Source organism: Emydura macquarii, unplaced genomic scaffold (genome assembly GCF_026122565.2).
Source record: "Emydura macquarii macquarii isolate MOO-44397 ecotype Brisbane River unplaced genomic scaffold, CSIRO-AGI_Emac_v2 contig_2994, whole genome shotgun sequence".
NCBI classification, from domain to species: Eukaryota; Metazoa; Chordata; order Testudines; family Chelidae; genus Emydura; species Emydura macquarii.
In genome coordinates this window covers 2452936-2519684 of record NW_027133131.1, presented here as the reverse complement: position 1 = coordinate 2519684, position 66749 = coordinate 2452936, and the positions used below count along the sequence as shown (strand labels likewise).

The 66749-nt window shown below is 61.6% G+C and overlaps 4 protein-coding genes across 6 annotated transcripts in view; all 4 read left to right on the top strand.

Annotated features, from left to right (window-relative positions):
- NEMP1 (nuclear envelope integral membrane protein 1) overlaps positions 1-6156 on the top strand; it is a 16964-nt gene extending 10808 nt beyond the window's left edge. The window contains exons 8-9 of the mRNA XM_067529683.1: positions 437-610; positions 1191-6156. Coding sequence (XP_067385784.1) covers positions 437-610; positions 1191-1377 — 361 coding nt within the window. The 3' untranslated portion in view covers positions 1378-6156. The remainder of the gene's footprint in view (positions 1-436; positions 611-1190) is intronic.
- Positions 1440-25714, top strand: MYO1A (myosin IA). The gene is made up of 29 exons (XM_067529669.1): positions 1440-1445; positions 8491-8637; positions 8859-8974; positions 9630-9724; positions 9971-10075; positions 10445-10491; positions 10710-10773; positions 11189-11287; positions 11554-11657; positions 11939-12086; positions 12290-12408; positions 12871-12957; positions 13290-13355; positions 15810-15914; positions 16749-16811; positions 17204-17404; positions 17727-17953; positions 18583-18783; positions 18950-19043; positions 19486-19635; positions 20200-20268; positions 20591-20677; positions 21245-21319; positions 21828-21962; positions 22714-22820; positions 22999-23131; positions 23922-24074; positions 24475-24602; positions 25259-25714. Exons 2-29 carry the CDS (start codon positions 8515-8517, stop codon positions 25380-25382), a joined length of 3225 nt encoding a protein of 1074 aa, XP_067385770.1. The 5' UTR covers positions 1440-1445; positions 8491-8514; the 3' UTR covers positions 25383-25714.
- A 3594-nt stretch (positions 25715-29308) lies between these two features.
- On the top strand, positions 29309-55446 carry TAC3 (tachykinin precursor 3). 3 transcript variants are annotated; one of them, XM_067529697.1, is made up of 7 exons: positions 29309-29446; positions 49635-49788; positions 51953-52061; positions 52248-52277; positions 52884-52937; positions 53323-53397; positions 55104-55446. In XM_067529697.1, the coding sequence occupies exons 1-6, from the start codon at positions 29412-29414 to the stop codon at positions 53394-53396; spliced, it is 456 nt and encodes a 151-aa protein (XP_067385798.1). In that variant the 5' UTR covers positions 29309-29411; the 3' UTR covers position 53397; positions 55104-55446. The 3 variants fall into 3 exon arrangements, with proteins under 3 accessions (XP_067385798.1, XP_067385797.1, XP_067385799.1); XM_067529696.1 differs by lacking the exon at positions 29309-29446 and adding an exon at positions 38723-38848; XM_067529698.1 differs by lacking the exon at positions 29309-29446 and adding an exon at positions 47177-47312.
- An 8051-nt stretch (positions 55447-63497) lies between these two features.
- On the top strand, positions 63498-66543 carry ZBTB39 (zinc finger and BTB domain containing 39). The gene has a single exon (XM_067529678.1). It carries the CDS (start codon positions 63524-63526, stop codon positions 65651-65653), a length of 2130 nt encoding a protein of 709 aa, XP_067385779.1. The 5' UTR covers positions 63498-63523; the 3' UTR covers positions 65654-66543.
- Positions 66544-66749: the final 206 nt, after the last annotated feature.

Below are 66749 nucleotides of genomic sequence, written 5' to 3'. Positions count from 1 at the left end.
GGAGCAGGGTTAGACTAATGCTGGGGGCTTTGGGAAAATTACGGCCTCGAATGAATTGTCAAACCCAACCTGGCCACTGTGCGGCGCCAACAGCTGCTTGGTGATGGATGCTGGTCCTGGCGAGCTGCGTTTTCTCCTGGTCATCAGTGCTGCCTGGGCTCTCTGTATTCTGGGGCATGACGGGGTCTCCTCCTCTGCTGCGGGTGGGGGCAGATGGCTCCCAGGGAGGGCTTTGCAGAGTTTAACAGGGGTGGGCTTCATAGGTACGTTCTCAGCCTCTAGCCCAGCCAGGAACTCCTGCATCAGCCTCCTAGCTCCTCAGACGTCCCCCTGCCCTGAGCGCTGACCCGCTGTGAGAGGCCCCGGCAGCTCTCCGTAGGATTGAGCCCAGCCTCCAGGGGCAGCGCCGCTGCTAACGCCGCTGCTCTGCTGGCAGGAGGGTGCAGAAAGCCACAGTGAAGCCGAGTCCCCCTCAGCTGCTGACCGAGGAGGAGTACCGGCTCCAGGGGGAGGTGGAGACGCGCAGGGCTCTGGAGGAATTGCGCGGCTACTGCAGCAGCCCGGAGTTCTCCGCCTGGACTGTGGTTTCCCGCATCAAGTCTCCAAAGAGGTAAAACCTCCGGGCGGGGTGGGGGGCCACCAACCCCCTCACAGCGCCTCCTGCTGGGGGAATGCACATGACCAGGGTAATGCCTTGGAGAATCACGCCGGCAGCTGCCGCTGGCCTGGCCTGGGTGTGGGGCAGGGCTGGCTGTGCTTTTGCTGTGGCTTTCTGTTCTCTTCCAGCAGGGCAGCCTGCTGCTAAACTGTATCTCCCAGGGCTGGAAAACTGCCAGGTGTTCCCTGTCCCTGCTACTCTGCTATTCCCATGAGCTCCTTAGCAGGTCCTGGAGCAGCTTAACCTGTCCTGGCCTCATGTCTAGTATTCCTGGGTTGCTGTCTTGGCACAGCCAGGGAGGAACTCCCCAGTTCTAATCCCAGCTCTGCCTGACCTCGGGCCAGTCCCTCCTCCCAACCCCGTGCCTCAGTCTCCCCATCTATACAATGGGGTTAATGGTGTCTGGGCCCTTTAAGGGAGCGTAACAGCCGTACAGGGCAGCCCAGTGGTCCATCTAGCCCAGTATCCTGGCTTATCATAGCAGAAGGTGCAGGGGCTGTGCTAATTCGTCCTCGTCCTCGTTAACGCCCAGGTTTGCTGACTTTGTGGGTGGCGCCTCCCACCTCACCCCGAATGAGGTCTCGGTCCACGAGCAGGAGTACGGACTGGGGGGCTTGTTCGTGGAGGACCAGCTCTTTGAGGAAGAGGAAGACGATTCCTTCGAAGGACCGGATCACACGGCGTTCTCCATGTCCTGGAATCACCTGGGCTCTGAGTGAGGCGGCTGGCCGGGAGCTGTGCGGACGGATACGCTGGAGGAGCTGCCGCGGCGCCTTGCCGGTGTGGGGTACAGTCACCGCTTGCTGAGCGCCCCCGTGAGCGAGCGTGCGTGCGTGTGTGTGGAAAGCCTCGGCCATCTGTGCGAGCGCACCAGAGCCAGCCTGCCCTGCATCAGCCGGGCTGGCAGCGCCTCCTGCTGGAGCCAGACACATCACACCCTGAACGGGCTGCTGAGCGAGGGCCTAACTCAGGGAATTGAACATCGCTCTCCTGCCTGGCAGTGCTTTGCCCTCTGGCTGGGCCCCAGGCCTGGTCTCTCCCCGGGCTGCCCGGCACTTGGCATCCTTGGCCTGGCTTTGCGTAGCATAGAAGATGCTGAAGGATGCGTGTGGCGGGGAGGTGGGGTTATTTTGGGGGTACTCTCCTTCTGGGGAACCCACATGTTGCTTTGGAACCTGCCAGCAGAGCTTCCCCCTGCCCGGACTGGGGCAGAGATGAATAGGGGCAGCTTTTCTGAGCCACCCCCTGCGTGGTTTCACAGAGGCACTTGGATTGGGAAAGCCGCCCTCCCCCTGCCTTCCTGGATCTGAGCTGGGTCTCTGCACAGATCTGTGCTGTATCTGTAGGGCAGCGTGCACGCAGGTGCCTGGCTGTCCAGGACTCCTCACTCCCCTCAGCGCTGCGTGCATTGCCTGCCGTCACCCCCTCCCTGCCGCACTCGGGCCTGGTCTAGCCTCAGAGACAATCCCAGCGGCTTTAATTCCCCCGCTCCCCTGGGGTCCTGAGCGGAACCTAGTTTGAGAACTCAGCCCCTTTCTCTGTCCATCCTGCCCCCAGCAGGAAAAATAACCCAACCGATTATTTCAAGAGCCTGCTTACCACTGGGGTTCAGTGCCCCCCCTCCAATCCAGCCCCCCCCCCCAGCTCCTGGACTGCTGCCCCCTGCTGGCTGTCAGCGTGCTGTGACTCGGCTGCCTGAGAGCCGGGGTTCGCAGGCGGGCGAGGGGGTGGGACGTGGGGGAGTTGATCTTTCTCCTCCCTCCGGCAGACGGGTTTGTTTGCACAAGCGGAGAACTTTGGACCTGCTGAACTGACAGGTGCCTGACTTCCCGCTCGCCTGCTGGGAGAGGCAGGCAGCTCCGCCCAGATCAGTAATTGGGGGGCGGGGGGGGATGACAGGAACCACTCCTGTTCGTATAAATCCCAGAGAGCGGCGGCCTCTGAGCCGTCAGCCCTCAGCCCCCCTGGCTACCCGCAGAGCTGCAGGCCCGCTGTGCGTGCGCCTGAGCAGAGGTGCACCCTGGAGCTAGTGGGAATGGTGCGGCTAGTGGAATGCAAACCTCCCTCGCCAGGCGCCCCCCCCCAGGTCTCCCCCCGCGGCTCTTTACCTGCTTCGTCCCCGTCTCTGCCACCGCAGCCTTCCCTGCTAACCTTCCTCCCCGTGGGGCTGTCTCGGTGCATTCAGAGAGGGAGAAGCCCCCTGCGTGCCGTGTTCCTGGTTCTGCAGGCAGCAGTTTGATTGATTATGCCAACTGACCAGAAAACTGATCCTGGGAGCCGGGGACCCGTCATTAACCAAAACCCTTCCCGGTTCCTAGGCCGGGCACGGACGTGAGGCTGCCTTTGAGTGAGTGCTTAGACCCAAACCTGTTCCCCGCCCGTGGGGTGTATGGGGAGCTGTCCTTGTCCCCTCCTGGGATGCTCCCCCCAGCCCTCCACCCACCTGTATCTTTGCTACTGCCTGAAGCAGTTCAGTCCCCTGAGCTGGGGAAGCAGTGCACCGACCCCCCAGCTGCTCGCCTGAGTGTCCTGCAGACCAGACTGTGTGGGGCAGGAAGCCACGGGGGGTTGAGAGCAAGATACTTCTCCCCGCTCCCCACAGGCCTGTCTTAGCGGTGACTTGATCTCCTGAGCAATGGGGTGGCTGGCTAGGGAGAGGCAGGCACCTCCCGGCTGGCTTGGATAGGCTAGGAAAGGGCATGCATCTGAGGCCAGGCCTGAAGAGCAGGTAGCCGACGGAGAGGCCTGGCCAGGCATTGGCACAGCTCTCTTTGCATCTGGCTCCATGGGCAGCAGGCGAGGGTCGGCAGCCGAACCTTTGACCAGGCGTGGTCTCCTGCGGTCAGCAGGTTCTCTGCTGTCGCAAAGGGCTTGCACGCGGAGAGGAGACTGGGGGGGTGGGGCGGGTGTTCCCCACTGTAACGCCCCTTCTTCTGGAACAGGTACAGCTCTGACTGGGCACCAATGCTAGAGATACCAGAGGCTTAGCAGATTCAGACATTTGAGTCCTGTGGCAATTAGTGGGAGTCGCGTGTCTAAGGGCGGGATTCTGAAGATACCCGGGTGATTTAGGAGCACCCATCCCATTGGTTCCACTGGGATTTGTGCTCCTAAGTCACATGGGCGCTTCTGAAACTCTCCCCAGGCTGCTTTGCAAAGCCCTGCCGCAGAGTTTTGTATTTTTACTGCCAAGAAGCTGCTCTCGGTGGGTGGAGCATCTCCCAGTAAAACGCTGGGGGCTGGGAGACAGCCCCTCTCACCTGCTAACTAGAGGAGGCAAAATGTTCAAAACAACTAGTGATTGGGTAGGGGGAACACCACCCTACCCCCCTCAAAGGAGTCTCACTGCTGGAGCCAGGGGCCGGCTCTTTTTGCAAATCAGAAGTGGCCTTGGGCAAGGCCCCCACACTCTCTGTAATGTGCACCCCGTTAAACCCCGCAAGGTTGCCGGCTTGCTTATGCTGGAGCACGGAGCCACTGTGCAAAGCAGCCACGGTGTAAAGCCGCCGTGTGTGTCTGTCCTGAGCTGGGATCCACGGGTTTCATTGCCTGACCGTGGCCCCGTGTGGACTTTTGTGTGACTATGCAAAGTGTTTGAGCGTGACAATCAAAGGGGACTGGGCCTGTGTCGAAGAGAGCTGTGCGTCTCCTGCTGTAGGGATGCAAATCGTCCCGGTTCTCAGTAAATCCTTTGGAGCCCATGGAATTGGAGTGCGTGGGCAGCTCTGCTGCTGTCCGTGGCCATCTCCCCCGTGTCCTGTGGGTGCAGCTGCCCCAAAGTGCCTGGCCCAGCCATCGCTTTTAGCTCTGTGCTCTGACCTGGGAGCAAAGTGCGTCAGAGCCTCTTCCTCTGTCACGGGAAGCGTCTGTGCCTGGCTGGCGGGGCCTGTGTCCCAGGCCTTCTCTTAAGCACAAAGATGGGGTGTTCCCCTCACTCTCTATGCAGCTCTCTGAGCAATAACTGCCCCGGAGTAGCCTTGCCCTGCAAAGCGCTCCCTGGAGGGCCCTGATCCTGCTAGCTCTCCCCACGAATGTAGGAGCATGTAGCTTTGTGCATTGTAGCACCAGGGGCAGCTGCCAGATAATCAGGCAGGGGCGATGCGGGCATCTGTGGTCTGCAGAAGTCCCCCCAGTGCCATCTTCGTTCTTGGTGCTGCCTATAAACCGTGTAGCTGCCTGAGCTTGTAGCTGGGGTGGTAATTCCCAGCCGGTTAACATACCCACAGCTTAATTTTAAATCTTTTTGTTTCTGCGCCCGTTTTCTTTCCTGCTCTCTGTGGTCATAGAAAGCCAGAGCTCTGTGTTACCCCGGCCGGGCGGCGCTGAGGGCTGGAGCCACAGTCGAGCTGAACAGCTTCTTTTTCTCACTGTTGTTAAACAGGTTCCAAATTTTAATAAAGTTGTTTTTGTCGGTGAAAAACTGGGTGTAAATAAAAAACCCCGCCGTGGGCCCCTGCTATCCTGCCACGGCCCCGTGGGTTAATGCCCTGCCTCTCTGGCCACTAGGGGTCTGCAGAGGGTCGCTCACAGTGGGGGCGATTGATGGGGCTCCCCCTACCCCCTTGCTTTTTGCATCTGGCCATCTCTGCTCTGGGTGGGAGTGGAAGAGTGGGGTGGGCAGAGGGGCGCGTAGGCAGCCAGGGGCTGGAATGTGGGGGCTGCAGACTGGGGTGTAAGCCCTGCTGGCAGGACCCAGGAGAGCAGTCCGGCCTCGCAGGCAGAATCCCAGGTGACGCTCTGCACCCCTGCTGCCCGGCCTGCTCACTGTCAGGGAAGCCGGATTTCAGGGAGGTGCTTTCCCTTTTCATCCTGCCTGTTCTGTCCGCCCCCCCGCAGTGCCACCCTTCCCGGCCTCGCTGTGACAGGCAGCTGGAGCCCAGTGGGCTGGGGCGGCCTGTCTTTGAGTGGACCTAGCTGTGGAGTGACACCACAGCCGCCTGCAGGGCTGGGACTCTACTGCGGAGGGTCCCTGCTAAATGCACGAGCTGAACAGCCAGCTGTGAGTAATTAACACCCAGCTCCCGGCCTTCTCCGTGGTGAAGCAGCAGGGTAATAAATAGCTGTAGGTAGCGGGGGGGGGGGGAGCCCACAGGTGTGCGCTGGGAGGTGTTCCTGCGTGATCAGTGACCCCGCGGACCTTGCACCAGCCCGGCCCTGCTCCGCTCTTGGGAGCTGCAGAGAAATGCTCCATTAGCTAATTGCACTAATGGGTCGCAGGGCCCTGGGCCCCTCTCCCAGCTCGGCTCCTGCCACCTCAAACAAACCCTTCCCCTCTGGTTGGCATTGGATGAGCTGCTCAGCAGAGCAGCAGCTGGGGTGAGAGGAGGAAGCGAGAGCCAGGGATTTACCGGCTTCTCTGGCAGGCTGCTGGACTGGAGATACTGAATCCTAGGGGGGCCTATGGAGGGTCCCTCCCAGCCCCCCATTTCTGTGATGTGCAGGGCATCTTTGTGGGGTGCCCCCCCATGCCTGTTCAGTGTGGTCTGGGGGAACAAGCCTCAGGCGCCCCTGCTCCGTGCTAGGGGGGCTGGGTGGCTCTGGGTGCTCGGCTGACGCAGTGGGCTGGGAGCGTGGGTTCAGTTCCCGGCTCCGCTTTGGCTTCCCTGCGTGAGCTGGGCCCAGTGGCTGAAGTGCTGTGTGCCTCCCTTCCCCAGCTGCGAAATGGGGAGACTCACCCTCCAGTTACACAGTGAGCTCCTGGGGGCAGGGACCGTCTCTCGCCATGTTTGTACAGCACCTTGCGCCCTGGGGTGGCAGCGCGCTCGGAGGGAGCCGGAGGGGGGGGCGCGGCTGCCGTAATGCACCTAATAAAGGAGGCGAGCTGACGGCTGCCCTGCCCTGCAGCTGGGGGTGGCAGGAAGTGGGTGGGGTGAAGGCTGCTGGGGAAGGCGGCTCTGCCGCGGGCGCTGCACACCATGGACAGCTCCCTCTGAGCCGGGGCTGGACCGGGCAGGAGGAAGCTCGACCGGACTCGACTTGGTGCCAGCAGTGGGGTGGTGAGTGTGGCTCCAGCGCGCTTTGGCCCGACAGCGACGTGACTTGCCCACCCCCTGATCCCCCCCTGCCTGCTGCCCTGCTGGCCCCTGGCAGCAGGGGCAAAGCCGCAAGCCTCCAAAACGGGCATCTTCTGTTTTCCTCCCAGCTGGAGGAAACCCCCCTGCCCTCGCCGGCTGCCGCTTCCAAGGGAGGCGCTGAAGCATCTTTTCCTCCCCGGGCTTCCTGGGGAAATGTGTGGGGGGGGGGGCGCCTGCAGCTGGGCCGGGAGGTGGGGGAAGCCTCGTCCGCGTTGGGGCATAGGAGCCCTACCCCCCACCCTGCTCCGGGACCCTGAGTGAGGGAGAGAAGGGGTTGCTGGGTCAGACCCGGGAGGCTGATGGGGTCGCAGGGCTGAGGGCCGGGGCAGAGCAGCCGGGCCAGGCTGGCTGTGCCCCACACTGGCATTGCGGAGGATGGGGGGCTGCTTCCAGCGGGACCCCAGCGTGAGGGGAGAGGGGCGTGTGGGGCAGGACCGGGAGGATTCCTTTGCTGCTTTGCACTGAGCAGGAACTTCCTCCTAAAACCCTCGGCCGCTCGGAGAAACGCCGACCAGGGGAAGAAGCGTCCGGCTTCCCAGCTGCATGGCCAAGTCCCCTGCCCACCCCCTTCCACCACAGCCCGGCTCCGTCCCCCTTCCCAGAACCACCCCAGCTCCCCTGCTTCGAACCCCCTTTCCTCCCCCGCTTGCTGGGGGCCGAGATGAACTTTCTCGAGCAGGCCTGATAAGAAGCGCTGTGTTTTATGGCTCAGGGGCAGAGTCCAGGCGGGGGGGAAGGTGAGGGTGAAGGTTGGCTTGTACAAGAAATAAAACACCCTCCGGAAAAGGCAGGAGGGGTGTGAAACCGGAGCGTGCGAGGAGGGAGCTGACGGGCACTAAGGGGCGGCTGCTGTGGGGCTGGGGCCTAGGGTGTAGCCCCCCCCTCCCTTTGCGGAGCGCTGGTAGTGACAGCGCCCACCAAGATGCTGTCGCTCCTGATCTCCGCCCCCGCCCCCAGCGCTTGCTCCAGGGCTGCGTTTGCCCCTGGGCCGAAGCCGGGCTCCTGGGATCTGGCTGCGCCCCTGCTGGGGTGGAGCCCTGCTAGCGTGAACAGCCACGGGCCTTGGTCCTCAAAGCCCTTTCGGCTCCTCATTTCCTTTGGCCTCCTCGGGCGCTCGGAGGCTCTGGGGGCTCTGGGCCACCCTCCCTAGGTATTGGGGGGGGGGGCAGAGACAGAAGCCTCCCCCTCCGAGCCGGGCGCCGGCCCAGGCCTCACTGCAAAACTCTGCAGCCCAGGCCGCAGGCTTCCTGTCTGAGGGGAGGCGTCTCTTCCCCCCTCCCCCAGCTGGACAGTGAGGCCACATCCTTAGCCAGGCTTCTAGCTGGTTTCCCAGCCCTGGGGTTTGTCCCTGCGCAGTCGACAGCCGGAGAAAGGGGGGCCACCTGGGGAGGAAAGGGTGCCGAGAACTCGTGTCCTGCATCCTAATCCCCGGCTCGAGCCACCCCCCACCCACAGAGCCCAGGAGTCCTACCACCTACTTCCACCCTGCTCTAACCGCTAGGCACCCCTCTCTTCCCAGAGCCAGGGATCGAACCCAGGAGTCCTGGCTCCCAGCCCTAACCCACTAGCCCCAATGAGCCAGGGGCTGGCTCCTTATTCTGGAGCAGGCCGTGGTCGTCCTGACGTGGGGAGCTGTAGTCTCTGGGGAGGTGTGTGGGGGGGTGTTCTCGCTCTATCCGTGGGGTGCACTGCACCCCGTTTGCGGGGCTGACTCCCTCCCCCTCTGCTCACTGCCCTCCCCTCTGCTCTTCCCCCCAGCTTCCCCTCCCTTCACCCGGGGCCATGGAAGCCAACCCGTCCCTGCTGGAGACCGTCGGGGTGGGGGACCTGGTGCTGCTGGACCCCCTGTCGGAGGAGTCGCTGCTGCAGAACCTCAAGGAGCGGTTCAAGCACCAGGAGATCTACGTAGGTGTGGGGAGCCGTGCGGGGGGGGGTCCGGAGCTCTTGTGACCCCCCCGCCATGGGAGGGATGGGTGCATGCCTGGCCTGGGGCCGGTGCCGTAGGGCAGGAGAGGAGGGGTGACTCGATCCAGGTGGGGCGCAGCCCGTGGCCCCAGGCCCTGCTCGCTCCCTGGAGCACTCACGTGCCCCCCCCCACACGTGCTTCTTCGCTCTCTCCCCCCCAGACGTACATCGGGAACGTGGTGATCTCCGTGAACCCCTACAAGCCCCTGCCCATCTACTCCCCGGAGACGGTGGAGGAGTACCGCAACTGCAGCTTCTTCGCCCTGAAGCCACACATGTGAGCGGGCCCTCGAGGCGCCAACGCCGTGGGGCGGGGAATGGGGCACGGGGCCTTCCCTCTCTGGCTCCGATCCGGCCCCAGGTTGGCCGTGATTGAAAATATCGGGTGACCCGGTGCCCCCCCCCCCGGGCTCTCTGCTCCCACCCTTGCAAGCAGAAGCAATTCCCGGCCCGCGTGGGGAGTCAGAGGGGTTTATTAGCTCTCAGGATCCCAGCGGAGAAAGACTTTGCTGGCAGATGAATCAGAAAGCGACAGCATTTTTGAGCTCTGCTCCTGGGGATCCCCCACCAGGGACTGGCCCTTCCAGCCAGCCGCCCCCCAACTCGCCCCCTTGCCCTCCCCCAGTCCTTTGTCAGCTGGTTGACCCAGAGCAGAGGGGTCCTGCCCTTCGTCTGTGTACGTGGAGCCGGCGGGAGGCCCAGCTGTCCTCTAGCAGTCTGTGCAACAATCACACATTGCCGAAATCCACGAGCAACACCGTGGGGAAACTGAGGCGCACACACAGTATTCAGAGAAAACTTTAGGAGTATCTCCACTTGGTCAGGCGGGCCTCCAGCCAGGGTCCTTGGCTGGGCAGTAGGAAGCCCCACCCGTGGGGGGCGGGATCTGTCCCTTTCTAACCCCCTTCCTCCTTCCGCCCCTCCCCCCATAGCTACGCCATTGCTGACGATGCCTATCGCTCCCTGCGAGACCGCGACAGGGACCAGTGCATCTTGATCACGGGCGAAAGCGGTGCGGGCAAGACAGGTGAGGAGGGCAGGGCCGCCCCCAGCAGAGCCTGGCGAGGGAGGGGAACCCGGGGGGGCGTGGAAGGGATGCGAACCCAGAGGGGTCATCAGCTGGGTCGTTCCCAGGAGGAGCAGGGCCCAGGTTTCGGACAACCGGGGGTTGGCGGGGGGCTGGGGAGGATCTTTGGTGGAGTCACCCCCGTCTCCATGTGGCCAGGAACCTGACGGGCCCCCCCATGGCCTGGCCATCTCTTGTCCCCCCCAGAGGCCAGCAAGCAGGTGATGTCCTTCGTGGCGGCCGTGTGCGGCAAAGGTGAAGAGGTGAACCAGGTGAAGGAGCAGCTGCTGAAGTCCAATCCTGTGCTGGAAGGTGGGTGCTCTCCCCCTTCCCCCCCAAAAACTGATGAGCCCCCAGTTCCTCCTCTGCTGGGGCCTGGCTGGTTCACGGCCTGTAGCTCTGCCTGGGGGGAGACCCCGGCCCCGGAGCTTCTACCTGGTGGCCCCGGGAGCCTGGCCCCTGCCCGGTTCTCCTGGCTAAGTTGGGTTGGGCTCTGGCCCTCCCCGCTCAAACAGCGCCCCATGGCCAGGAGAACCCCCTGCAGCGCTCTACCCGGGGCCACGTCCCCCAAGGGGCCCTCCACCCCAGAGGGCTGCCGGGCCGCGTGGCGGGGGGGGCGGGTGGGATGCTCCCGAGAAACGTACAAATAACGATTCCGTCCCCCGCATCTTCTCCCCGCAGCCTTCGGGAACGCCAAGACCATCCGCAACGACAACTCCTCCAGATTCGTGAGTGGTTCTGCCTCTGGTGCCGCAACTCCCACCCCCACATCTCCCCGATCCCCCCCGTGACTCCCGCCCCCCCACCTCCCCGATCCCCCCCGTGACTCCCACCCCCCATCTCCCCCATCCCCCCGTGACTCCCGCACCCCCCCAACCTCCCCCATCCCCCCCCGTGACCCCAGCCCTGGGCAGCCTCGTGACTCGTCCGTCTCTCTCTCTCTCAGGGCAAGTACATGGACGTGGCGTTTAACTTCAAGGGCGAGCCCCTGGGCGGCGTCATCAGCAACTGTAAGTCCCCAGAATCACCCCTGCCCCCCATTTCCCCATAGGCCCATGGGCGGCCAGACATGACCCCTGGCCGGGGCCGTCCAGAGAGGAGGGCTCGCCATGCCGGGAGCGTGCAGGCACCCTGCCCTCCAAGGCATGCCAGGGGCAGCGCGGGCACCGGGACCCGGCAGGGGCTGGGTTAACGCCAGAGCGGGACCGTCGGGCCGAGGCTCCCAGGTTTCCTGTGGGGAGCCGGGACAGAGATCCGGCCCCAGAGTGGGGTAGCAGAACAATCGCTTTGGTTCCTTCCTGCACCCCCAGCATCCCTCCCTGCGCCCCCCTTCCAGTGACCAGCAAACCCCTCGGCACGTCCACCGGCGACCGTTGGGCTAAAGTGGGGCTCCCCCGCGTCTCCCCTCCCCTCTCCCCGCTGCAGACCTGCTGGAGAAGTCCCGCGTCGTGAGACACGTCAAAGGGGAGAGGAATTTCCACATCTTCTATCAGCTCCTGGCTGGGGGATCGGACCAGCTTCTGAGTACGGCCGCGGCCCCTGCGGGACTGAGGGACCGGGACCGGGGTTCAGGCTGCGTCAGCCTGGCCGGGCTGGGGGCCGGGCTTTGGGGCCGTGTTCACCTGGCTGGAGGGCGGAGACGGGCTTCGGGCTGCGGCCCTCCTGGGTTGGGGATGGAGACGGGCTTCGGGCCACGTCAGCCTGGGCAAGGGCAGGGGGGGAAACCGGGGCAAGCGCCGGGGAACCAGGCTGAGCCGCTCCTGAGCCGCGGCCTGTCCCCCCCTTCGCAGGGGAGCTGAAGCTGCAGCGGGACTGTGGGCGTTACGGCTACCTCGGCAGGGACGGCGCCAGCCTGCCGGGGGTGGACGACGCGGCCAACTTCCGAGCCATTGAGGTACAGGCTCAGCACGGGGCGGCGGGGGGGCAGGGATGGGGTGAATCGGTCTGTCAGGGTAAAAATGGGACCCCCTGAACCTGCCCCCCAAACACAGAACCACAAACCTGCCCCCCAATTCTGCCCCTCCAAAACTCAGATCCCCAAACCTGCCCTCCAATTTTGCCCCCCCAAACCTGCCTCCCCCAATTCTGCCCCCTCCACCCCCAACTCAGATTCTGGAACCCGCCCCTCCCCGCAGCTCAGCACCCGTCCCTGACGCGTCCCCGTCTCCCCGGCAGGACGCCATGCGGGTGATCGGCTTCTCCCCGGCCGAGGTGCGGGCGCTGCTGGAGGTGACGGCCGTCGTGCTCAAACTGGGCAACGTGCAGCTGACCAGCCAGTTCGAGGCCAGCGGCGTGGAGTCCTGCAGCATTCAGGAGACACAAGGTCAGGCGTCCGGGGACCCTCGGTGGGACGGGACCCCTGCCCTGCCTCTCCTGGGTTTGCCCCAGCCCCCCCGGCCCTTGCTTGCCTCCAGGGCCCGGTGCGTGCAGCAGCAGCCCCCCCACTCCAGCGTCGTTCCTGTCAGCCCCCCCTCGATCCTGGCCGCCTCTCCCCGGGGGACCTAACCCAGCCTCTCCCCCCTGCAGCCCTGCGGGAGATCTGCCAGCAGATCGGCCTGGAGGACAGCGTCCTGGAACGGGCCCTCTGCTCCCGCACGGTGGAGGCCAAGAAGGAGAAAGTGGTGATGTCTCTGAACATCTCCCAGGTGAGCGACGGGGCTGGGAGGTGCGTCCACAGGCCTGGATTCGTGGGGGGCCCCGAGACCTGCGCCTGCACCCCAGCTGGCGGGGGTTATTGGTGGTGTTGAGCCGCCTCCCGTCCCCCGGTGACCAGCCCCCTCTTGCCAAGCCAGCCCCAGACTTGGGACATTTTGGAGTCAGCCCCATGGCCTAGGAGGCCCCTCGGTCCCCAGTAGGGCCGGGGAATGAGCAGCCGGGGCCGGAGCTGAGACGTAAGGACCGGGGAGATCTCTCCGCTGAGTCAGCTGGGCTCAATTCCCCGTCTGGGCGCTGAACTCCTTAGGCCAGGAGCAGCTTCTTCCCCTGCGTGGGGCTGGGCCATGGGGGACCGGCCCTGGGGGTCATTTTCCCGGCCCCGGGAAAAGCCCCGCTGAGCTGCCCCTGCGCACGCTGCCACGATCCTCCAGCCCCTTCACCTCTGCTCCTAGGGCTACTACGGGCGGGACGCCCTGGCCAAGAACATCTACAACCGGCTCTTCAACTGGCTGGTGAACCGCATCAACGAAAGCATCAAGGTGGGGGCGCCCGGAGGGAAGGGGGGGTTGGATCCTGGCCCACGAGCCGTTCTGCCGGGGCTAGCAGGCCCTGCTCTGGGACCCAGCCCGCAGCGCGGAGGGGGCAGGGGTGGCCAGCAGCTGTCGGGTTCCCGGCTCTTGTCCCGTTCCCCCCTCCCCGTCTCCCATCCTCCCGAGTCCTGCTCCCCGGGGGTTTTGCTGGCGCTCTGGGGATCTGTGCCAAGCCAGCTGCTGTCCCGTCCGGCGGCAGGCCCGGCCCCCTTCTTGCATCCCTGCCCCCTCCCAGGAGCTCAGGCTGGGTCCCTGGGTAACAAGCCCGCCTCTTTGCCCAGGTGGACACGAGCGAGCAGCGGAAGGTGATGGGGGTTCTGGACATTTACGGCTTTGAGATTTTCCAGGTTAGTGCCGGGTATTCCCCACGCTGGGGACTGACGCAGCCCCTGCCCTGAGGCAGTGGGGAGCCCATGGCTAGGATGCCAGGAGGCTGCGGGTCGGGATTGAGGGGTACCGGCAGAGCTGGGGCAGGGGCTAATGGGGCACTATGCTTAACTCTTTATGGCACAGTCCTACCGTTATTCTAAGCACGATTCTTAACGTCAAAGTTACTGGAGCTTTCCAAATACTCTACGGGAGAGGGAACCTCGCGAAAGGAGCTTGGTCTGATAGAAAAAGGAAGAGAAAGCTTGCTCAGGTCTGTGCCTCAGTTTCCCCACTCTGCAGCACCTACTCAACAATTACCAGGCGATTAAGGTCACGTGCTGCCCGCATTCTCCACCAATTATGTTACCAGATTTGCCCGTCACCTCGGGGTGCGCTCATTTATTAGAGTTACGTTTCTGGGGTCTCTGCGTATCCATGTACTGCTTGTGTTACTTGTGTTTCTGCACCGAGCTCTAGTTCTCCCATCTGCAAGTCCCTCCCGTCAATGGGGCTACCCTGCGGGGCTTAGTTTCCACAGGGCTGGGTTCCTCCAGCCCCGAATCAGCTGAACACACACAAGCAGGCAGGGTCAGTCAGCACTTCCAAGCTGACACCCTTCCATGCCACGGACTCAGCACAGAACTAAGTTCAGCAGGGCAACCATAAAATGCCGCCTGACACACGCCCACAGGTTAGCGAAGTGTCTGAGCAGGCAGGACCGATCAGCCCTTTCAAGCTGACACCCTCATATGCCACGCACTCAGCATTCCCCCCCGAATCTCAGGTCCCAGTTGTCGTGGCAGTAACACCGCGGATGGGCAGACCCCGCAGGATTTTTGGGCGTTAGAGGGAGCTTTGGCTCAGATAAGAGGCGTGTTGCTGCAGAGCAAATAGGGAAACCAAGAAAACGAAAGAGTAACTGAAATTCGGAGAGAGTCTGGCAATCAGCTTGACCATAAAAGTGATTTTATTGCCAGGAATATAAAAGGTACAGTGACACGAATAGTACCAGCTGTACGAGGAGAGGCAAACAAAGCAGTTTCAATCTTACACGGTTTCAGTTGGGGTCGTGGGAAAATCTTGCTCAAGTTTGATCACCAAAAGTCAGGTGTGGAAAGTTACACCTGGAGTGAGAGAGAGAAGGAGAATTGGGGGCTCCCCGCTCAGTGAAGCGTGACCCGGTCGAGGCTCCCAGGTGTTCTTTGAGAAGGCCCAGAGTGCTCGAGACCGGCAGAGCCCCCAACACCGTCAGTGAACAGGGGGAGTCGCAGTGGAACGGATGCAGCTTTGGGATCCAAGCAGCAGAACAGAAATTTTGAACTCGGGTAGGACTTTCAGCCAGGGTTCAAGGTCGAATGCTCGATTTGTTTATAGGTAAATGATGGCTCAAGGGATTAGCCCAGGCTCGACAATAGGCACTGATCATTCCTGGCTAGGGGCCATGTCACTCCAAGGCAGAGTTGGTATTTCGCATACCCCAAAGGGATTCGTCACGTTAGTCATCATTCGTGTGATCAGGGAAGTTGAGATGGCTGGGAAAAAAAAACCCCTTGGCTGCTCGCTGGAGACAGGAGAAAAGCAGCAGGTTAGAGAGGCGGGCAATGAAGGAGGGGAGATGCCCCTGGGAAAAGGGGGTGCTCCGCGGGTGAGAATGCCCAGACTGAAGTGGGTCTAAGCGTCGAACGTTAATGCACGGCCGGGAAGCCACGTGGTAGCGCAAAAGAGGCGGCTGCTGCGCGGGCGCAATTTTACGCACGCTTGGCAATGATCGAAATGGTAACGGGACAGCGGAAGCCAGAGCTGGAGAAAAAGCCGTTGCAGCAGCGTTTCAAAGAATGCAAGAACACGGAAACTTGGGGGTTTGTTCTGCAATCGTCTTCTTGGAGCATCGGCTTCACGGCCGACACAGGCCCGGCTCCCTCCTCCTGCCCAGCCTGGGTGGCCACTGGGCCGGCGCCAGCAGCGCACGGCAGGACTGGTCATTACATCACAGCAGCTCGCAGAACCTCTTGGGTGGGGATGCGCGTGGACGTGACGGCTCTTTGATATTCTTACGTGTGCCATGATCCCGGCGTGTTGCCTTGTCCCCCTGAATAAGATCCTGCCAGGTTTTTCTTTTGTAACAGCAGGAAGCTTGCCACGCTCCTGGCCGTCATTCACCCTGGTCAATTCTTCATTCTCACACGCGTTAAAATTCACCCCAGTGTTGTAAAGTCCAGCCTCCCCCCTCAGGCAGTCCCCCCAGGGGTTAGAATCCAGCGGGGCAGCTTCCTGGGTGCAGCGCCCCCCTGCCAAGAGCAACACCGCCTCTGCGGTGGAGAATCCCTTCGAGCCAGGCAGCATCCCTGGGTGGGAGCAGCAGAGGACGTGGTCCCCGGGCCAGGATCCGTGTCCCATGGCCTTTTCTGCAACACTTTCTCCTTCCCGGCCAGGACAACAGCTTCGAGCAGTTCGTCATCAACTACTGCAACGAGAAGCTGCAGCAGGTGTTCATCCTGATGACCCTGAAGGAGGAGCAGGAGGAATACGTCCGGGAGGTAACCCTTGCCCCCAGGTCAGGCCCGGGAGGGAGCCCTGGGCCTGGGGGCTGCTGGGAAGCCGCCGTGCCTGCTCTGTTATTACCCGTGATCCCCGCCCCGTGGTGGCACAGCTGAGCTGTGTGGGAAGCAGGCGCCCCAGCGAACGGCCGGCGTGCGGCACGGGGGGGCCGACTGGCGGACTTTGCCGCTGAAGCCAGGGCGCTAACGAGCCTCAGCCGTCGGGGGGTGTGTGTGTGTGTGTGGGTGGGGGTGGAAATGATGCAGGCCCCCCCCCGCCCAGGAATCCACCGTCCCCACAAGCTGCTCCAGCAACCCCGCCCAGCGGCTGCCGGGGGGGGCACGGCTCCACCACTGCACGCCACGCGCAGGTGGATTTGGTGGAGCCATAACAGGAAGGTGAGGAATAAATACACCGGCCCCCCCCTCCTCGGGACGCCGTTGCAGCCGGACATCCTGTTCCCGAAATCCCGGCTGATCACAGAGCCGGGGCGGGGTTGTTGGAAGCCGCCTATAAATAACTGCACCGGGGGAGGGCGATTCCGAGGGAGGGGGCGCACGCAGGCCAGGGGGGCTCACGGTGACCGTAGCAATGGGTCCGGAGACGGGAGGCCCACGCCCAATGCTTTGCTGGGTTCAGATGGTGGCCAAGGGAAAAGCCGGGCTAGGCCTGAGGGTTCAACCCCCCCCACACACACACATCCCCCCGACTGCCACTGAAATTCCACGGGCACCCCAGGCCGTCCCCGTCAGCTGGCCGGGCCTTTGCCGGACTTTCCCGCTGGCGCTGCCAGGCCGGGTCAAGGGCTGATGGGCGCTTTCCTCCCTCCCCAGGGCATCCAGTGGACGCCGGTGGCATTTTTCGACAACAGCATCATCTGCAGCCTGATCGAAGACGTGAGTTGCTTTTCTGAGCGATGGCCGGTGGTGCCAGGACCAGCTCCTGGGGGCGAATGGGTGGGGCACCTGCGGGCCAGAGCTCCCCGACCCCCGGGCAGAGGAGCCAGGGCAAAACATGGGCACCGCTTCCCAGCCCAAATCAGGGCTCCAGGGGCGGCCAGGCCCAGTCCCTCTGCCAAGGCAGCGTTTCGCCCTCACAGCCTTTTCCTTGCAACGCCGGCGCCTGCACACGCAGCTCGCCCGGACCCGGGGCTGGCTTGGCACAGATGGTCTTTCCTGTACTGGAAAGAAATAGGAGGCCGTGGGTCGGGACGGAGGGGGCACGTGGGGAGCCCGGGGCTGGGACAGGAGGGGACACAGCGTGTGACCGCGGCGCCGGCTCTGTGCAGAGCAAGGCAGGGATCCTGGCCATGCTGGACGAGGAGTGCCTGCGCCCCGGGCTGGTGAACGAAGGCACCTTCCTGGGCAAGCTGGACCAGGTGTTCGCCAGCCACAAGCACTACGAGAGCAGAGCCACCCAGAACGCCCAGCGCATCATGGACGCCAGCCTGGCCGGCACCTGCTTCCGCATCCACCACTACGCCGGCAAGGTGAGCGGGGCCGCCGGGCGGGGAGTATGCCCTGCTTGGGGGTGAGATGGGGCCCAGGCTGGGGCCTGTAGACTCCAGTGGTTAGAGGAGGGAGCTCCCAGCTCTGGGAGGGGAGTGGGGTCTAGTGGTCAGAGCAGGGGTGGGGGCTGGGAGCCAGGACTCCTGGGTTCTAGCCTGGCTCTGGGAGAGGCGTGGGGTCTAGTGGTCGGAGCAGGGCTGGGAGCCGGGACTCAGCTTCGGCCTCCCCGCCTCCCCTGGCTCGGAGGGGTCGGGGAAAGCCCTTTTAACGATGCTCCGGGTCCTTCCCCCGCCCCGCGGCCAGGTGACCTACAACGTGACGGGGTTCGTGGAGAAGAACAACGACCTGCTGTTCCGCGACCTGTCGCAAGCCATGTGGAAAACTCGCCACGCGCTGCTGCGCTCCTTCTTCCCCGAGGGGGACCCCCAGAAAGCCTCCCTCCGGCGCCCCCCCACCGCGGGCTCCCAGTTCAAGTCCTCCGTCGCAACACTCACGAAGAACCTGTACTCCAAGAACCCCAACTACATCAGGTAGCCGGGACGGGGGCTCCCGCAGGCTAGGGTGGAGCTCATCTTCTGCTGCATTCAAAACTAGGCACTATTGGAGAATCTCCCTGTCTGTGAGCGGAGTAGGGGCACTGACACACAGCAGAACGAGGGGAGAATCTCCCCACACTGTTGGCAGTGTAGGGGCTTTGACACACAGAGGAGCAAGGGGAGATGCTCTCCTGGCTGCGTAGGTGCTCTGATACACAGTGGAGTGAGGAGAGAGTCTCCCCTTGATGTGAGCATTGTAGGGGTTCTGACGCAGAGTGGCGCAAGGGGAGACTCTTTCCCGGCTGTGTAGGGGCTGTGTGAGGGGAGAATCTCCCCAGGCTGTGAGCAGTGTTGGGGTTCTGACACAGTGGAGCAAGAGGAGAATTTCTCCATGCCGTGAGTAGTGTCAGGGCTCTGACACACAGAGGAACAAGGGGAGTCTCCACCCGCTGTGTAGCGGCTCTGACACACAGCAGAATGAGGGGAGACTCTTCCGAGGCTCAGGGCCGTGTAGGGGCTCTGACACACAGCAGAGCGAGGGGAGCATCTCCCCGGTCTGTGAGCAGTGTAGGGGCTCTGACACACAGCGGACAGTCTCTAACCTCGTCCCCTCTCCGGCCCAGGTGCATCAAACCCAACGACAGGAAACAGCCCTTTGTGTTCATGGACGAGCTGGTCCAGATGCAGGTCCGGTACCTGGGGCTGCTGGAGAACGTGCGGGTCCGGCGGGCCGGCTACGCCTACCGCCAGGGCTACGAGCCGTGCCTCGAGCGCTACAAGATGCTCTGCAGGCAGACCTGGCCCAAGTGGAAGGGGAGTGCCAGGTAGGCTGGGGTGCGGGGCATGTGAGGGTGCTGGGTGGGGGCAGCCTGGGTGGGGAGTTCTGGATGTGGCATGTCGGAGGGGCTGGCAGTGCCCCGGGGGGTGAGGCCGTCAGCGGGTGGGGGGGCCGGACACACGGCAGGAGCCTGACCCCGGTGTCCGGCGCAGGGACGGCGTCCAGACCCTGCTGAGTGACCTGTGCATCCCCTCGGCGGAGCTGGCCTACGGGCGCACCAAAATCTTCATCCGCTCGCCGAGCACCGTGAGTCCCGGCCAGGCGGGGGGGCGGGCGAGGGGCAGCGGGGTAGGGGGGCTAGGAGAATGGGTTGCACCCCCCCAGTCTAACCTGGGGCGAGTCCAGCTGCCAATGCCAGAAGTTGTGGGGCTCCCAGAACCCCCTCCCGAGACTCACCCCCCCCCAGCAATGGGTCCCCTCCCTCCATCCATCCCCCACTGCCTAGCCTGCCGCAGGGGGCTGGGGCATGGGGCGTCCCGGGCTGGAGAGGCCCCTGTGGGGGGCGGGAGGTCCCTGAATTCCAGCTCCACCGAGATCAGCCGTCAGGGAAGCGGGCAGGTCCCCGCTGAGCCCTTCCGACGCCAGAGGGGTGGGAAAAGGGGAGGGGTCTGTGCCAGGCCTCCTGCAGCAGGCAGCACTTGAAGGGGGGGACCCCCGCCCGGCTCTGACCCGCCTGGGGTCCCCGCAGCTCTTCGACCTGGAGGAGAGGCGACGGCTGCGCGTGGCGGAGCTGGCCACGCTGATCCAGAAGATGTACCGCGGCTGGAAATGCCGCACCCACTACCAGCTGATGCGCAAGAGCCAGATCATCATCTCGGCCTGGTTCCGGGGATACGCGGTAACCCACCCCCCCGGGGGGGACTCCCCTCCTCCCCCCGCCTCCCACCTGGCCTGGACCGGGGCTTCCACCTGACCCGGGCCAGAGTTTGCTCAGGCTGACGCGACTTCCTGGGGGGGAAAGCGTGGGGAATGTCTTAGGTGCGTTCTCCAGCCAGGATCGGGGCCCCATTGGGACATGGAGGGAGAGACACGAGCCAGGCCCTGCCCCACGGCGCTCCGCCGACGCAGACGAGGGACAGAGCATCGTCCCCTTGCCCAAGGTCTGCGGCTGAGCCGAGAATAGGACCCAGGAGTCCGGGAGCCCCGACTTAGCCACCAAACCGCCCTGCCTTTTAAACCTCCGTCCATTCAGAGGCAGGGTTGCTCTGGGCTGGTGCCTGGTGCATCACCAGGCTGCAGATGTGCAAATCCAGATCCCATGCTGGCCTCGGGGAGGGGGAAATGTCTGCAGAGCCCCCGGTGCCTGGCCGCGGGAAGCTGTGCCCAGCCCCGGCTGGCGTCTCAGAGTGACCCTGCCCCGCCCACCCTCGCCCTTTGCACACCCGGACTTTCCCCCTTGCAGCAGAAGAAGCGGTACGGGCAGATGAAGATGTCGGTGCTGCTGATCCAGGCCTACATCCGGGGATGGAAGGTGAGTGCGAGCCGCACCTGTCTCTTGGAGAGCGTCCCCCTCCGGCGTGTCTCTCGGGGCCGCCTTGCCTCGGATCTCCTGCCGACGCGGCTGCAGGCGGGCACCGGGGCCCGGTGGGCAGCCGTCTGGGCATTGGGCCAGCACCGGAGAGGCGCTGATATGTGGCCCCGCGCGGTGGGGACGTTAGGCGGGGGATCTTTCCAGAGCGGCAGGGCAGGGGCAGGGCTGGGGTGCCCTGGAGTCTCTCTGTCTCTCTGTGTCTGTCTGTCCTTCGTCTAGGGCTCCTGCAGGCCTCTGATCTCCCCCCGTTTCCTCCCCGCAGGCTCGCAAGCTCCTGCAGGAGCTGAAGCATGAGAAACACCAGAGTAAGGCCTCGGCCATCATTGCCGCGTACTGGAAAGGGTACAAGGTAACAGCAGGCCGGGCACCAGCCACGCGCCCCCCACGCCGTAGGGGGCTCCGTGCCGTGGCCCCTGGTCAGTGTTTGCTCGCTTCTGCCTGTCACCGGGCCCCACCTCCCCGCTTGGGGGTGCTGCCGGCATCCGGGGAAGCCCCCCACGGGGGCTGTTTCCCACCCAGTGCCCAATTACATCCTGTTTGGTCCTTGAGTTGATACTGGGCCAACTGCCAGCCCCACACCCCTGCCCCCTGCCAGCCGGTCCTCGTGCACCTGCCTCTCTCCTGCTGCCCCGGGACTGTCCTGTCTTTCTGTCCTGCCTTCTCTGTTGTGTCGGGGACAACTGTCTTCTCCACTCCCTGCCCTGCTCTGGAGTCTGACCGCGCCTGGGGAAACGGGATCTCTGGGGGGGGCCGAACTCCCAGCCCGGCGTCTGGTAGGGAAACGCCCCCGAGGGCTGCCCGGCAGCGGAGTCCGGGAGAAAAGCTCGTGGGATTGCCAAGGGGAGAGGCGGGCAGGCCACCCTTCTCGCGGGCCGGTCAGCCCGGAGGCAGCTAACGGGGCCGTCTCTGTTCCCAGACACGGAAGAAATACAGGAAATATTTCCGCTCCGTGGCATCCGTCACGCTGGCCAATTTCATCTACAGGAGACTGGTGAGTCGGGAAATGCAACGCCGGGGGGAAAGAGGACAGGCTGGGAATCGTCACAAGGGGGCACTGAATGGCTGAAGGGATCGGGACGGGGATATGGGGGCCTTTCCCCGCTAGGGGCGCTGGCTCTGATCCAGCCCCAGGGTGGGGGGGGGGATGGGCTGGCTCAGGGGGGCAGGGAATGGGGCACGGGGCCTTTCCCAGATGGGTTTTTTAAAAATTCAAATTTCCTGAAGCCTAGACTGGTTTTGTAAGACTCTAGAACCGGTTTCAAACATCCAGAGCAGGCGCTTAAACTCTAGGGGTGACCTGGTCGAGCGTGTGTTTGCACGGGGCGGGGACGTTAGCCTGGAACGTGTTTTAATCTCGAAACGGCTGTTTGGACAACTCGAGCTTCCAAGTTTTAATCTAAAACATTTGGACGCGTTCCCCCCTCCAGATCCCCTTTGTTTTTAGTCTGGAACTTTCTGCATTTTCACCCCCTGTTTTTTCTGTCCTCCGCCGCCCGAAGGTGCAAAAGTTTTTCCTGGGGTTGAAGAACAACCTGCCCCCCATGTTGGTGACAGATCGCACCTGGCCCGCCGCCCCCTACAAGTTCCTGGCAAACACCAATGAGGAGCTGAAGAAAATATTCTACCCCTGGAAGGTCAGAGGCTGCACGCGGCTCCCGTCACAGGAGAGGCAAAACCCCAGCGCTTGCTGCTTGTGGGCATAAAAATATCCCATGGCTGTCACCGTGTGGAGAGGGGCTGAACTCCAGATTCCGCAGCAGAGCTCCATTTTGCCCCAGTTCCCTTCTTGCACTTCAGCAGGATACCGTTTTCTTACCGTCCCATCTTCACAATTCTGCAGCATTGCTGTGCGGCTGTTCGTCAGCTGCCAGGTCCACCCCAGAGGTGGCTGCATTTCAGTGCTGGGAAAGTGAATCCTGGGCAGCGTTGCCATGGAGCTGTCCAACAGCTAGAGTGCCCTGCCCAAGAGACGGCTGCATTTCAGGGCTGGGCCAGCAATCCCCACGCAGCGTCGCTGTGCCCTGTTCAGCCGCCTCTGCGTCCTGCTGCATATCAGAGCTGGCTATGTGTGGCTGGGCATCAGCTGCCACGTCCCATTCCAGAGGTGGCTGCATTTTAGTGGCAGGTGAAGTAGTTCAATGACGTGCTCCAGTCCCCTCCTTCCCTGTGGGTTTTCCTGGTGCATCTGCCTTTCCCTGAGCCCCCATGGGCCGTGCGTAATCAATAACAACAGCCCCTCCCAGCAGCTGCGGCGTCTCCCCATGCGCAGGGTGCTGCTTATTCAAAGCCCCCCTGGATCTCGGTAGGCATCTCCCGTCTGCCCTCTCGGCGGGAGGCGGATCCGGTTCCACTCCTGGCTCATCTTTCTCCCCCCCCCCCCCCCAGTGTAAGAAGTACCGGGACCAGATGACTCCGCAGAGGAAAGCCGTCCTGCAGGACAAGTTATGTGCCAGTGAGCTCTTCAAAGGCAAGAAGGCCCTGTACGCCAAGAGGTCAGCATGTGGGGCGGCTCAGCCCTCGAGTGGGGGGGTCGGGGGGGGCTCCCAGTCCTAGAACGGGGGTGGGGCAGGTCTCCCAGCCCAGCTCCGGCTGGTGCTCCGTTTAAAGGGCCCACAAGCAGCGTGGGAGCTGCAGGGTGGCTCATGGGCCCCCCCCCTTGGTCTCTTCCAGCGTCCAGCAGCCGTTCCAGGGCGAGTACCTGGGCCTCCAGAAGAACCCCAAGTACCGGACGCTCCACGCCGCGGCCGAGGGCAAACTGGTGCTGGCCGACACCGTGAGAAAAGTCAACCGGGCCAACGGCAAGGTGGGGCGGCCCCTCCCCTCCCCGGGCCCCAGGCACAGAGCCTCAGTGGGGGTCGAGACCCCGATCCGGCTGCCCCAGAGTGGGGGGGGGGATCGGCGCTGGGCAGTCGTATCACAAGCCCTTGGCTTCCTGCCATCTCCTCCGCCGGCCAGCTGCAGCAAGGGCCCCCCGGCCCAGTTCTCTGCTGCCCCCCACCTCCTCTGTGTGCCCCCAGACCCCGCTGGTCCTCCCCCACCCTTGTCTCTGGGCACGGTGATGATAGCGCCTCCCCCGGAGAGCTCCAAGCGCTCAGTGTCGTCCCTCTTTTATAGGGGGAAACTGAGGCAGTGAGTGGGGCAGTGACTTGCCCGAGGTCACCCTCCCCCTTCCCCTTCCCCGGCCAGAGCTCGGAACAGAACCCAGGTCGCCTGTCCCGGGCACCAGCCTCTCGCCCCCACAAAGATCGTCTCCCTCGTCCTGAGCTGGGCTGAGTCGCTCGCAAGGGGCCAAGACGCAGCCAGGCAAGCCAGCCCCGGGCGCCGGGCAGCTGCAGACAGCCGGGCTCGGGAAGCCATGCTCCCCCCTTCCAGCTGAGGGCAGGACCGGAGGGGGCGGGACGGACCGGGCCAGGCCCTGACGGGCCGCGCATGGACCCGAGCCGACCAGCTGGAGATCTCCCTGAAATGCTGGCTTGGCGCCACTGGGGTTTTGCAGATTAGGGGTGGGGGGCGAATGCAGGCCCAACACGCCCCCGGGCGTCTGGCAGCCCTCGCCCGCTCTCTCTCACCCCCCCCCCCGGACCCCTTTGCAGACGGTTCCCCAGCTTTTCCTGCTCACCAAGGCGCACATCATCCTGGCCGACCCCAAGGCCGCCCAGCCCAAAACCGTCATCAGCCTGAGCGACGTTAACAGAGTCTCGGTCACCCGCTTCTCCGACGGCTTCTTCGTCCTGCACCTCAATGAGGTATGGCCCCGGGGCCGGGGCACAGGACGGGGGTGCTGTGTGCCACGGGCGAGCGCCCGCAGCTGCCCGGGGCCCTTTCGGTCCATTCGTGAGAGCAGTGGGGGGTGGGCATGTTGGGAAATGCAGGAGCGAGGGGCTCGTCCCCGAGGTATCTTGGAAAGGGACGTGCCAGCGTGGGGGGGGGGACAATGGGGGTGACGTGGGCGGACAGGGACTCGCTCGAGGGGAAGTGGGTACGGCCCCATGCCGCACCAGGAGCTGCACGTCCCGCCAAGCCGGCTTCCCAGCCTGGGGCTGCCAGCGGGATGAGGAGGTGGGTGGAGAGACCCCCCCTTTACCCCTCCCCCGAGTGAGCTGAAGCTGAGGGGGGGGCCGTCCCTGTGTTTGCTCCCTCTCTTAGACCTCCAGGGTGGGAACCAAGGGGGACTTCCTCCTCATCAGCGACCACCTGATCGAAGTTGTCACCAGGCTGCACCAGACACTTCTGGAGACCACCCAGAAGACGCTGGACCTCCAAGTGGCTGATGAGTAAGGGCAGGGATTGGCCAGAAGGGCGGGTGGGCGGAGCCTGAGGGGGAGAGGGGGAAGGCTCCTGACTGGGCCAATGGGCACGATCGTCTAGGCGCGGGAAGGTCTCTGCTGCCCTCTAGTGGCTGGCTTGTAAAGGGGATAAGAGTCTACCACCGCTGCTGGCTGAGGGACCCAACCCCATAGCTCCCGTGCATGGCGGCTCACGCTGCTAGCGGGATGGAGCGTGGGTTCAGATCCTGCCCTCGGCTCACGCAGGGTCATTTCCACCCTGCTGGCATCTAGTGTCTCAGCCCAGATCTGTATTGGCCCGGGAGGCAGGGCTCTGAGTGGTGGGGCTGGGGGAGGAGGGTGGATCTTGTGGCCATCTAGCCTGTCCCCTTCCTTCCTGTGGCTCAGAGCCCCCTCGTGGGGCATGCCTGCTCCCCGTAAAGAGACAAGGCCGTGGGGAGGCGGCGGGATTTCCCTTCTCCCGGGGGTGTGTGACCAAGCGCTGGGGAGCGGTGGAGAAAAGGCCTGGCCCAGTGACGCTTGCAGCTCCCGCTTTCCCCCAGCCAGGGGGTGGTCTGTTGGGCGTCCCACCGGCCCCGGGGAGGGCAGGGCGGGACAGGGGGAGGATTCAGCCGCTGGAGTCAGAGCGCCCGGGGTCTGTGCAGGTTCTCGACGCAGTTCAGCAAGGGCAGCGTCGCCATCCGGGTCGTGGAGACGGCCGAGAAGAAAGGGACGGCGCCCGTCTGCAAAAAGAAAGGCAGCCGCACGATGGAGGTCCTGGTGCACTGAGGCAGGAGGACGCAGCCTGCCCCCCCCCCCTCCCGTGCACCCCGCGCTGCGGGGCGGGGGATGGCTGGGAAGCCGCCCTGCCACGAGCCGGCCAACGAGGAAGTGGCAGGACGCAGCGCTCGGGACCCAGGACGGGGCGTGATCCTGCCAAGCCGGGGTCCTGGACGTTTCTCCTTCTGCCCTGAGCCTGCCGTTCTCGCAGCAAAACCGAGCGGCCAGTGGCAGGGATGCGCCCGGCTGGCGAGAGCCCTTCCCTTTCCCCGTGCCGGGGGGGCGGCGTCTTCGCTGGTTCTCGGGCGTCGGGGGGGGATCGGTGCAAATCACATTAAATATTGGAGAAAGTGGGATGGTTTCTGCTACCGTCAGTATTACGTGCATTACGGCAGTGCCAGGCGCTGCACAGATCCTCGGGGCGAGCCGGCCCGGCTCTGAAGGGCTCACCGAGACAAGACCCCCGTGTTCCTTGCTTCGGGTCGCCAGGGAACCTGAGTCCGGTACCGTTACTGCGCCGGGTGCCCCGGGAACGCAGAGCGACTGGGTGCAAATGGCGCCGGCCTCGGCTTGGGGGCAGAGACGCCGGTGGTGGGGCAGGCCCAGCTCCCGGAACAGTGCCGGGATCGTTCGTGGATCCAGGGCAAGCACCGGGGCGTCGACACCATCCAGGCTGCTGCCTCTGCTCTGCCGCCCGGGCTCTGTTTTTCCAAGCCAGCAGATGGAGCAGTTGGCACAGCTCAGCTCAGGCCATGCCCAGTCATCGTTCGGATTGCCGTGGTGCGTAGGCGCCCCAGTTAGGGGCTGGGGGCTCATGGGGCCAGGAGCTTGGGGAGGGGGGAGCGGCCAGGGCACCAGGCACTCTGGGGATAAAAGCACGAGGTGCCACGGCCTGGCGGGTGCTGACTTGTAAACCCCGTTCCCGTGCAGCTGTGACCTCCCCTTCAAACACAGCTGGGCGGGCTTAGCCGTGAGAGCAGGGCTGGGAGCCAGGACGCCTGGGTTCTATTCCTGCCTCTGCCGGGGGGGGTGTCAAGTGGGTTAGCGCAGGGGGCTGGGAGCCGGGACTCCTGGGTTCTATTCCCGGCTCCGGGAGAGGAGTGGGGCTGAGCAGGTTGGGGTGGGGGAGTGTCAGGACAGGTTGGGGGGTGAGGCCTAGTGGTTCTGAGGGGGAGACTAGGGAACAGAGACTCCAAGTTCTCCTCACTTTGATCAAATCTCAACCGCTCCGTGCCTCAGTTTCCCCCCCTGCACACCAGGGATGATAATCTGGCCTCGTGGGGGGAGGGGGAATGAAACTTTGCCCCGTGCTGTGAGATGTTTCACGTGAACCCCTCTGTGGGGAGTGGGCAGCACCTAGCCGAGGAGACCCCAAAGGGCAGGTGATGGCCAGTCTGTGCCCCTCAGAACGGCCTCTGGGCATGACGTACCCGGCTCCAGCCAGGAAGGTAGAGTGCAGGCGGCCCCGCTGGCGCCGTAGCCCCCACTCGGCTCCACGCCTCGTCTCAAAGCATGTGTCAGCTACACAGGGAGGGGAAACTGAGGCCTGGAGCGGGGACGGAAGTGGCCGAGGTCTTGCCCCAGGGCAGAGGTGGAGCTGGGAATTGAATCCAGGCGCCTGGAGTCCCACATCCTATGCAAGCCTCCCCCTGCCCCACATCCCTGCCCCACACTCAGGGCCGGAGGCCCAGCAAAGCAGACCTGGGCAGGGTGGGCAAATGCCTCGGACGAAACCCACCAAACCAGCGGTGGCCGAGCGGCTCTGAGCCCCAGCTGCCCCGGGGGGGGGGGTCGCGAGCTGGGGCTGGGCGGGGGCCGGCTCTGCACAGCGTGTGCATGCGAAAGCTGGGCTGTCAGGCCGGGTTAGGCGAGGGTGCGAGGATGAGCTGTGAGGGTCGGGGATGCTGCAGCCTCCCACGGAGATAATTCGCTGGGTTTCTCGGCGAAAGTCCTGCCTGCAGCGTGGCAGGGCTGAGTCACCGGCCGTCAAGTGCCAACCCCTGGGCCTGGCAGGGCCGGCCGGCTGAGCGCCGGGGAGGGGGGTGGGCAGCAGCTTTCGCTCCCGCTCAGTCCCTCGTCTGCTTTCCTTGATTCTCTGCCTGTCCCTCTGGGGAAGGGAACAGCCCCGTCTCCGTCACACCTGTGCCGTCATCCATCTCCACCGAGAGACACACGCCCCCCTCCCCGGGAACCAGGGGAGTGTTGGAGTCCAGGCGTGCATCCTCTGGCACCCCCGGCTCTGTCCCTCTCTGAGCCCCCCTGGCGCTGCCCCGATCTTCCCCACCTGGGAAAGGTCAGTGCCCAGCTGGCACCCGGTGACGCGTGCCCAGATTCCCCCCCCCCCCTTTTCCGCTGGCATGTGGATGTAGCACTCGGCTGCGGTCCCCTCCCTCCCTGCTCTGATGGCGCCCGTCACCGTGGCTCCTCTCCAGGCTGCTGCCACGTGGGGTGCAGGGATGGCTTGGGGGGCACCAGTCCAGGAGAGGGGGAACACAGCCGCCCGTGGAGTCGCCGTGGGGCCAGCCCAGAAGCGAGGGTGCTGGCCATTCGGCAGAGCCCGAAGCGCCGCACAGGTTGCGGAGCGAGGCGGTTCAGAGGGGCTGGCTCATGCCTGGCGGGAGCTCAGGGAGCCAAATCTCTGTTCGCCCAGCAGCTCCGCTCCGGCGCAAAGGGTTTCCCGGGCTCACGGGAAGAAGCTGCCCGCCGCATGGGAAGCCGCTGAGCGGCAGGGTGAAAATGCCAGCACGGCGGGGGGCTGCCAGTGCATTTCCCTTCCTCCTGCAGCCCACGCCATCCAGCCCCACCTGGATCGTCCCCGCAGCCGTGAGAGGTCGTTGGCAGAGCGCCGCACTCCCTCTCACGGACCAGCAGGGGCCACTGCAGCCCAGCACCTTCCATTCCTCTCTCCCGGGCTGCAGGGATCGGTTCCCATGCACCCATCAGGGCTCACAGGCAGCACCGGTGCCTGGGTTCCATGCCAGGACCTGGAGTCTTGCCCACGGCGCTGGCACAGCTGCGCCCCCCACCCCCTCCCGTTGCCCCCCCCCCCCCCCCCCGTGGAGGGGTCCAAAGTCCCGTGCGAACGCAAATGCCAGGGTAATTAGGCTCTGTAATTACAGCCCAGCAGCTGGAGCCCTGGCGCAGGCACCTGCCGGCTGCAACGCGGCCAGCCCGTGGGGAAGCCGGGCACCGGCGCGCAGCCACCTGCCAGGGTTGGGGGCATCTCTCTGGGCTCCAGAACAGCTGCGGCTGGGCGGGGGGGGGATACGGGCCGGGGAGGGGGGGTGTCCCCTGCAGAGCGGATGATGGGGCAGCTGATCTCAGCCCCCCCTGTCTTTAGGGACCCGAATTGGCTCTCCGATCAGTCATGCCCCTTGTATGTAGCCTCACGTCCTCTGCCCCCGGCACGGCTGGGGTAGGAGCAGGGAGCCGACAGGCCAGATCTGTCCTTCAAGAGCCAAACAGAACAGCCTTCCCCCCTTGTGGGGGGCAGCACAGGGAACGTCCCTTCTGCAGGCAACCCCAGCAGGTCGCCCTGTGATTTCGATCCGAGTGGAAACGAGACGTTGAAATTCCCCCCCGGGCTGAAAATGCTGGGACACCCTTGGGTGCCATCACGTTTTCTTGCGCTGCCGTCCCGGCGCGATCGGCCCCGCGGAAGGACTCCCGGCCCCAGAACGGAGCGTTCGAAACAGGCGTTTCTGTCCCCCCAAAGGAAATGACTCGCCGTGCTGACACGGAGCGACTCCGGATTCCCTCTGCGCACCCAGCCTGCAGCAATGCTTCCGCTGGACACTGTCCTGGCAGGAGCCGGGCCCAGCCCCACGGTGTTTAACCCACAGCCTGGCCCTTTAAGGGCCAGGTTGTCTTGGGCCAATTAGCCCTGCCCTGCTACACCTGTGCAAGGTGCAGGACTTAAAGGGGGGCCCAGGAGGTGCAGAGTGTGGATACACCATTCCTTTGGGGGCTGAGATGCTAGCCCTGAGTTAGCTAAAGCCAGGAGGCTGAAGCTGGACTGCCTGGCCCAGGTGGAAGCTGATGAGCCCCCGGTGTGGGGCGAAGGAGCCCCAGAGGTAGGTGGGACCTGGCCTGGAGGCTGACCTGGGAGTGAGGGTGTTGCTGCCGGAAGCCCAGCTCCAAGGAAGGGGGCTGAAGGCCGAGGAGCCCACGGCATGATTGTCGGGGTGTTTCTGGTTGGGGGTGAATGGCCTCTGTGCCCCAGGAACACCTGGTGGTCCCGGTTGCTGCTACGGTGGGGAGAAGGCTGAAGAATGGGGTGGGGAAACTGAGGCAGGGTGCTGCACTGCTGAGTTGTGCTGCTAGGGGGCTCTCTGGGCCGGGCAGCCGTGGGACAGGCTGTTGGTGTCTGGAATCTCTGTAGGGCTGCAAGGAAAAGCCATTCGGGGTGATTCTGCCGTTAACCCCCTTCCCCCTCCCCCCCCCCCTCTGGTGCTGTTTTGAAGCCCCCTTTATCCCCTCCCCACCTCTGGGCTCCTGCTAGGCTGGGGCTGATCTCTGCTTCCAACTGCCCCCGGGCCCCCCATGCTGGGAGCAAGGCCGTTACACCCGTGGGGTGGGCCCTGCAGGGCGGGGCGGGGGGGGGTGACTTCCACCCCACAACAGCCTGGCCCTGCGTGACAGGCCCTGCGTCCCAGCGGCGTGGGGGCGGCCGGGGGGGAGGGACACGGGTGTCTATTGGTTTTGGTGCAGGGGGGCATGCGTAGGGATCTGCTGACAGCGCATTAGGAACCTCGGCCGGGGCGCGCCGTCCGTGCGACTGCACCCAGGCCAACGTTACCCACGGGAGGAACTCGCGGCCTCTCCTGTTGTGCCTGCGCCGGGGGGGGGGGGCGCCCCCCCCCCCCCCCGCCGCCTCTTAGCTGCCCCGCAGACCTTCACGTCCCGTCACGTTCACCCCTTCCCTGCTGCCCGTGGGCCCCTGGGCTCTTCTGTCTTCTAGACCCACTGGAGGCGGCTGTTGTCAGCTAGGAAGCTGGTCCTGCCCGGTAGCGGGCCCGGGGCACTGCTGGAGCTGCCTGGGCGAGATGGCGCGTGGGGCTCCGTGTCCTAGGCGGACGTTCAAAATCCCTGGGCGTAGCAGAGGTCAGGCCCCCAGTGTGGGCAGCGGTAGGTCTTAGTTCTAGCCCTGGTTCTGTCGCGGACCTCGGGCAAGTCCCTTCTAGAGGGGCTAGTTCTCTAACTGCGCCGTTCCCCTTGGCTTCAACTGGGCACCAGCTCACCCCCCCCCCCCAATCCCGCTGCCTCAGTTTCCCCAACCGTCCAACAGATGGGGGGTGGGGGGAGATCCTGTTCTGCCCAGAGGCGCTAATGGCTTGTGATTAGGAGGTCACTGGTGGTAGGATCCAAGCTGCCCGGTGACTCTTGCATCCAGAGCAGGTTGGTTAGACTGGAAACTCCTTGGGGCAGGGACCCTGTTCTGTGTGTGCTCCGTGCCGGGTGGGGGGGGCTGTCCTGGTCCCTGGCCCACCGGCGCGAGCGCCGTGCAGCTCGTAAATAACTGGCGCTGCGGAGCAGCCGCATGACCTCGACGCTGGAATCTGCTGGGGAAGGCGGAGGGTTTCCTCAGCCCCTCATCCCAGCCCCAGGGCGTGACGTGATCTCTCCCTGGTGGGAGGCTGAGGCCTGGTAGCGGCTTCTAGGGACAGACTGCCTGACCTGAGGCCTGGGCCTGAAGGGCCTGCCCTGAAATCTGTGGCTGTCCCCGCTTTAGGAAAGGCGGCGCGTGTACAGCTGGTCATAAATAAACCGGGCCGACCAAATCCCTGGGTCTGGGCTGCCCATGTGTGCCCCAGACTGGGAAATTGACCTGGCGGGGCCCTGCGAAATCTGCTCCGGGGAGCGGTGGAAAGTGCAGCGCTTTGTCCGCGGCCGAGCGGGCATGGGTTCGAATCCATCTTGAGCCGGTCGGGGAGTGGATGAGCGAGAACCAGCCGCCAGGGAGGGGCCCTTCGTGTATTGGAAAGCGCTGGGGTACTCCAGCAGAGCCACCCTGGCCTCTGGGACGCCGTGCGGCCCAAATAAACACTTAGCAAGCAGACACCGGATCCGGCAGCGTTGCCGTAAATCTTTCCGGCGGAGGGGGCTGGTGAGTCATTCCCTTGCCGCGACCTGGCGGGAAAGGAAATCTCATTACTCCGGAGAGCAAATTACTGGGTGAGCAACAGCAAAAAAAAAAAAAAAGACCAAGAAAGAAATAATTTGACTCTGCTTTGCAGTGGGAGCCCAGGCTCCGCGCGGCTCTTTGTGCTGGGAAATGTCAACAGGCCGGGAAGGTGCGAACGTGTGAGCTGGTCGGGCGTTCTCAATAGCGGCCGCTCGTGCTGGTGCGAAAAGATCGGGGGGTGTCTTCCGCCTCCAGCCGGTGCCGGGAGGGAGCCGTGAAAGGGAAGTGTGGCAGTCTGGTCAGATTGACCCGTTCCGGTGTCACAAAGGCCGGAGATGCTAATGAGGAGCTGCTAACGAGCGCCACAAACCCGGGGGGCTAAGGAGCGCTGATTAATTCTTTGCTGCCAAAAGGGCTGTCTTGCTGACTGCAGGAGCATCTCTCCAAGGCCCGGGCTAGGGATGTGTCACGGTCGAGATCCGTCGCTCCCAACCCCACGCCACCCAGCTCCGTCCGTTGGGTGCCGCCCTTGGCAGGAAGTGGGGTGCGGCTTCTGCCATCAGCAAGGCCAAAGGATTCTGGGCTGGCGCCCCTGGACTCTTGGGATTGGGGGAAGGGGTTCTGAGGTTTGGGTCTTTCTTCTCATAATCCCCCTCCAGAGCCATCCTCTCAGGCTCAGAGTCCGAAAAATCCTCCTGCCCCTTCAGCTGTCCCATAGCAAAGGGATCCCGACTTTGGGACTCTGCCTTCGTTTAGCCTGTGGAACTCATTACCACAAGATACCCCTGAGGGCTAAAGCGCAGCAGGGCACAGAAAGTGACTTGGCCAGGGTCATGCAGGGAGCCTGCGGCAGAGTCAGAAATAGAATGCAGAAGTCCTGCACCCCCCCAGCCTTAACCACAAGGCCAGCCTGCCTCTCTCCCTGTCTCCCTCCACCCCCTCCAAGTGCCAGCCTGGGCCCTGAAGCCTGCAAACAGTTGCTGGTGGGAGATGATTGACAGCTGGCCAGTGACCGGCTCCATTGCCCTCCTAAACACCCTCCTGCCCCCATGCGTGGCGGGATGAAACCGAGTCCCTGCCATCCCCATGGCCGCATGCAGCCACGACCCCTCCCTGCGTGGCGTTTCTCTTTCTCATTTCCCATGGCCTGATTACTGGCAGAAATCTCCTCTCCACCCTGCTGAGAAGGGCCCCAAATTGCTGCTGCCTCGCCAGTGAAGTGGCAGCTATTTTGCAGAAGCAATTTCTGGGAGGATGCATCCGTGGCTGGCTGTCTCTTCTCCCCCCCTCCCGTTCCCCCAGCATGGCCCAAAGAGTTCTGGACCAGATCCAGGGCTGTGCTGGCCTGGGGGCAGCCGTGGCTCCTATGGGGATTTGCAAGGGCACAGAATTGTCGGGGCAGGGCAGCTCGGCCCTGGTCATAGCCCCCTCCAGCCGGGATGTGCCCCCCCAGGTTCTCCCCGCTGTGCACAGCCAGCATTGCTATTTGCAATGCTGGGTGTGTGCCCCTGCCTTCTCCCCGCCTCCCCCGGCCTTGGTCCTCTGCTCCGGAGGCAGAAAGCCCATCCTCGGGGTGCGTGTCCCTAGTCCTGGCCAAGCCCCTCAGGGCCTGACTTGCAGAGATGCTGAGATTTGCCACTGATTTCCCCCTCCCCCCCAGCTCTCCCCAGCTCTCAGCAGGTGGGGGGGCTGCTTTCTCAACGGCTCCTGTCCCTTTAAGGCGTCCCATCAGGGCCCCCCCTACAAATGATCCGGCTATAACAACCCCAGCGCCCCGATGCTAGGGTGATGGGCAGAGGCCATCGAATGGCCTTGAATGATGAGCTCTCGCCAGGTATAGTGATGGGGGCGGGGGGAGCATGTGTCAGGAGTTCAGGGCAGCTGGCTTCCTTCTGCCAGTGCCAGAGGTTCCTTGACACGCCCCTCCCTTACACACACACACCCCCCCCCCCGTTCCAGTGCACTAAGCTCCAAGACCACATGCCGGGGGCGTGGGGTGTATGTGGCTGGCAGGAGACAGTCTGTAAACACGCCGGAAAGGGAGCTATTTTTGCAAACCTGGTGCCTATTTTTGTAACGCATTAAATCCACCTTCCCCCGGTGCCAGAGGCGCGGCTGTGTGGGCGGGCGCGGCACGTGGCTGAAAACGGGGCCAAGGTGCAGGCCTGATGCTGTCTGAGAGCACTGGGGCCTGGAGAATCAGGGGGCTGGGGGGGGGGGCCTGGGAAATGGAGCCTTTGGGCCCTGGGCTGAATCGGAGTCCTGCTCCAAAGCTGTTGTATTCTCCGCGGAATGAGTTCGCTGGGTCTCAGGCCAGCGCTAACTGGGCTCTCCGGCTTGGCTAAGGGAGCACCCCAGCCACAGACAGAGCTGGGAGTTGGGGAAGGCGGGGTCCAATTTCTGATTCTGCCACCGATTGGCTGCGGGCCCTTGGTCCAGTCAATCTGCCTCTGTGCCTCAGTTTCTCCATGTGTGCAATGGGAACACTCCTCTGTCTTTGTCTATCTTCTCTGTTCAGATAGCTGGGCAGCCTCTAGCATGAAGGGGTCACTGCTACCGTGACACGCACAATAACCGTGCAGGTTCACGGGCGGCGGTGGGGGAAGGGTTACCAACGTGCTGCTGTATGACCTCGCATCCGTTCCCCCCGGACAACAGATGAGGTCGTAACTGCGGAGGCATGGGCAGCATAGCAAAGGCAGAAGGGGGCCGGGGGCTGCCATGGAGACTGGGATTCTCTGCCCCAGGCCTTCCTAGAAGGGGTTGGTCTCGAGGGGGCAGGGGACCCGTTGGACCTTTGGAAGGGAGGCTGCCCTGGGCAGACGGGCTGGGTGAGCCGAGGGCGCACGCTGGATCCGGCTGGCGCATTGTCCCAGCCCTTCCCAAGCCCAGAGGCAGAGTCTATGCGTGCGGCCTGGGCCGTGCAATCCCCTCTCTCTGCTGGCCCGTTAACCAGGGCTCGTTACGGGCTGCAAAGTCAATTCCATGCAACGAAAGAAGGAAAATGGACCAGGTGCCTGGATTCCCCCAAACGCCAGGAATTCAGCAGAGCTGTCAGCCTTGGGCAGCGGCTTGCGCGTCTCCTTGTCCGGCATCTCCTCCCTGGCGCCTCCATGCTCCCCCTCCGCAGATATTGGCCCTTTAAAACTGAAGACACAGGCCAGGGTTTATGGGGGCAGCTTCTGCTGCGAGATCCCAAGAACCTGGTTGGATCCGGGGAGTAGAAGCCAGGACTCCTGGGTTCTATTCCCCCGACTCTGATTGGCCACATGATCTTGGGCAGATCCCCTTCCCTTCTCTGCACCCCTGTTTGCCCATCTCCTAAAACGGGCACAATATCCACCTTTATCCCGCACGGCGCGGTGCTTTGATGGGCCGTGCTAGAGGCAGGCCCCCCAGGGCGGCGCTAGCAGGTGGTGCACTGCCGGGGGTGCGTGGGTGCACTGCTGGGGGTTCGCGCCGGGGACAGGCAAGGTGTTGCTGAATGTGCTGGTTTTTTAGCTGCACATAAATCCAGGCCCCTGAGCATCTGAGCTCAGGGCAGGGGTGTTGTCCCCAGTGGAATTTAATCAGGCTAATTACAGTGGGTTTAAAATCCACACCCTATGCGCCTTCAGCTGCATTATTTTTAAAAAAATCCCATACACCCATGCCTCAGTTTCCCTGTAGGTAAATGAGGCCGACCCCTCTGCAGGGTACCCGTAATGAGGGTTGTGCTTGTAATGGGCCGGGAGCGCTCCAGGTGAAAGGGGGCCACAGTTACTTCTCATGTGCAGACAAAAAAAATAATCTCCTCCCCGCCCCGCCGGCTCGTGCTCTGTAGCTCTTTGAATTCCCTGCCAGCGGGAGCTGGAACGGGACCAATCAAGAAGCAAAAGGGGGAAGCGATTCACCCAGTTCTCGGTATTTAAACTCTGGCTCCTTCTGGTTGATGCTAACGCGCTAATTGACTGTGTCCCGGCCTGGTGAGCCGTCTGCTCTCTCTGCAGGAGCCGCTTCCTTCCTCTTCTTCAATCCTTCAGCGGGGCTGGAGAGAACCCCAGGAACGATCCCCCCCCCCCACACACACACCAAATAAAACCCCACACAGCTGTGACTGTGCGGTCTCCTGACAGCCCCGTGGGGTGCATCAGCCGGCTGGCTGACGGATCGCCCCGCCTGCCTGCGGGTCTGCAACCGGCTCTTCCACCCACCGGCTGTTCACGGGCTGCTCGGAGCGTTTGCCTGCGGCTGTCACAAGCTCCTGACCCGTAGCTCTGGTTGCTGACTCCTGCTCCCACCACTAGGCCTGACCACCCACGCCCTGGTTTTGAGCCCCAGTGACCCCCTGAGCTGATCTTTGCCATGCGGCAAGGGGGCCATGGGCCCACCTCGCCGGCTAGCAGCCAGCGGCTCTGCCCCTGCCCATCTCCCCTGCCCTCCAGCCTGGATTTTAGTGCCTGTGCTGGTGATACACGTAGGCCCCAGCTCCCTCCCCTGCCGCCTGCGGCAGTCAGCTCCCGGTTTCCAGCCGCCTGCCGGCGCGAGCTCTGTGACGAGCAGACAGATGAGGCGAGGAGCGCGCAGCCTCCCGCCCGGCCTGACTCTTGCATAAAGGAGCGAAGTGTCTCTAAAGCCATAAACGCCGCGCGGGGGAAATGGCTCTTCCGTCTCCCCGGCTCTTGAACGCGCTGCCTCGGCTCTTTGATTGCGGCTCCTCCCCAGCCAGCCAGACACCCTGAGCCGCTCGCAAACTTAATTGAAACCTGCTCAGACTGTCAGATGCGATGGCTGCTGCGTGATGGGTTTGGAGCTCAGGCTGCTGACGACCGGGCCCAATTAATTTGAGGCCCAGTAATTCAGGGTTTGCGGGTCGCAATGGGGGCAGATCTGCTGGGCTCTGGACTCATATTTTTGCATTCGAGCGGGGAGGGGGGTGTCAATTTTTTATTCTGGGGCTGGGCTCTAAATGTGGGTCTCCGTCTCCCTTTGCCCTCTCCGGCGGAGCTCGATGGGCCGCTTGCCCAGAGATCAAGCGTTGAATGAGGGTCTTTACGTTACAACTGAACCGTTTCATCATCCTCCCTGTGAGATCCATGCCTGGTCGCTCAGCGGGAAGGGAAGCTGGGTTCACCTAGGAACGGCCGGACTGGGTCAGACCAATGGTCCCGTTTTCCCACTGTGGCCAGTCCCAGGTGCTTCAGAGGGAAGGAACAAAACAGGGCAATCAGCACCTCATCCATCCTCTGTTGCCCATTCCCAGCCTCTGGCAAATGCTCGGGGCATGGGGTCGTGTCTCTGAGCATCTTGGCTAATAGCCATGGGTGGACCTAGCCTCCGGGAACTTAACTGGTTCTTTTCTGACCCTGCCTTGGGGCCACAGCTGCTTTCTAACGGACACGCCTGGAGCCAGCTTTAAACTCTGCAGACCAGCCAGGGGCTAGAAACCAAGTTTGTTTGCTTGGTTTTCTTCTTTTGAGATGCAGGATTTGTCCTTCGCCAGCCGGAATGCAGCTAAGCGTGAGCCCTGGGTGCCACTTCTAATAGCCCCGGGAGCCGGGGGGGGGGGGGGGGGGGGGGGGTAGGTAATGGTTCAGATGTTCCCCGGGGTCACTGCTGCATTTTTCTCGCGCCTGGCCCACGGAAGAGAGAAATCAAGATGCATTTGAGGCCGATTCAGTGTCTCCTGCCAGGGACGTCCCGTCCGGTCCCAAGTTCATTTCTCTTCAGCAGTTTAATTTGGATGCTCATGGAATATTCATTCATCCCCCGCCGCTGCCGCTGACATTTTCCATTTTCTTTTTTTAATTTTTCAGCTGGATGCAGGCAAGCAAACACGTCTCTCCTGCTAAAAAGGGCCTGGTTGATCCCCCCCGGGGCGGGGGGGAGCCAGCGGGGCCACGGGCTGATTGCCTCGCCCTCTAATCAGCTCTCCCCGCTCGTCCAGCTGCGCCAGCTCCCCGGCGGCATTTGGAAGCAAAGCGGCTCCGAGCCGGCTGGCGCTCGGTGCCAAGTGGCCGCTGTCCAGCCCCCGCCAGCCGGGCGCGCGGCCTGCGAAGGGGCGGGGAGCCCGGGAGTGGAACTGCGCTGCGCCGACTCAGTCTTCCTAGCTAGCGTCCTGCTCTGTCCCGCCTGCCCCCTCCCCACCCTGGCTCACTTTCCCTATAGCAGGCTGGCTGGATCTGGGACCCCCTCGCCTTTCTGGGTACACCACCGGGGCCTGGGGTTGGTGCCCTGCACACAGCAGCTGGAGTGGGGCTAGCTTCGAGTCCTGGGATACAACCGGGGGGGGGGGGCTATGATGGGGCATTCTTGCTGGAAGCCCAGGGACAGCCAGATTGTGGGGGGCGGGATGGAATCTGCTCCCCACCACCCAGGAACCGTGGAAGGTTAGGAGGGAAAATTATGCTTACCCCCAGCCACATTTCCAGGCCTCTCCTGTCTTAGCTGCTTTGCAGATCCATGTTCCCGGCCTGCCTGCACCCCCCCCCCGGTTGTCGACAGAGGGACTGGCTGGTTCTGAGGCGCTGATGGAAGGGGACCCTTGTGCTTTCCGGACGGACACGCTCTGGGCCTCGGGCACTGCCCCCCGGGGCTTAGGGTGGTGCTGCTTTAAAGCAGGGTCCGGCGTGTTCCACGGCGCCCTCTTTAACGCAGCAGGGTGTCCAGCTCACGTCTGCCAGAGCCCAGGTGGGCCACCCCTGCCGCTTCAAGCGGGGACACCCGCTGCCTCCAGGAATACGTTCACCGACGTCTTCCATCAGTAGGCCTCCCAGGGCTTTACGAGGAAGGTCGCGTCATCACCACTTTATGGGGAGGGAAACTGAGGCACAGAAGGGCCGGGACTGGCTGAAGGTCACCTAGCAGGCCAGTGGCGCAGCTAGAACCTGGGTCTTCTGAGTCCTAGCCCGGCGTGCTAGCCGCTAGGCTACACGGCCTACGGCCTGCTGCAGGGAACCGGCCCGAGTGACCAGGCTGTGAATGGAGGGGCTGAGCCGGCCGCCCTCTCGGCTGACACCCTGGGGATGGGACTAAAAGCGTGAGCTGAAGAGCTCCTCACGTGATGCTGCTGCGGCTGGACGTCCCAGCTAGGAAGGGGGGCACCTCCCGCCCCATGGCCCGGCCCCCGGGCTCGGGAACAAGATGCTCTTCTGATGACGTCCTCAACCCTGATGTGACCCAGCTCCTCCGCACGAATCCTGTGGCAGGGGGGGCCCAGCTGAGGCCTCAGCCAGGGTGTGGGGGGGCCAGATGACTCCTTCATATTGCTCAACGGTAGCCCCTGGAGAGATGAGCCAAGTCATCGCGCTGAAATGTCACCAAGAAGCTGCTGGCAAAATCATGAGCCCCAGATCGGCATGTGGGAGAACAGGTGAGAAAGCAAAAGGAAGCGGGGGGGGGGAGGAATATCTTACGCTGGATCTCCGGAAGTCAGGGGCTAAAGGTGAGAGACCAGGGCCGGTCCTGGAGCATTTGCCCCGGGGGATGGGGTGGGAGCCCGGTCCCTTGGCACCTTGCTGGACAAAACCCTGGAGCGGCCGAGCAGTTTAATAGAGCCTTCCTAGCTCCGAGTCCTGCAGAGAACCTGGCTGCAGACTTGGGCAAGTGGCGGCTCTACCGGGGACAGAACTCCGGCTGATTTCAGAGGGGAAACGTCACCCTTCTCTACCCACGAACCGCCGCCCGGCTCCTTTCTCCTCGGCCGGCACGGGCCCTTTGAGGAGAGGGATCTGGGTCACCGCCTGCGCTGGCGAGCCTCAAAGGCCATGGTGCATCTGAGGCCGAGGAGCCCAGCCCTCGTCTGTCGAGCACCCCGTGGGGTCGCGGCCGGACCTGGTCGCTCGTGGAGGCCGAAGGCGTGGGAAACGAGCGTCCCGCTGCCCTGCGGGGAGGGAGGCCGTGGCTGGCTCCAGGTTGAGCTGCCGAGGTGCGTCAGTGCGGGGCCGCCCTGGTCGTCTTGCTAGGGGCTGGACTGCGGGTGGGCGACTCGACGGGCGCAAACACCGTCGCACCAGACGAGCGCGGTGCTGGGCCCTGGGGAAGGGGCGAGGACAGGTGCCCGGCGCAGAGGGAGCTGGGTGAAGTACCTGCGTTCTCCCCTTACCGGCGCTAGTGCCATATCGGCCCCAGCTCGGAAGAGCTCACGGGCCAAACAGACAGGCTGGGAGGGGAAGCGACTTGCCCAGGGGCAGTGCCAAAGCTGAGACTAGAAGCCAGGTCTCCTTGTCCAGGCCTCTTCCCACTAGCCCATGCTGCTGCTCATTCATAAAGCCTCCTACGGCCGGAACAGGGAGGAATGGACCTTCTCCACCTGCCCGGAAGGATTTCTGTGTCCGCGGTCCAGGCTCTGGTGGGAACAGAAGCAGCCACGCAGGGCCCGGTTCTCCCTTGGCTCCCTGTCCCAGCCCCTGTTGCTCAGCCGCACTGAATTACAGCCTCTTCAGCTGCGAACGGATCGAGTCTCAATCCACTTCAGCTTTTGTATTCGCTCCCTGCACAGCTTAACCTCCCACACGGCTGGGCTGTCTTCCTTCCCTGCTGGAGGAGGAGGAGGGCGACAAGGGGGACTTGCCTCCCGGGCTGAGGCGTCAAACCCCCATCCCTGGGCAGGCAGGAGGGAAGGGACGCAGAGGCACAGGTGAGATGCCAACCTTCCTCACCCCTCGGGGGGCCTGAACTGGGCCCAGCGCAACCTCCAACCTGCAGCGCTGGAGGGAGACCTGGGGGCTTTTGTCTGCCTGCCTGCGACTAGCCCAGGAAGGAAGGCGTGTTAACAGGGCGCTGGAAGACGTCGATTCAGTTCCCAGCTCCCTGTGTGACCTCGGGCCTATCACTTAAGGCCAGTTTTTTTTTTTCCACTGGCATTTAGGCACCTAACTCCCATGGGCCTCAGTGGGGAAGTAGGCACCTACAATCCCTTTAATCAGCTGGCCTGTCTTGCTCCGTGCCTCGATTTCCCCCATCTGTAAAATGGGGCTTATGGCCTCCCCTCCCTCTCGGGGACCACTCATGAGGGTGACGGGCTCACACTCGCCTTGCTGGCCGAGGGCCGCCTGGCCCCACAACCCCCTGTTACTGCTGCCCAGGCTTGGGGGTGGTTCTTGCCAGTGCTTTAAGCTGGAGGGCGTGGGTGAACTGGGGGAGGGGCTGTTTAAAACAGCATTTACCCCAGGGATGGGGAGCGTGGAGTGGCCATCCAGGGGGAGGGGGCAGAAACTTTGAGGACGGACTGTTGGGTGTGGGCGGGGGGGGGGAGGTGCCTGCAGGGGCTATGCTATGGGGTGGGGGGGTCTAGCTGGTGACCTGTCCTTGTTCACAAGCCAAGCACTGATTTCTCAACCTGTGGGGCCAGCTGGCTTCCTTCTGCCTCTTTCCCCCTCGCTGGCAATGAAGATCGGCTCCCCCGTCCCACTGGCAGGATCTCAGCTGCTTGTAACGGGGTGGCAGTGGGGGGAAGGACACCCAGACTGCCCTGCAGCTGTCTCAGCTCCACGAGGCTGCGGGACTTGGATTTTTGGTCACGGCTGGGGCTATAAAGCGGGAGCGAGGCTGGCCGCTCGCAGGGGTGCAAGTGAGAGGAGAACCGAGCCCCTGAGCGGAAGCCCCGCCAGGAGCAGAGGGGTGGAGGAGAAAGGGGGCTGCTCGCAGTGGAGAGGAGAGATGGGCTGGAGCGGGGTTTGGGAGACCTGGATGTGACCCCAATCTCCAGGTCCCCCATTCCCTGGGTGTAAAGTGGAAACAATGATGATCCGTGTTTGTACAGCGCCTAGCACGAGGGGGCCTGGGTCTCAATTCCTGCCTCCTCGATGCTACCCTGCCAGGTAAGGGCTTGACGTAATCCAGCCACAAAGGATTAAAAATCGGTCTCTCCTGCTTCAGTCCCCGGCTGGGACGTTCTCCGAACTTCCAGGACTCTGCCCCTGGGGCTGGCACGGAGCCAGGGTGGGTGAAGAGGCTGGTGTGGCAGGATTCCCGGGGCGGGTCGAGCAGGCCCTTGGCTCAGTGAACTAATCGACCTAGTTCTTTCTGGCGTGCTGCTTATTAGGAGTAATTAATTGTCGGCCTCGCGAAGTCGTGAGCTGGGTGGAGGCTCGGGGAGGGAAACCGAGGCAGGCTGGTCACTCATGGGGGTGAAACGTACAGCTGCTCTTCTGCGAAGATGGGGGGGGGGGGGTGTAAAACGCACTGAACGAAGAGAGGGTGGAAAGCGAAGCGGGGAAGCGGCGTGGAGGCGCATTCGCAGAGTGCTCCCCACACTGCTCTCCTGCAGCGCCCCCCTGCCTTGCGGTGGGGCGCGGGGCCGGGCCCTGCTGTGGGGCCGTGCGCTGATGGTCCGGGATCCAGGGCGGGATGGAGCAGAGCGTGTATAATGGGTAGCGTGTGAGCACAGCGTGGGCCCAGGGGTGTCCGAGCAGCTAGCACCACTGCCTTTAACACACTGCACCCTGGGCAGGGGACTGGGCACTGGGGAGGGAAGGGGGTCGCCCTGCTGGTAGGTTTCCCTTCCTCTGCCGCGCCGCCCAGCATCCTTTTCTGCCCCCCGGTGTGGGCAGAGTCTGCACCCGCCTGCCATCCAGCCGCCTGGCCCGGGCCCGCTTTCCCTTCCTCTTCTCCTCCTTCCTCCCTTGGTGCTGCGCTCGCTCGCTCGTCAAAGTCAGTGCCAGGTTTTCTGTCCCCGTGTCACACTCTGAGCGTCAGGTGCTGACAACTCGCGCTCGGCAGCGTGAGAGAGAACTCCCAGGTGGGCTTGGAGAGGTAGATGCAATTAACTCGGTGTGTGTGTGTGTGTGTGTGTGTGTGTGTGTGTGTGTGTGTGTGTTCGGGGGGGGCTGTTCTTTTTTGGTATAACCCCTCCCTGCCAGCAGCCCTCTCTGGCCCTCTTAATTCCATGGGGCAGGCGCCCCACTGCATTTAAAAAGAGCCTTCGTCCTCCTTAGCTCCCCAATAACCCAGCAGATCAAGGGCTCCCCCACCCCACGCTGCTGCCGCCTGGAGGGACAGAATTCATGGCAGGCCGTCCTCTGCCCCTCTCCCCTCTCCAGGCTCGGCTGCCAGCCAACCCCGCCCGTGTCCACACCAGCCCAGGAGCTGAGCTCAAGCGGGTGCAGCCCCTCCCCTGGTGCAGAGCCCCTTCCTCTGCCGTGCCTATGGCTGTCTAACAAAGCGTGCCCGCCCGCCCTGGGGCAGATCTGCCCTCCCCATGCACCGCAGCCCCCTAGACGCATGCAGGGCCCCGTGGGCCTTCTCTCGGCTGTCGGGCGCATCCCTTGCACTTCAAACCCCTTTGCTGCCCCCCTGCGGGGTGAAGGCGCCCCATGGGGCTCCTCTGTGTGCTGGAGAGCGCAGTAATTAGCCAGCGCTGGTTCCACTCAGCGGGGCTCGTCAGCTGGATTTCAAAGGGCTTCGGAGTCCCTGTGATCTGCCAGGAGAGTTGTCCCGCTCAGCTCCCTTTCTCCTCCTCCTCCCCCCAGCTGGACACCCCAGGGGGGGAAGGGTAGGTCAACTTTGGGTCAGTAGATCTCTCTTCGTTTTTGTCCGGGGGGCAGGACTCCTGAATTCTCTTCCCAGCTCCATCAGGAGATGGACCCAATTCGCTGCTTCTCCTTGTACCTCAGTTTCCCTAGCTGTAAATGAGGGAGGATAATGATGAACATTTTAGCTCAGGCAGCAGAGATGTGAGGGTTTTAGACCCCGAAGGAGCTGGGTGCAGGACCCAGAGCCAGCCCACCCCAGGGATCTCATTACAGCCATGGAACAGATGAGGGCTTTCTGGGGACATGTGCGGTGCAGGTTAACACAGACTGTGCCATCTCCTGGCCCGCAGAACCGCGCATCATACCCAAACAGCAGCCTTGGCGCCACTGGCATCCCAGCCAGTGTCAGCATGCCAGGCTCAGCGAGCCGTGCCACCGCAAATGAAAGCCATAAATAACAAGCCGTGCTTCCCGCCGGGCAGAGAGCCATAAAGGATGCGTTGCTCTCTGGAGCTCTTATTCCCCTGCAATTAAGGGGGGGGGGGGGGGAAATACTGATATTAATTAACGAGGCCTCCTCTGGCCAAGCTGGTATTTAATTAACACCCCCGCTGCTGCAGATGCTGCCCCGCCGAGCGCCAGCGTGGTGCGTGAGTCCCATTGTTTCCGTTGCTGTCGGCGTGCTCTCTGCTGGCTAACCCCAGGTCGAGTGCCCGCCGGAGCACGCCCGCAAGAAACAAAGCAGCCGGCTGGGTGTGTGAGATGCGGCGCGAGCAGGGTGTAATCAACAAATGAGCCGGGAGGTTGAGCGATGACACCGGGCACCTGATGTGCCTGGAATTTGCCAGCTCTCTCGATTTTATCCCAAGTCCCGGGCTACTTCCAGAGGGACGCGGGACTTCTCGGTTCCAGGCTTAGCCGGTCCTTGGCCGGCTTCTCCCCGGCTGTTCTTATGCCAAAATTGCACTTTAGCTTCAAAGCCTCCCTCCCTGGGGTTTACCCCCCGGCTGTATTTCCAGGGAGCAATTAGATTCCCGTCTCAGCCTTGATTTTGCTCGGTGAAATCAGGCCTGCTCTCTTAGAGAGGGTCTGTCCTGCAAGAAGTTTGTGGAGACAGACTCGGCTGGCGCGGGTGCCGGGGCGGTGAAGGTAGGCTGTAGGTGCTGCCTGTGATTACCCAGGGTTCCCAGCAGACTTGGCCAGTGCCTGTTTAAAGTGTGCACGACAATAGCCTCATTGTTACCAGCCCCAGCTAATTAGCACCACACCCTGTCCTGGCAGCGGAGACTCTACCAGAAACCCCTCGGCTAGGAGCCGCGTCCCCTGGTGATCCTCCTCCTTGCCCTTCTCTGCACCTGTGCCCGGGGTGAGTTCCTTTTCCTTTCCCCCGCGTTAGCAGCTTAGCCAGAGCCCTGGATTCATGGCCTGGTGTGGCTACCCCACAGCCGCAGCTGGGCGGAGGAGAAAACCTCGCCAGCGTGACGCCCGCCAGCTTGGAAGCCGGAAAACAAATGAAAAAGAGCCTCCAAGTAGGTCAGGAGGCATTGAAAATTTGGTTTAAAATCTCGCTGCCCCCTGACCCTCTGCCAAGCTCTCAAAACACACACTAAGTGAGATCCCCCTCTGGTCATCATGGCCAGGGATATCTTGACGGAAGGGTTGCTAAGCCAAGAAAACTGGTTTAAGGCCTGGCCCCTGTTACCAAGGTCTCTTGAGCTCCGGGGCGATAGAGTAATTTCCGTCGGCTGAGGATCTGGCCGGGAGGGCCATTGCTGCACTCTCGGGTCCTTTCTTTTCATTCTCTGCTTTAACCAAAGTCCCCCAGGCCCAGAGTCAGAAACTAGGAACTTCCAGATTCCTGCACATCTCTGAGAGGAAAAAAACGGATCCAGGATCCTTTTGAGCCTCTCCCCTTCCTCTCTTTCGCCACATGCTCTCATCTTCTCCAGGGCCCTCTCAAAGGGCGTGGGAGGTGGCGGAGTCAACTTTGATTCCTCTGAGAAAGTCGCTTCGGTTTTGGAACATCCCCAGTTTGCTGAAGAGAAACTTGCCGTGAGCGCGTGAGCTGAAATGCGCCGATGACAAGGCAATTAGGGTTGCTGGGTTACAAGGGATGGAAGTTTTATTCCTGTTTTCCTAGAGGAGACAATTAAAAGACAAAACTCTCAACTCAACGGAGGCTTGGATTCGGTTCTTGGGCTGTTCCGAGGGAAGTGGAGGATGCCGTGTTTGGTTCCTGGGAGCTGGGAGGGGGCAGAGAGCCCCTCGTAATACTCAATGCCTGGGGTAGTTTTGGCAGCTGTCCCGTTCAGTTCTCCTCTGCTAGGAAGATAGGGCCACGGTCATCCCTGGAAACCAGGGGGTGGATCTGCAGGCCGTGCGCGGAGTAACAGCAAAGAGCTCGGGGAAGGGGAAGGGAGGAGAAGGCTCGGAAATCTCATTCTCGTTGTGTTCCTGTGCTGGGGTCGGTGCGAGCCGCCTGTTGAACAGGCGGGGACCCCGCCAGCCGACGTTTAGTGCCGCCAAGAGACGGTCCGGGCTGTTCGACCCTGGAGAAATGCTGCGCTGTTCGTGGCGGTGCAGTTCTTTCCAGCCGTCACGTTTCATCCGCTGCCTGGGAGGAGGATAATGAGTTTGGGGGCAGAGCGGCGGCCCTGTGGGCTACACCCCTGCCGAAACATGGGGTGGGGCCAACGCCATGGCAGTGTGCTCGGGTTGGGACGTGGGATCCTACCGTGGAAGGGGTTGAGACAAGAGAAGCCCTGTCTTGGCTCGTCCCAGAGCTGCCATTCCCCCGCGCCCTCCCTGAGAAGTAGCTCTGTGGTGCCTTGGGCGTTCGCTCGCTGGCTTCCAGCCGGCTCTGCCCCAGACCCCACCCGGGAGCCGAAGAACCCAGCTGGGTGCAAAGAAGCCGTGACCGGGACTTGGCCGAGGATCCTGCCCGCAGCCCCCGGGGGCTCTGTCTGCAGCAGGAGGCTCAACGGATCCGCCTGGTGGATGCTCAGGGTGCAGAGCCTTGGATGAGCAGTCCCCTGGGCTGGGGGCAGTTGGCTCCAAGACCCCTTGAAAACGGCCCCAAATTAGCCCTGGGGGCCGTTTTAAGTTGCAGCCCGCCCTGCGTCCTGCGGTGTCCCGTCCTCCCCTCTGCTCTCGCCACAGGCCCGACGCCAGGGCTGGCGGCGAGGTGGGGTCAGCGCTGAGTGACCCACGGGCAGCCCGGCGGGGGCGGACTCCACATGGCGGGTCAGAAGGGGACGTCAGTCCGTCAGGCCCTGTAGCAGAGGCAGCGGAGCAGAGACGGCGCCGGTTTCCCATCGCGGGCTGCCCCGAGCAGACAGGTGTCTGTGGGGAGGATGGCCGGCCGGCAGCTTTGCCCGTTCCCGGTGGGGGTCGGGGAGGCGGACTCCCTCTTTGTCCTCCTCGTGTTTTGAATGGACCGAGTGTCCCCTGCCCCAGCAGCGGGGGACAGACGCAGCTTTTGATAGCAGTCCTGTCTCCCTCCTCCTGGGGGGCCAGCCTCAAACCCCACAGCATCCTGAGCCCCTCAGCCGTGGGGCAGCCGGTCTGCTCCCCTCGTGTCTACAGCGGTGACCGGGTGATTTGGGGGCGGGGGGACGAGGGAGGCGGAGGTGGGGGGGCTTCCCGCGGGCTGAGAACTGATCACTGAGACCCAGAGGGAAGGAGCTGGAGCCTGGGTGATTAGCGGGTTCAGAAGTAAAGCGGGCTGGGGATCTGCCCATGGCCAAGAGGGGTGTGTGTGTGTGTGTGTGTGTGTGTGTGTGTGTGTACGTGTGCAAGGGAGATGATGTATTTGTGTGTGTGTTCGCGTGTGTGTGGATGTGTGTGCAAGGGAGAAGCTGACGTATTTGCGTGTGTGGATAAGGGTGTGTGTGCAAGGGAGAAGATGATGTGTTTGCGTGTGTGTGGCTGTGTGTGTCGGGGAGCTGAGGTATTTGTGCGTGTGGGTGAGGTAGGGGCCGATGGCGCGGGTGCTGTTTGGTGTTGTGTGTTGGGGTGTGTGACTGGCGTGCATGTAGCGTGCGCATGCAGATAGCGCCGTGGGTAACGCGGGGGTGGATGCAATGTGGGGGTGCCGACTCTAGACCCCTCCCCCACTCAGTGCCCCCCATTGGTGGCTCTCCATCCTCCTCCCTCCCCCAGCATCGCCCCAGCCCCTTATTAAACCCAGCCGAGCCGCCAGCACACGGCAGTTCATTACGGTCTCTCGAGGCTGCTGAGTCTGGCTGGGATCACGGCAGCCCCCTGCTCCCTGCTCAGTGTCTGAGCGCAGCTGGGGAACGCGGCCACCGCTCGGCGCTGCACGGAGGGATCGCCCCGGGCCCCGGCGAGGAGGCTGTGCAGGTACGTGGCTGGCGCCGGGCGTGGGCCGCTGGCGATGCGGGCGGGGTGGCAGGGCGTTCTGGTGCCTTCTGAGGGATTCGGTTCCTTTTTTTTTTAACCCAAAGCCTAGCTTGGAAAAAGCAGGAAGCTGGCTGGGCTGGGGTTCGTCCTGCTGTGAGCAGGGGCTTGGACTAGGTGCCTCCTGGGGTCCCTTCCACCTCTAATCTGTGAGAAACTTGGCGAAGCTGCTGGGAAGTTGGGGGTGGGGGAGAGAAAGGGGTTCAAAATCGGGGGGAACGGTTCAAAACCCCCCCTCGGCTTGGGGGTTTTCTGGGTCCCCTCGTGGGATCTCAGAACCAACCTTCAGTTGCCGTGAAGAGAGCGACGGCTTTGCACTTGGAGGGGGTGAGTGTGAGCTTGCACGCGCGTACGTGTGCGCCAGCAGCTCCACAGAGTTTGCTCGGGGTGCGTGTGAAATGCGAGCATGTGTGTGAAGCCGCGGCGGGGGGGGGCGATCGGATGGCTCTGTAGGTGTGACTCCTAAATGCTGCTTAATTATGCATGTCTCCCCTTCCCCCCCCCACCATGAAGGCAAACTGCCCCCTTGTTCTCACACCCCTTCCCAGCTGCTTTCTGCTCTGCTGACCACCAGCAAACTTTGCAAAAAGCAGCCGTGTCCTGAAGAGGCTGGCGCTTGGCAAAGGGGGGGGGGGGCTGCCCATCGGGCAGTCTGGTGCCTTCCTGGCACCAGGGTTCTTGGGTACATGCCCCCCATTAAGGGCAGAGAGATTTCCGCGGGTGAAAGTTTCCCCCCTTCCCGTGTTGGCTTTTGATGGGTGACATTCAGTGTGCGCTTCAAACAACACCAGCAGTGCAATGTGTGTGTGTGTGGGGGGGGAGCAAATTCAGCTCCAGCCAGCTGATTAGCCTGGAGAATGGATATCCATCCCAGGCTGCTGATACCAACAGACAAGTGGTGACTGGCGTCTCATCAGCCAAAACCTGATCTTGTAAAATCGCGTTAACGTGAGAGGCATTTTTCCGACTCTGAAATGCTGGAGGTAATTTTCTCCAGCTTCCACTCTGTCCCTCCCCACGGTGAGAAGGAGGAGATGCCGCTGGGTTGAAAAAAATAATTTTCCTCTGGATTACACAGGCATAGAAAACAGAAACGGGGAAAAACTGAGGCTGGGTCAGTGAATTACTTTGCTATCATTTAGTCTCCAGTTTTTCCTCCAAATTCCCAACCCGTTCTGTTCCTTAGCTTGTCATTGCTTTGGGTTTTTTTCCCTTCCAAAGTTTAGACTTTATTTTTCAGGCTTGTCAGGCAAAAACTGCTTAAAATCTGACCTAGATCTGCCCGAAACTCTGGGGAAGAGAAACGCCAGCCTGGACGGTGGGGGTGGCGGGCAGATTGCACTGGACAATTTGCATGCCTGTCAGTGTCAGGAGCCGAGTGATAAACTGGGAACGGGCTGGGAAAGGGGTTAGTGGTGATTTCTCTATGTGGGTGGGGAGCTGCCTTAGGGATTTGGGCACTGGGTCTTGTGTCAGCCCCCCCCCCTCCTTTGTCCCCGCTCTAGTGAGAAGCACACCTTGCACCAATCCTACTTCTCTCTACATGGTCTGTCTTTGATGCTCCCAAATCTCCCCCCACTTCTCCTTCTCCACCACCCCCTAACAAGCTGGTTTGCCTTCTAGGGCTTGATTTTTTGTGTAACATTCACTCCCGCTTGCAAGCGTTTACATGACCAAGTGTGGGTAGCGGCTGCCCCGTCTTAGAGCTTACGTTCGGCCCCCCGTGGATCTCCAACCACCTCACCAAGGCAGGTGGGTAATTTGGTCCCCATTGTACAGATGGAGAAACTGAGGCACGGAGCGGGGGCCATGACCTGCCCTGAGGTCACCCAGCAGGCCAGTGCCCTCGCCACTCATGGTAAGAATGAATCCAGCTTTGATTTTGGTCTGGAATGTCCCACTCTCCGTTAGCCGCCGGATGGGTGAGGGCAATACCTTTTATCAGACTGCATCCAGCTTGTCTCTCTAATATCCAGGGGCCGACGCAGCCTGGAGAATCGACATCAATCCCCGATGGGTACGCACAGTCTGTTGTCCTCTTTAACGGTGCAGACACCCTCCGTGCTCTCCACTGGGGGACTGCAGGCCCAGGCTATAAACACAGTGATGATGATTCCTTGCATTCTCTTTTGACTTCGGTAACAAGAGATGGACGTGACCCCACTGTGGGACCTGTCCATGCAGAGGTGGAATCCACCCCCCCCGCACCCCGCCTTCCTGCTCACCGGTCTATCCTCTCCTCCCTCTGTCTCTCTCGCTCCTTAGCTCGGCCGTCACCCCCCGTCCCTGCACTTGGGAAAGGAAAATGAAAAGTTCCCTGGTGCTGACCGTGATGCTCTCCTTAGCGGCGGTGAAGCTGTGTCACGCCTACTGCGAAGGGAACCAGGAGCAGCAGACGGTCAGAGGGACCCAAACCAAGGTAGAAGGGCAGGGAATGTGAGGCTGGCTGGGGAGGGGTGCAGAGATCTGACTCCACGTGGCTGCCCCGGGGGGCAAACGAATGTGAACTGTATAGCCGACTCACCTCCTGCCCTGATGCTGCCGGCCAGTGGCCTAAAGGGGGAGAAAAATGGGGTTTGTGCCCTGGTTTTGGCTTTCCCCAGAAAGCTCTGTGTGGTTTTTTTACATTAGAAATTCAGGTTGTCTCCCCCGGGGGGAAACTCTCTGCGTGACTAGAGATCAGGACGGGCACAATAGCGCAGAGGAAGTGAAAGCCAAGTCACCGAGCGGGAAAGCGGCTTTTGCTTTCTTTTCATTCAAGATGTTTCAGATTCTTTTTGGTGGGTTTTGTTTCGCTCGGTGTTGCTGAGGCTCATTTAACTCCAATGCCTACTTCGTGTTCTGGAGAAAGGAAGTCAGGTTTAAAAACGGACAAACCCCCAGACCATTGACTTTACAGTCTGGGGAAAGCAGCCAGGCCAAAAATTTCCAGAGCAACCTGATCTCAGTTGGAGCCATTACGTGCGGCCGTAATCCAAATAGGATTCTGGGGCTGGCGGGACAGTGAGAGGCGTCCCGCTGTTTAGCTGGGCAAAGAGAAGCTGGCTTGGTTACAGGGTACAAAAGCTGCCATGTGGAGCACGTCCTCTGTGCTGCCGGCCTCTGCAATGGAGCAGAGAAAGGCAGAGACTGCAAGTTCAAACCAGGCCAAGTCGAATGAACAAGAAGGTGCCAAGGTTTAAACCACGGCTGCCGAAAATGGCCTGGGCTGGCCTGTTACAAAGCCATGGAGCTGGTGTGTCAGGCAACTCTCCCCTGGCTTTGCTGGGGGGCCGGAGAGAGGTGGATTATGACTTTTCCCTTTGGCAGCAGCAAGGGAGAGTGTATTGCACATAGGGTGACCAGACGGGGGCTTTGTCTTCTATATGCAGCTACGTCCCCCCTCTCCCCCATAAAAGAAGTGTCTCCATTTTTCACACTTGCTATCTGGTCACCCTAGAGGCGTGCAAATACGTCCTGCACCAAGGATGAATTTGCACCAGGCTGGGGCGGTTCATCCGGCGAAGGAGACAAGTCTGAATGCAAATTGCTTTTAAACAGCTCCCCCCACCCCAGTTGGAGCTTTTGCGAAGTCCTTTGCCGAGATCCCTGGCATGGGAACCGCCCTGGCCAGCCCCGGTCCTCTGCCCACCTCGTGCAGCACATGGCCGGGAATTGCAGCGGCGCAAGGGGCCATTGGGAAGCAATTCTCCCCGGCGCCGGCACTTCAGACCCATTTTCTTCATTTTTGCCTTTTTTTTCTCTCCTGAAATTGCGGCTCTCCCGGAGCGGCGGCGGCTTGAGCGAGACACAAATTAGGGCTTTGTTTTCTGCTGGGCGATAAACAACGCCTTCGGCCGCTTTCGACAGAAAAGAGGCTGGCGCGCGACGGGGGGGTTGGGAGGAAACGCCCGAGGGGGGTGGGTCGTCCCTGCCTGCCTCTTGCGGGGTTCTTGCACCTTCCAGGGGTGTCGCTGGTGCTAGCCGGTTGGGGGCAGGCTGGGGGTCAGGACTGAGGGGCAGCAGCTCAGGGAGGGGAGGGAAAACCAGAGGCTGGAATAGCAGAGGGGCTGTGGGTCGGGAATGGGGGACGTCAGCAGTGCTGTGTGTGGTCAGAACCAGGGCCTGGTGCTAAATAACATCTGCAAGCATCCTCCTACGAGCAAAGCAAGCCCAGCCTGGCCCCCCACGGATCCTCTGCCCCTCCCCATGCCACAGCGCTGGGTGTCACGCTGGCTTCTCAGTGCCATCGGGCACCTCCCGCCAGGCCCAGCGCCAGGGGCCCCCCGGGTGGTGTCGGATGCACGTGTGACGAATTCCCCGCTGGGGAGATCCCGCTCCTGGAGGGCTGGGCCGGCTGGCCCAGGGCTGCCCGCTCCCTCGGGCGCCTGCTGGGGGGCGCGAAGGCAGCCGTGGGGCTCGGGAGCGGCCGCTGCAGCTGGCCCAAAGCGACCAGCCCACGCTGCGAACGTCACGGAGGCGTCCGGCCGCGGGAAAGCGGCTGCAGCGGGGCAGGGCCAGTGCCAGGCCGTCCCGAGAATCGCCTCTCTGCACCCGCCTGGCCCCCCCCCCCGACCCTCACCTCTCCTCTTTCTTTCCCACAGCCGAGCTCAGACCTCTACCAGCTGCCCCCGGTCCTGCTCAGGAGACTCTACGAGGGCCACCGGGCCTCCTACGAGGCGCTGCTGCGGCTACTGGGCAAGGACGACGCCCGTGAGTGCCTGGCGCCATCCCCCGGCCCCGAGCAAACTCACCCGGGTCTGGGGGGAGCCTGGGTGGGGCCGTAGTGGGGGAGCTGCTGTCGGGTCGGGGGAACGGAGCCAGCGGCAATAGCAGGAGTGGGCGGCGGGCTGCTTTATGCCCCCACACCCTGACCCCCCCCACTTCTGTCTCTTCTAGGTTCCAAGGTGCTCGTCCCCGCTCAGAAACGTAAGTCCTGTTTCCCCCTCTTCCCTGGGCCTGGGTTCTCCCCCCACCCCCACATCCACTCCGCTCTGCGCCCCTGATCGACCTCCCCTCCCGAGCCCCGGCCACGCCACGGCTGCAACCCAGGCAAGCGACGCTGTCACGAGCTGTAGTGTAGACGGGACCCGCCCCCCTGAGTGCCAGCCAAAGCCTCAGGCAGCCCAGGCTTCCTGGGGTCGCGGTTAGGTCCCGTCGGGCAGAATCCAGCTGGAGAAGAGCAGGCCGGGAGGTGCTGTTGTAAGGGGACCCCCTGCTGATCTCTGGGGGTCCCGGTCCCCTCGATCAGGAGGGAGAGCTGGGGAGGGACGGGTACAGATTAGTGGGCCAGGTGCTTTCCAAACGAAGGCCAGGTCCCTGCCCCATGGCGCGGGCAGTTTGGCTCCCGTGTGTCACCCTGCTTGGTTCCAGCTGGGCACCTCCGTTGGCGCGTGCCCAGCTCAGGCCTCCGTGTGCTGGAGTTTTCAGCACGGTGGTTGGGGGGCCCGAGGCGCCTCGAGGAGGAGTGTGTGTGTGTGGGGGGGAGATCTGGAACCAGAACCCCGTCCCGCTGACCCCCTTGTCTTTCTGCAGGAGACATGCATGACTTCTTCGTCGGCCTCATGGGGAAAAGGACCCCGGAGCCCGGTAGGTGGGGCCCGGGCGAGGCCAGCGGGGTGGGGGATTGTGTGTGATGGGGCGCCAGAAGCCTGAATCAAGCCCCCCCGGACGGGGAACCTTTTCCACCGCCGCCAAGAGTCCACGCGCCCTCCCGCCCCATCAGGGAGAGGCCTTGACTCCCCCAGCGGAGATCCTACATCTTGGCCGTTCTCCGGAGCACGGCAGTGTGCAGCACTCCTAGCTCGGCTCGCTGTCCCCCCCCACACCTCTGGGGACAAAGGGGGACACAACAGCCCCTTCCTGCAGGAAAGGAGAAATGGGGGGTGGGATGGCTAGGGTAGGGCCTTCTCCAGCTGAGCTTATGGGGTCGGGGAGGAACTGACTGCATCTCTGCCCTGCTGTTTAACCCTAGACGACCCCACAGAAGGGAACCAGGAGACTTTCGCCAGCTTGGGTGACCCCAAACATTCCCCAAATGCAGAATGAGGTAAGGGCAGCAGGGGCCGGCTCTGTCTCTCTCTCGCACGGGCTCACGCCCACCCTCCCGCACCCCGCCCCTGTGCCGCCAGCGCGCCCAGGGCTGGGACATCCCTTTCCCAGCGCCCGGCGGGGGGTTAAGGAGAGCAGCAGTGGGGCAATAACAGGGGAGATCCTGGCCCCAGTGAATTAGCCCGGCTCCAGTGAGCTTTGCCGGTTTCACCCCACCCGCTGAGGCTTGTGGGGGGGAGAAGTCAGCTCTCCCGCTGAGCTCCCGCACGGTTATTAACGCAGGGCGGCTCTCTGGCCAGAGACGAGATGCTCGCAATGGTCCTTTCTGCGTCGGGCCTTGGAATCGCTGAGCGTTTTTCTGTTGAGTCCTGGGCTCGCGTTCCAAGACGGCTGCGCATTTCGGCCGGGGAAGGCTCTGTAGCCCCGGGGCTGCGGCTGTCCCCTTTATGCGGCGACCCTGCGCTGGACCCCAGCCCTTTCCCCGGCTGGTCTTTTGTCTCGGGTCCTTTTCGTGTCGGCCCCAAGTGGCAGCTGGAAATCCTCCCAGCCCTGCACGTATCACCCCGGGTGACCAGCTGGGACGTGTGAGAAACCACGACGGGGGGGGGGGGGTAACAGGCGCCTGTATAAGAAAAAGCCCCAAATATTGGGACTGTCCCTATAAAATCGGGACATCTGCTCACCCTGGCATCAACCCACCCCCCTGTTAGTCCTGTCCTGGGGGGGTACTTCCATCTGTGGGTGCCCGACTTGAAGCTTGTTATTGGGCTTCATGCTACAGAGAGGCCGATGCTCCTCCCCCCTGCCCCCCCCCAACCTCCCATGCTCTCAACTCGGCGCTTTTGGACATCAGGTCCTGCCAGCATCGCCTGCTCCGCTGCCGCGTTATCCAGCGGTTGGGGAATGTAGAACGTCCTGTCCCCGCACAACATGCTGGGAGCTGCCGCTTCCATTTCACTGCCACCGCTACGAGGCTTGCCAAAGCGCCGCTGCCTGAGAAAGACGCCCCCGAAGGGTCACGCTTCGCCTGGCGCATTAGCCCTTAAATACCCATACGGGGTCTTTAATTACAGATCGAAATTCCCCTGGAGGGTCCTGTGCTGCACAGACAGGCAGCAGTTTCCACCCACCAGAGAGCAGAGAGAGCCCTGGCTCTGTGAGTGTGAGTGCCTGGAAACCTAGGTTACGGGACGTAAAAAGCCATAATCACCCTAACTGGGTGATTGCCCGGCACTTATTCCGTTATTAGGAATTCATTAGACGGTTATTTGGATCCCAATGACGGCAGGGTAATGAGCCCAGGAGCTCCAGCGGGCTGGCATTTTCTCTTCGCGCTGAGCACGCTCCAGCCTTAAAGATAATTGCTGAGCAATTTTAGGAAATGGAGGAAACGAGCGAATTTGTGAAAGGCGCTTTCCACACATGCAGATGAATCCAGGATCAATGCTACGCCCGCTGTCTCCCATGGCCTGGCCTTCCATTCCAGCCGGTCTGTCCCTGCGTGCTTGGGGGGAGAAGGGGGAGTTATTTCTGTTGGGACAGGAGCTGGCTTCCATTGGAAGAATCTTCCAATGGAAGGGAAAGAGGCTGATACGTCTCTTAGGCTTAGCCAGGCTTCTCCAGTTCCCAAGACTCATTCCAAGCTGCGCCACCCCCGCGCAGGAGGATCCAACGTGCCACGGGTTTCCTCTTTCTCTCGTGCAGGTGCCCACCCGCCGTTGGGGACAAGCCAAGGGTCTGCAACGCCTCGGGAAACCGAGACGAAGCCGCTCTCGTCTGCCCAAGCTCACCGCACACTCAGCCGAACCGGAGCCCTTTGCCATGTCGTGGAGAACCCGCCTTTCTATCTCGTCCCCACCGCCCCGTTCCGGCCTGCGCCGTAGTCCTCGCTGTTTGGAAATATAGTAGAGTAATGCCCCCGCCCCGTGGTGCTTTCCCCTCCGTGTGCACCGACCACAGACGCTCCATGCAGCCAGCAGAACCCCCTTTGTGCCGTAGATTAAAAACACCCTTGACTAGTCAATAACACCAAGATTTTTACTTATGAGCGGCCCTGTCTCTCGGCTTCTTTGCCTGCTGGTTCATATGATTCTGTTGTTTGTTGGAGCCCCAGTCGTGGTCCAGCACCCCACGCCTCGAAACCCCTCCTCTGCAGTGGGGGACACTAACCCCATGTGGGAGAAGGGGAAATTCACGATTAAGGCTTATGTAGCTGATTTCTAACCATAGGAGAGCAGGACTGCGCTTATGGGAGGCGAAGCTGATCCCACATCTGCAAGTGCAGGGTTCCTATGCCTTCCTCGCAAGCCTTTGGTGCTGGCCACTGCCAGAGACAGGATACTGGGCTAGATGGACCACAGGTCTGATCCGGTCCAGCGATTCCTATGCGCAGAGAGGTTAAGGGATTTGCCCAAGGTTCAGTGGGTAGCAGAGCTGGGAGTGGAAGGCTTGAACCTCAAGACTGATCTTTCTCCCTTTTCTCATGCTAGTAGTAACTGGGCATCTTCCCTGGCTGTAGCTTCTCACAACGTCGCCCATCAAAGCGGTAGCCAAGCCTCAGAGAGAACCAAAAAAATCCTGCCTGGTTACCATGCAGAGCTGGTCGGAACATTTGCATTAAACATTTTTTTTCTTGGCAAAATCTGCTGTCAAACACTGGGTGGAGACGTATCTGTTTTGGTGGGACGGTATCGAGGGGCAGGGCGGTTGCATCCAGAGAGGGACCCAGCTTGAAAACATGACCTTGCCGGTCTGAAAATGGACCTTTTGACCCCATTCCGTTTTGGGTTTTGATCCACTGTGGAACAAAATAGATCTTGAAACCTCGAGAAAGTTGTTGTGAAACAGAATCGTTCTATTCCCACCCTTCCTCTGGCCGGATAAAAGGTATTTTCTTTCAGGAAAGATGGTCCATTAACTCTGGCCTCTGAGGCCTTCCTGGGCAGTAGGAGACATCCTGGTAAGACCTAGACAAGTTAAATGTATCTCCTGACGGGCATGAGAATTCTGAGTAGGTGCCACCATCTCAGTGACTCTTTTGGAAACACACGCCTGCAATTCTCCTACCCTTCCAGAAGTGACGCTGGCTGGGATCAGCAAGAACTCCTCCATCTGCCCCTTGCTAGTTTGCCTTGCATAGCACAGAGACAAGGCGGGGGAGGCAACATCTTTTATTGGACCAACTTCTGCTGGTGAAAGAGACACGCTTTCGTGCTAGGCGGCGCTCTCCCTCAGGGCTGGGAAAGGTACTCAGAGTGTCACGGCCAAGTACAAAGTCGGACAGCTCGTTAGGCAGAAGCAGCTAACGTGCTGTGAGAGCTCATTCAAGGGGGAGGATTAGTGGGTTACAGGTTTTTGGAACAAGCCATAAATCCGGTGTCTTTACTGAGTCCGTGCTTTCCAGCATCTAGCACAGGTAGGAACTGACGCTCCTGGGCTCGTCTTCGGAAGGGGTTGCGCTCTTCGAGGAGAGGAACCGAGAGGGCGGATACGGACGGATCGTTCTGGGAAAAGGGTTCGCCCACACGTGATTGGGCGCTTTTGCCTTTTATCCTTTTTCTGCATGCGTCCACCCCCCGTTGTGTGTTAGTGGGGCCTTCAGTGCACCGGATGAGGCACGCCACATGCTGGGATAGGCAGATAGAGAAGCCGTGGACCGTGCGAGTGGGTATTAATCATCACAGCAGTGGAGAGCGTCCGCAAGTTTTGCATCTGTTGTCATGGTTCTGTATAGGCTGCCTTGTCCCCTGGACTGGAAATTATGCAGGTAGGAAACATTATGGGGAAAGGATAACAAGGAAAAGCACGCCAGCAATGAGCGTTCAGGTTCCCACTCCATCCAGCGCGGGGCCCCAATCTCCAGTTGAGAGGGTCTGGGGCTTGTCCTCAGCGTGAGGATGGGATAAATCCAAGCGTGAGCTGGACCCATGGGAGCAGAGGAGGTCACATAATCTATTAGCTATGTGCCGTTAGCTCAGCTTGTACTGACTGAAAATCCAGCAGCTGGAGCAGGGAGTTGTAGCAACTGCTGTGAGTCAATTCAGGCTCTCGTGTCCTGCCCATCGCCGTGGTGTTGGATAAGCGCCGTGTCGGTCTCACAGGCACAAAGTCAACACTGCCAGCAACGAGAGCCGCTGTCTGGGGGGGGGTCCAAAGAATCCCTTTCCCCTGCCCCGCAGAGAGGTGCAGACACAATCAATCGTTGCGCTTCCAAAGCGGGAGGAGCAGTTTAAATCCAAAATGGCAGCAGCCTAGAACGCCCGGACCAGATAATAATAATTCCCTGCTCTTCTATACAGAGATCTCAACATGCGTCATGCCTGGATCATTGCAGATCCAGGGCTCTCAGAGGGACACCAATGTCTTTGTTCGACAAGGCAAGCTAGCAACCTATTTCTAGCCTCGGCCCCATTTTACAGCTGGGGAAACTGAGGCACGGGGACTCACCCACGGCCAGGCAGCAGGTCAGCGGAAGCGCTCAGGAAGAGAACCCAGGTTTTCACAGTCCCACCCCAGCATGTGCTCCTTTAGGCCGTAGTCTTGATCTCAGCTCAGTCTGCTGTTTATGCCAACCTCCCACCCAGTCCCCTTAGTTGACTAGTATCCACCTGTTACGCTTCACGCTGCAGCTCCTGGAAGTTCACAGCACTGCCAGTCTTCTCTCAACTTTGCTAACTGACTGCCTCTGCGCCAGGCCTTTCGGTTTAACACCCCCCCCCCCCCCACACACACACACACCCCCCGATCCTCCTTCAAACTGCCATTTTCCTCTAATCCACTAAGAGGTGACGCTGGAAATTTCAGAGCCAGGTTGAATTTTTCTGAGCAGAGGTGACTAATGGAAATGGCTACGGGCCATCGTTAACTGAACCGTTGTAATGAGGGTCCGGGAAAACAGGTCTGGGAAAACAGCCCCTCCTTCCTCTTTATATCGGGCCCTGTTGTGTCTCTGAGTCGTGGATTTGTGTTACTGATGCAATCTGGGCAGAGCCCATGGAGCTCCCCGAGAACGAGCTGGATTGGATTCCCACTTGGGCATCAGCAGAAGAATCAGCCCCTCAATTCCAGCTGCAGCATCTATCTCTGTTGCAAAGAGCCCAGCTGGATTTGGGGGTGTGGGCAGGTCCTTGGAAGTGACTGGCTGCCGTAGCCATAAGATCAATCAAGGCATCTTCTCTGCCTCCCTGCAACAGCAGCGGAAGAACCAGGTGTGGCTCCGGGATTCTCTGCCCTGGCTCCTGGTTACAATACGTAGGAGCTTCTCTGTTTTGTGTCAGCTGGCGACAGCCCCCAGCTACTGGGGAGAGCCAGACAACAGCGTACTTGGACCAGGCCCCTGTGCCAGCTGCCTGCTGGGGACTCCCCGATGCCAAAGGAATCCCCACCAAGAGACTTTGGGGATGCTTTCTGCTCCCAAGGGGCAGGGGACGAGGCAGAGAACCTGCCCCGTCATCTTTTCATTTAAGCATGGTTGTCAAGGAGCCGGAATAAATTCTAAAAAGCCACAAGGATGGCTTTTCGGCCATTCTATCCACCGGGGGATAGCTGAGACACCTGTCACCAGGGGAAGCTCCCTGCGGCTGCCCTGGAAGTTCGGAGGGGTGCAATACAGAAGCAGTTAACTACCAAAAGCCTAAACAATACAAAATTCAGATCCATGGGCAGAGTAATTTAGCAGGAAAAGGCCCTGGGCCCAGCCTGCCCAACGCCTCGGGTATTACTAATCGGCCTTGCGTGCATAACTCAGAGAAGGGGCACTGCATTTTAAAATCCAGGCTTCCCTCTGGAAGGCGAGAGCAGTTAGCTCTGAGGTTTATATGGACTCGGATAAGCACCTTCTATTGCTGCTACCAGCCCGGCTGCCCTCACTCGGCTGTTCAGTGCAGCCGGGCTGGCCTCCTTCCTCCTGCAGCTCCGACGCCAGAGGAAGAATCCCGTGGGAACGGGCCAGCAGCAAGTCTGCAAGGGGGGGTTTGCCAAACCAAGGATCAGGCCAGCGGATGTCAGGGGAAACTCTGGTTCCTGGATGCAGCCAGTGCCCGGGGCAGAGCTCCAAGAGGCAGGCCAGGGATGCAGAGAGCGTCTCGTGTAACTGAGAGGATCCAAAAGTCACATTACTTTAGATGCTCTCGGCCCAACCATCTGGCAGCAAGAGGACAGGTGCAATACGGCAGCTGCAGCCGACGCCTCCCCGAGCCCCCCTTGTTCCAGCGGGCGTGGCTGGGATCCCCACCCGCCCCCCGGACCAGGAGCGGTGCTGCCCCTCCTCGCTTGAACACGTTCCTGCCTCAGCACTTGGCCCGTCCATCGCCTGGGAGCTGTTTGTAGCTATCGCTCCCCTGCCGGCCCCCGAAGAGCCAGGCCAGGGGTGGCCCCTCCCGCCAGGGGCGTCCTGCTCCGCCCGCGCTCTCACTGTCTCCAGCACCCACTTGTCCTCCCCCCCCCCCCCGGCTGCCCCATGTCCCGCCGGCTCCATCCCTCCCCCACAGCGTCCCCCATCTTGCTTTGTGGGTGGGGAGTCCGGGGGGGAGAGACACTGGACTCTCAGCAGGTCCTCCTCTTAAATGACCCCTCCCTAGCACCTGCCCCCCAGCTCTCCCCAAACCCTCTTCCTTCCCCAATAGCTGCCCCCCATTCCCTCCTCACCTGCCCCCCCGCTCCCCCCACTAAACTTAAAACCCCACCCCATCCCCTGCCCCCCAGCTCCCCTGCACCCCAACCCCATCCCATCACCTGCTCCCAGCCCCATTGATCCCCTAACCCCACCCCATCCCCCGCCCCCCAGCTCCCCTGCCCCCCAACCCCATCCCATCACCTGACCCCAGCCCCACTGATCCCCTAACCCCACCCCATCCCTGCCCCCCAGCTCCCCTGCCCCCCAACCCCATCCCATCACCTGCTCCCAGCCCCATTGATCCCCTAACCCCACCCCATCCCCATCCCCTGCCCCCCAGCTCCCTCGACCCCCCTAACCCCACCCCACCCCCTGACCCCCAGTTCCCCCCGCCCCCGCTCCCGGCTGCAGTGCCCCCTCCGGGCCAGGGGCGGCGCTGGGCCGGGCGGGCGCGGCTCGGGTGGCTCGGCGGGGCCGGATGGAGCCTCTTGCCGGGCCGGGCGCGGCCGCCTCCTCGGCGGGGCCGGGCGGACGGAGCGGGGGGTCGGCGGGGGGGGTCGGAGCCTTTGTGTGGAGCCGAGCGGGGATGGTGCCCGGAGCCGGCCGGGTAAGGGGCGCCGCGGGCCCCGCCCCCCACGGGGGACCCCCCCCTCCGCCCCCCCCCCGGGACGGGACCCCCACCCCCCAGGGGACCCCGCCCCCCAAATCGGGGACCCCTCCCTGCCCCCCTTCGGTATAGCGACCCCCCCTTCCTGCGCCTTCCCGGAGCAGGGGACCCATCTCGCCCCACCCCCTCTCTCGTACCGGGACCCCCCCTGCTCCCCCCTCTGGTGTTGGGGCCCCCCATCTTCCCCCCCCCCCGCTGCAGGGGACTCGGCCTTTCTGTCGGGGATCCCTCCCACACACACACACATGGGAGGCGTCTCTTCCCCCTGCTGTCCCCCCCTTTCCTGTAGGAGACCCCCCCCCAAAAAAAACCTCTCTCTCTCCCTACAAGGGACCCCCCCCCCCGCCTCTCGCCTCTGTCCCTACCTGGCGTTTGGGGAGCCCCCTCCCTGTATCGGGGGCTGCCCCTTTCCTCTCTCTGCCCCCTCCCGCGATTGGCCCCATTCCCCTGCCCCGGCCCTTCCCCCCTTTCATCCATTCCCCCCCTGCTCCCCACCCCCGTGATGGAGAAGAGCCCGTGGTCCCCCTGCCCCCCCGCACATATACACCAATGTGGAGAGCCCCGGTGGGTCACCCCGTCCTCCTGCCCCCTCGTGATAGAAGGCAGCCCCCCTTCACCCTCCCCCCCTCCCCACCCCTGTCCATCCCCCCTGTACCCTGGGGACCTCACCCCCCTCCTTTGGCCTCGGGGGTGTTCACTCTCTAGCAGAGTGAAGACAAGGACGTGGTAAAACACCCAAATTACACCCAGCCCGAGGAGCAACTTCTATAGGAAAAATTAATGAGGCGTGGGGTGACCGTACCCCGTTATGTTCAGGGGTAGCATTGCATGCTCTGAGATCCAGACAGAGTAGCCCCCGTTATCTCACCCTTTCCCTGGTCCATTATTTATCAGACTGGCTTTTCTTTTCCTTTTCCAAGATTCCCTATTTAAGAGAATATCAGCCCCCGCTTGCTAAGAGTCTGCAAACTGGGACATCTTCGCTGCTTATAAACTGGAGCGACCTTGGGCTTCCCCCGGTCACCTTCCGCTCTGGAATGGATCTGGATCTTATCTCTGTTGGTGTCCTGGGAAAATGGAGATTAAGATGCCAGGGCCGCGGTACAAAGCATGCTGCTGCCGTGGAGACGTTTCAGTCCTGAGTAGTCTGTCCACTTTGAAAGCTGTCCAACGGCTCGTAAACGGAAAAGAGGGTGCCGGCCAAGTTGGAGTGGTCTAGTTGGGTCTTGCAGAGATTGGGTTCACAAGTCCACTCTTCTTTAATAATAGTCTGGAAAGAGGGCAGGCGAGCCATGGGCAGGCTATACGACATAGAAAGGTGTTGCCAGTGAGAACCCAGAATTCAAAGGGATTTCGAGAGGTTAGAACGAAGGGCATGACCTGAAATGAGACCCAACCTGGCAAACGAAGGTTAGTATGTGTGGGGGGGTCTGAAGATATTCAGTGGGCAGAAGGAAGCTACAGAGCTGCAAGCGGGAAGAGACCTAGAGGCCTAGTGCGCAGCCAGTGAGGTAGGCATCTGCAATCAAGGTTGTGATGCAAGGAGGCGATAGTTACCTTTGTAAAGGTAGCTAACCAGGCTGCTCCAGAACTGATAAGAAGCTGGGAGACAGAGAGCCCCTTATACGCAAAGAAAAGGACTAGAGTGAAGGAGAGAACCTGCTCTAAGCTTTTCACACTCTTCTGTGAACCTCACATAGGATACCAGGCTAGCTAGCTGCACCACTAGTCTGTTCTGGGGTGGCAGTTCTTCTGTTTTTACTTCCACCCAGTTCTGGTGGTGAAGTGTGAATTGCCCAGAGGTATTTTGGATCTCCTCAAGACAAGAATAGTTGTAATTCCTTGGGTGTTGTCGACGTACAGAAGTTGAACTGGTTTGACTGACATCAGAGCCAGTTTGTGTGTAGTCAAGGCATTAGAAATAATGTCTAGTCTAGTATATGCCCCTTGCAAGAGGGGGAAAAAGAAATCCTTAACCCTCTGCTGCTTCTTTATTCCATTGGTGTCTTTATGCCTTCTAAATTGTACACAATGAAACTCAGGACTAGTCATGTCAGGACTGGAAGACCCTCAAGCCATGTCTACACTGCAAGTGGTACAGGAGCACAACGACGGCACTGTAGCACCGTAGTGTAGACGCTTCCTACAGCAACAGAAGGTGGTTTTCCGTCATTGTAGGCGGTCCGCCGCTCCAAGAGGCAGGATTCTTGATGGCTTTCAGAGGCATGAATTGTTCACATCCCTGAGCACCTAACCTATGTCAACCTAACTTTGAAGTGTAGACCAGGTCTCAGAAATTACAGTGATGAGGGTAGCAGACGAACGTACATGGAATGGAATCATAGAAATGTAGGGCTGGAAGGGGCCTCGAAAGGACTTCCCTCCCTACGCCGAGGCAAGATTAAGGATACTGAGACCATCCCTGACACGTGAGTCTCTAACCTGGTCTTAAAAACGTAAAGAATTTCTATCTATATATAGAATTCAGGAGCTCTCAAGTTCCAACATTATAATCATTAGGCCAGATTACACCCCCCCATTTAGGGGAGTAGCCAGGACGCTGTCGCTTTTGTCTGTCCTTTCATTTGTGACATGCACCTCACCTCCCTCCATATTTTGAACGGGTAATTGAAGAGACGATCTCCAACAAGGCAGCTGTTTCTTACGCAAGCGTGAAACGTACCGGGACATTTCACCCCAAACCAGCAATGAGTCTGAAGTTTAAACTCTCGCGTTTTCCTTTTTCTAGAGCCCTTTGCCCTGCCAGCTGCTGGATGCTAAGCACCTGACGAATGAATGAATAAGGAGCTGACCAGGAGGAGGTACTCTTGAGCAACTGCTAAGATGGGCATGAGGATCAAACTACACAGCACCGATCACCCCAACAACCTGCTGAAGGAACTCAACAAGTGCAGGCTGTCGGAAACCATGTGCGACGTCACCATCGTGGTGGGGAGCCGCTCCTTTGCCGCACACAAAGCAGTGCTCGCCTGTGCGGCTGGCTACTTCCAGAACCTCTTCCTAAACACGGGACTGGACGCTGCCCGGACCTATGTGGTGGACTTCATCACGCCGGCCAACTTTGAGAAGATCCTGAGCTTCGTCTACACCTCGGAGCTCTTCACGGACCTCATCAACGTGGGCGTCATATACGAGGTGGCGGAAAGGCTGGGCATGGAGGATCTGCTCAAGGCCTGTCATTCCACCTTCCCCGACTTGGAGAGCTCAGCTATGACCAAGCAGCCCTCAGCTGAAGGCCGTTCAGGTCTTTTGAGCGGCACAGCGACAGAACCAAACCATTCCCTGGGTGAACTCCGGAGCAGTGGGGAACACTTTGGCCCTGAGCGGAACTGCCTCTTGCATGGGGAAATGGCAGGTGGCTACAAAGAGGATGACAGGAATCCCTTGAGTGAAGCTGGCCATAACCTGCCCTTGATGCATCAATCGCCTCCAAAGACGGACGAGCAGGAACTGACGGGGCAGTTTGCTTCTGCCACCAACGCGGTGTCTCAGCCCAGCCTGGGCAACGTAAACATGGCCGTTCAAACCACCGCAAGCTCCTGCCAGCCCTATAAGATCCAGAACAATGGGGACTACAGCAAGACCAGCTTTTTCACTGCTGACACCTCCCTGGACATCTCCACTGGGAGCAACTCCTGCCCCAGCAACAGCGACCATTCCAAAGACCAGGGCTTCGGGCAGATGGACGAGCTGCAGCTGGAGGACCTAGGGGCAGACGGGCTGCCTTTCGAAGATGCCGGCGAAGAGCTGGGCCCGGTGGAGGAGGTGATCGAGCTGAGCGATGACAGCGAGGAGGAGCTGGCCTTTGAGAACGACAGCCGGGAGAACAAGGCCGTGCCCTGCCAGGTGTGCAAGAAGGTCCTGGAACCAAACATCCAGCTGATCCGCCAGCATGCGAGGGACCACGTTGACCTGCTGACCGGTAACTGCAAGGTCTGCGAGACCCACTTCCAGGACCGGAATTCCAGGGTCACCCACGTCCTGTCCCACATTGGGATCTTCCTCTTCTCCTGCGACATGTGTGAGACCAAGTTCTTCACCCAGTGGCAGCTCACCCTCCACCGGAGAGAGGGGGTGTTCGACAACAACATCATCGTCCACCCCAGCGATCCGCTGCCCAGCAAGATCAACCTATTTGGCGGGGGGCCCAGCTCTGAGCTAGTATGCACCGCTTGCGGGAAGCCACTGGCCAAAGATTTCCACACCGTCCGGGGCCACATCCTGGACCACGTGAACTTGAAAGGCCAAACGTGTGGCGTGTGCGACCAGCGGCACCTCAACCTCTGCAGCCTGATGTGGCATACCCTGTCCCACCTGGGCATCTCCGTCTTCTCCTGCTCCATCTGCGCTAACAGCTTTGTGGACCGACAACTCTTGGAGAAGCACATGGCCGTCCATCAGAGCCTGGAGGAGGCCCTCTTCCGGTGCCATTTCTGCGGCCAGAGCTTCAAGCTGGAAGCAGCTTACCGCTACCACGTCAGCCAGCACAAGTGTGGCGGCAGCCTGGACGTCGTCCGGCCCAGCTTCGGAGACCGGCTCCAGCAGCAAGCCTTCCAGAAGAGGAAGCTGCCTGAGGAATTCCTGGGCGAGGACCTGGCTCTGCAGAACCAGCCAGGAAACAGTAAGTACAGCTGCAAGGTCTGCGGGAAGAGGTTTGCCCACACGAGCGAGTTCAACTACCACCGGAGGATCCACACCGGAGAAAAGCCTTACCAGTGCAAAGTGTGTCACAAATTCTTCCGCGGCCGCTCCACCATCAAGTGCCACCTGAAGACGCACTCGGGAGCCCTCATGTACCGATGCACTGTGTGTGGACACTACAGCTCTACCTTAAACCTCATGAGCAAGCACATAGGCGTCCACAAAGGCAGCCTGCCCCCCGATTTCACCATCGAACAGACGTTCATGTACATTATCCATTCCAAAGACGCGGAGAAAAACACAGACAGCTGATTGGGCGGCACTGGGGGAGGGGCGCGGGAGCAAAGGCTGATTACAAAGTGGTGACTTTTTTTTTTAAGTTTAATGCTCAGACATCGTGGACGGAATTCTCCTGTTTTTTGGCCTTGCCTTGGGATTTTCCCATCAGCGTCCTGCAAATTAACAGCATGTGGCTAAGTCAAGAAGCCCATTCTGTTTTCTTACCTCCGGTCCTGTTAGAGGCCACTGAGTCCGTGGGCTGGCATTTCTGGCCGGGTTTTGGATCTAATAAATGGACAACGGGCTCCTTCAACCAGGGTAACCCTTGCCTGGCCTCCCTCGGGTTTGAGATCACACACAGATTTATGCTGCTATGGATCCTGACACCCAGCTTCAGTAGAGAAGGGCAGAGCTGGGATGGGAAGGTAGTGGACGCAAAAAGACTGGTTGGTTTTCTTCTAGGCGTCACTGGAGCTTTGCCGGGAGAAGGGGTTGGCAGGCAGCGGGGGATGCTCCAGGAGATCAACTTGATGCTAGAAAGGGTTATTAGTGCAACTTCTGCAGGGGGATTGTTCTCTGTTTGAAGCTAGCTGCTGTTTCTGGTGTGGGCCACCCTAGCAGCCCATCTGAGCCAGGGCTGCTGTTGCTGATTAGCCCCCCCTCCACCCTCTCACGTACTACTTCTGAAGTTTGAAAGTCACATTTGGGAGACAGGGAGATGAAGGAGTAATAGGGGCAGAGCTTCTCTGGAGAAAGGAGGAGGTCTCTCTCCATAAACTAGGAGTGATTGTCGAGGGGGGAGACGTCACTGAGCCAGGGGAAGCACGTAGCAAATGCTGGCAGCAGAGCTGGTTTCCCCCTTGTTCTCCGAACAGAAAAGTTGTTAGCGCAGATCGTCCAAGTCCTGCGATTCTGTGGCCTACAGCAGCACGTTAATGCCACTGGGGCCCGGGTCGGTAGCGCAGCAGTCTGGGGGTCGGAGTGTCTAGGGCAGCGGTTCTCAACCTATTTACCGCTGTGGGCCGCGCATGCAGCTCTCTGTGTGTTATGTGGGCCACATCCACACAATACGTACACTACCTGGATGGCCCTGAGGATGTCACATGGGCTGCATCTGTGTGCTGATTGG

Excerpts from the sequence above, each read along its gene's own strand:
- MYO1A (XM_067529669.1), top strand. The coding sequence starts at position 8,515 with ATGGAAGCCAACCCGTCCCTGCTGGAGACCGTCGGGGTGGGGGACCTG. Across the intron at positions 13,356-15,809 it reads ACGGCTTTGAGATTTTCCAG|GACAACAGCTTCGAGCAGTT; the intron begins GTTAGTGCCGGG and ends CTTCCCGGCCAG. Across the intron at positions 18,784-18,949 it reads AAGTGGAAGGGGAGTGCCAG|GGACGGCGTCCAGACCCTGC; the intron begins GTAGGCTGGGGT and ends TGTCCGGCGCAG.
- TAC3 (XM_067529696.1), top strand. The coding sequence starts at position 38,790 with ATGTCACCAAGAAGCTGCTGGCAAAATCATGAGCCCCAGATCGGCATG. Across the intron at positions 38,849-49,634 it reads ATCGGCATGTGGGAGAACAG|CTCGGCCGTCACCCCCCGTC; the intron begins GTGAGAAAGCAA and ends CTCGCTCCTTAG. Across the intron at positions 49,789-51,952 it reads TCAGAGGGACCCAAACCAAG|CCGAGCTCAGACCTCTACCA; the intron begins GTAGAAGGGCAG and ends TCTTTCCCACAG.
- ZBTB39 (XM_067529678.1), top strand. The coding sequence starts at position 63,524 with ATGGGCATGAGGATCAAACTACACAGCACCGATCACCCCAACAACCTG.